The sequence below is a fragment of the Bos mutus genome, chromosome X (assembly GCF_027580195.1).
Source record: "Bos mutus isolate GX-2022 chromosome X, NWIPB_WYAK_1.1, whole genome shotgun sequence".
Taxonomy (NCBI): domain Eukaryota; kingdom Metazoa; phylum Chordata; class Mammalia; order Artiodactyla; family Bovidae; genus Bos; species Bos mutus.
In genome coordinates, this window is record NC_091646.1 from 55,651,249 (window position 1) to 55,723,337 (window position 72,089).

Here is a 72,089-nt window from a genome sequence, read left to right on the forward strand (position 1 = left end):
CTTGAACAACAGGAGTATTAACTTTGCAGGTCCACTTATACAAAGATTATTTTTCAATAGTAAATACTACAACACTACACCATCTGCAGCTGTTTGAATCTGCAGAGGTGAATTCTCTGGTGTGGAAGAACCACATAGAGGGCTGACTGTAAGTTATACACGAAAAACTGCAGAAAAGGGTGGTGCCCTCATCCCGTCATTGTTGAATAGTCAAATGTATTTTCTCCTTTCTCTTTTGATTCTTTCTTTGACCCTTTGATTATTTAGGAGTATGTTGGTTAACTTCCACATATCTGTCTGTTTCTCAAGATGTTTTGTTTTCTAATTTCATTATATTCAGAGGATGCACTTGATATGGTTTGAACGCTTTAATATTTATTTAAGTTTGTCTTATGTCCTAGCATATAGGGTACCCTGAAGAATGTTCCCTGCACTCTTAAGAAGTATGAATATCCTTCATGAGATAAATTACTCTATAAATGTGTTTTAGGTTCAGCTGGTTTATACTATCATTCAAGTTCTCTATTTCATAGTTGATTTTCTGCCTAGTCTTGCTACCCCTTATTGAAAGTCTAGCAATTATTGTTGAATTGTTTATTTCTCTCTTCATTTCTGTCAGTATTTTTTTTCCTCCATGCAATTTTCAGTTGTCTTATCAAGTCCATTGTTATGTCTTCCTAATAGAGTACCCTGTTTATCATTATAAATGTCCTTCTTTAACCCTAGCAACAGTTTTTAATAAAAATCATTTTTGGTTGATATTAGTACAGTATAGCCAATTCTCTTTTTGGTTGATGTTGCCATGATATATATTTTTCAGTCATTTCACTTAAAATCTCTATCTTGGACTCTAAATTGTGTCTGCCATAGATAGCAAATAGTTGGATCCTTGTTATTTATGTGGTCCCAAAATGTTTGCTTTTTAATTAGATTGTTAAGTTCATCTATTTTACCATTATTAATATTATCAAATATATGACTACTGTTTTATTTTTGCTTTTTCTAAAATTCATAGTTTTTTCCTATTTATCTTTATTGCCTTCACTTGTAAATGAATGATTTCAGGGTAGCATTTGGTTCACTCTAAAGATATATTTTAAATATTATTTTTTATTAACTACAGTAAGACATTCCATATCTGTATTAACTTATTAGCTCTACTTCATCTTTATACTCAATGACAGTAAGCATAATCATCAATATCCTGGGTAACAGTGAACTAAACTGGAAAGGAATGGGTGAATTTAGTTCAGATGACCATGATATCGACAACTGTGGGCAAGAATACCATAGAAGAAATGAAATAACCCTCATAATCACGAAAAGATTCCCAATATGTGCTATTTGGGTGCAATCTCCAAAATGACAGTATGTCTCAGGTCGTTTCAAAGGCATGCCATTCAGCATCACAGTCATTCAAATCCATGCTCCTACATACAGATGATGAAAATTCCTGAAGATGGTAAGTCCTATAAAGACCTAGAAAACCTCCTAGAACTAACACTAAACACAGATGTTTTCATCATCAGTGGGGATTGGTATGCCAAAGTAGGAAGTCAAGAGATATCTGGAGTAACAGGCAAGTTTTGCCTTGGAGAACATAATGAAGCAGGTCAAAGGCTAAAGGAATTCTGCCAAGATAATGCACATGTCATAGCAAATACCCTTTCTCAACAACACAAAGGGGGAGTTTACTCATGGGCATCACTATATGGTCCATACCAAAATCAAATTGATTGCATATTTGTAGCCAAATATGGAGAAGCAGTATGCATTCAGAAAAAAAACAAGACCTGGAATTGACTAAGGCTCTGCTCATCAGCTTCTCATAGCAAAATTCAGGCTTAAACTAAAGAAAGCTGGGAAAACCACCAGGACAGCCAGGTACCTCTGAAATCCAATCCCCTATGAATATGTAGTGGAGGTAACAAATAGTTTCAAGGGATTAGATCTAGTTAACAGTGTGCCTGAAGAACTATGGACAGAGTTCCATAATACTGTGTATGAGGCAGTGAACAAAGCCATCCCAAAGAAAAAGTAAAGCAAGAAGGCAAAGGTATCATCTCAGGCAGCTTTCAAATAGTTGAAGAAAGAAAAGAAGCAAAAACCAAGGGAGAAAGGGAAAGGTACATCCAACTAAATGCAGAGTTCCAAAGAAGGACACAGACACAAGAAGGCCTTCATCATGAACAGCACATTAAACAAGAGGAAATTAACAGAAAGAACAGAGATCTTTTCATGAAAACTGGAAATATCAAGGGAACATTTAGCCCATAGATGGGCCCATTAAAGGACAGCAATGGTATAGACCTAGTAGACGCTGAAGAGATCAAGAAGAGATAGAAAGAATACATGGAAGAACTGTATGTAAAAGATCCTAACGAACTGGATTTTTATGATGGTGTGGTCAGTCACTTTTGAGAGTCCCTTGGAGACCAAGGAGATCCAACCAGACCATCCTAAAGAAATAAGTCCTGAATATGCATTGGAAGGACTGGTGTTGAACCTGAAACTTCAACATTTTGGCCACCTGATGCGAAGAGCTGACTCACTGGAAAACATTCTGACCTCTGGAAAGATTGAAGGTGGGAAGAGAAGGGGAGGACAGGGAGGCCTGGCTGCAGTCCATGGGGTCGCAAAGAGTCAGACACGACTGAGTGACTGAACTGAACTGAACTCTGGGGCGTGGGTCATAGAGGATCTTGCTGTGATATATGTCAGAGAGTGTTTTGCCTATGTTTTCCTCTTAAGAGTTTTATAGTTTCTAGACTTACATTTAAATCTTTAATCCATGTTGAGTATATTTTTGTGTATGGTATTAGAAAATGTTTCCGTTTCATTCTTTTACACATATTTGACCAGTTTTCCCAGCAATACGTGTTGAAGAGACTGCCTTCTCCACTGTATATATGTACCTCCATGTCAAAGATAACGTGTACATAGGTGCATGGATTTATCTCTGCACTTTCTATTTTATTCCATTGATCTACATTTCTGTATTTATGCCAGTACCATACTGTCTTGATGACTAGCTTTGTAGTATGATTTGAAGTCAAGAAGGTTGATTCCTTCAGTTCCATCATTCTTTCTCAAGATACCTTTCAGTATTTGGGTCTTTTGTGTTTCCATACAAACCATGAAATTATTTGTTCTAGTTCTGTTAAAAATACCATTGGTAGTTTGATCAGGGTTGTATTGAATCCATAGATTGCTTTGGGTAGTAGAGTCATTTTCACTATATTGATTCTTCAAATTCAAGAACATGGTACATTTCTCCATCTGTATGTGTCATCTTTGATTTCTTTAATCAGTTTTTTTATAATTTTATTTCTGTATACAAGTCTTTTGTTTGTTTAGGTAAATTTATTCCTAAATGTTTCATTATTTTCATTGCAATAGTGAATGGGATTCTTTCCTTAATTTCTCTTTCTGATTTTTCATTGTTAGCACATAAGAAAGCAAAGGATTTCTGTGTATTAATTTTATATGACAGGTGGATTCTTAACTACAAGACCACCAGGGAAGTCCTGTCTTGGTTGTGTTTGGATGTGCAGCTCTCTGAGTTCTGACACACAGAGAGAATCCAATGACCACCAGCATGGACCCTGGCCACGTCCGTCACCCTGAAAACGCCCAGATACTCCCCCTTTCTGGTTTCCCCTTCCACACCCAAATCCCCTGCAAAAGGATTTGCCCTCCTTCACTACACTTTTTCCTTTGCAGCCTTAAAATTCTTTATGTATTCTGAATATAAGATCTTTCTCAGATCTGTGATTCATAAACTTCTTTCCCGTAATAGCCAATAGCTTCTCTTTTCATTACAGGAGACATGAGTGGTGAATTTTACTTTTACTGCCCACACTCAGAGCCCAGTGCTGTGTACCCCGAAAGTGCCCATGAGATTCTTCACAAGTGAAAATGAATTTTCCTCTCTGTCATTTTCTGCTCTCAGCTGGTTCCCAAAGCTCTATTTCTGCAGAAATCCAAGAGGCTTCTGCAGACAGAGGTGCTTGATAACAGGTGAATTTATTGGAGTCTGAACTTGTGATCTCATCAGAGAGCTTTAGAACTCAACCTTTCTTGTAAGACTTGTCTCCCAGCTCCGAGGGAGAAGATCAGTCAGGCCAGGCTTTTCTTCTTGAAACTCAGAGGCCTGAATTTAGTCACTGTGGGTATATTTAGCAGGGATAACATGGAATTTCAAGGCCGTTCATCCTTTACCAGATATCAGACCACATTCTATATATTTCTTTCTGTCACTTTATTTAATCCTCCTTCACAGATCCATCATTTTGGAAGACTTTGACCCTAACAGATGAGGTGAGAAAGCAGAGGACAGGGAAGTAAGGGGGATTGCTCACAGTCATATAAGTTGTCAGAGGAAAAGTGACCCAAAACTCTTAGCATTGTCCATTCAGAGCCCACACTCTATTTCTTCAGTAAGGTTGCCATGTGTGCATGCATGTGAACTCACTTCAGTAATGTCCAACTCTTTGTGACCACAAAAATGTAGCCTGCCATGCTCCTCTGTCTATGGGATAATCCAGGCAAGAATACTGCAGTGGGTGGCCATGCCCTGCTCCAAGGGACCTTCCTGACCCAGGAATTGAAACCACACCACCTGCAAATCCTGCACTGCAGGAGGATTCTTTACCACTAAGCCACTGGGGAAAGAGTCCTGTGGGTACTGCTGAGTTTTCCAAATTTGCTGACATGATGAGTGCAGCATTTTAACAGCATCATCTTTTAGGACCTGAAATAGCTCAGCTTGAATTCCATCACCTCCACTAACTTTGTAGTGATGCTTCTTAAGGCCCACTTGACTTCATACTCCAGGATGTCTGGCTCTAGGTAAGTGATCACACGATCGTGTTCATCTAGGTCATGATGGTCTTTTTTGTGTAACTCTTCTGTGTATTATTGACACTTCTTAATATCTTTTGCTTCTCTTGCTGCTGCTGCTGCTGCTGCTAAGTTGCTGCAGTCGTGTCCGACTCTGTGTGACACCATAGACGGCAGCCCACCAGGGTCCCCTGTCCCTGGGATTCTCCAGGCAAGAACACTGGAGTGGGTTGCCATTTCCTTCTCCAATGCAGGAAAGTGGAAAGTGAAAGTGAAGTCGCTCAGTCCTGTCTGACTCTTAGCGACTCCATGGACTGCAGCCTACCAGGCTCCTCCGTCCACGGGATTTTCCAGGCAAGAGTACTGGAGTGGGGTGCCATTAGGTCCATACAATTTCTGTCCTTTATTGTGCTGGTCTTTGCATTAAGCGTTCCCTTGGTATCTGTAGTTTTCTTGAAGAGATCTCTAGTCTTTCCCATTGTTTTGTTTCCTCTGTTTCTTTGCACTGATACCTGAGGAAGGCTCTCTTATCTCTCCTTGCTATTCTGTGGAACTCTGAATTCAAATGGGTATATCTTTCCTTTTCTCCTTTGCCTTTAGCTTCTCTTTTATGTTGAGATAGTTTCCCTCTATGCCCACTTTCTGGAGAGTTTTTATAAATAGGTGTTGAATTTTTTTCAAAAGCTTTTCTGTGTCTATTAAGATGATCATATGGTTTTTACTCTTTAATTAGTTAATACAGTATAACTTATTGATTGATTTTAGTATGTTGAAGTATCCTTGCATCCCTGGGATAAACCCCACATGATCATTATGTATAATCCTTTTAACATGTTGCTGGATTTTGTTTGCAAGCATATTGTTGAGGATTTTTGGGTCCATGTTCATCAGTGAGATCCATCTGTAATTTTCTTTTGTGTATGGTATCTTTGTCTGGTTTTGGTATCAGTGTGATGCCTCCTGGAGAGTTTCTCCCTGTGCAGTTTTTTGGAAAATTTTGCAAGTGATAGCTCTTCTCTAGATGATAAATTCATCTTTGAAGCCATTTGATCCTGAAATTTTGTTTGTTGGGAGCTTTTAATTTATGGTTCCGGCTCAGATGGTAAAGAATCTGCCTGAAATGGAGGAGACCTGTGTTCAGTCCCTGAATTGGGACAATCACATGGAGAAGGAAATGGTTACCCACTGCATTATTCTTGTCTGGAGAATTCCAAGGACAGTGGAGCCTGGCAGCTATGGTCCATGGGGTCACAAACAGTAGGACACGCCTGTGCGACTAACACTTTCACTTTCATTACTTGTGAAATTGGTCTGTTTATATGTTCAAATTCTTCTTGGTTCAATCTTAGGAAGTTGTACCTTTCTAGGAATATGTCCATTTCTTCCAGGTTGTCCATTTTATGGGCATACAGTTGCTTGTAGTATTCTTTTATGATCCCTTGTATTTCTGCAGTGTTGGTTGTAATTTCCCCTTTTTCGTTTCTAATTTTATTAATTTGCATCCTCTTCCTTTTTTTCCCTTGCACGGTCTTGATAAGATTTATCCAATTTTTTTATCTTCTTAAACAACCAACTTTTACTTTTATTGATCTTTGCTATTGTTTATTTCATTTCTGTTTCACTTATTTCTGATCTGATCCTTATTATTTCTTTCTTTCTACTGGCGTTGGGACACCCCAGTAATCTACCTACTAGTGTCTCTACTCAGACATGCCAATATCCCACCCATGATTGTCTCTTCTCACAGAAAACCCAATAACCAGCCCATCATTGCTTATAGATACCCTAATAATCCACACATCACTGTAGCTTCTCGGATACCCACAATAATTGACACATCTTTTCACAAGGCACCCCAATAACCCCATGCACACATCTCATGGGCACACGGATGATTCTCATCCAGGAGGTGCTGACTCTGCACCAGTTGTGGTCCCAGGTCCAGCAGGTCATCCTGTCATACAAGGACACGACTTCCATGAGTCAGCATGCAGAACTGTGGCCTGGTATCCCCTACTGGTGGGGGAACCAGGTGAAGCCCCAAGACCTCATCCACTGCCTGGAGCACATGAAGAGCTGCAGCTACCCAGGTGACTGCTGCCTTCACACTGGGACCCCTGGTCACAGGCATGTCCTACCGCATGGGGCTGGTTTGGGTTCAAGTGGAGAAATGGAACAGGATATATTAGAGGACGTTATTCTGTTCACTACATGGAAAGCAGGGTGTGGACATCCTTGGGGACTTTACTGTATCTACCACAAAGGGTCAGGATGTAGACAGGATGTGAACATCCGTGTGGACATTATTGTGTCCGCCACATAGGGCCAGGATGTGGACATCTTTGGGGTCAATGTCCAGCCCGCCTGGCCTCTGTAACAGGAGAAATTCATGAGTCAATGCCCCTGCGAGCCCCTGCTGTTTGAACTTTGGTCTCTGTCCGACATCTGAATCTCTGATCGCTGTGGAGGCCAGAGTCTAGGTGGGTGATGGCACAGCTTGGTGACTGCGTGGGCAGGTGCCCCATGGGTTAGGGGTCACACGGGTGGGTGACTGTGTGGGTGGGTGACCCCATGGCTTACTGGTCACATGGGTGGGAGACCATGTGGGTTGGTGACTGTTTGAGTTGCTGACTGCAGAGTGGGTTACCATGTGAGTTGCTGACCTGGTGAGTGGGTGACTGCGTGGGTGGGTGACGATGTGAGTGCGTAATCATGTGGACAGGTGACCATATGACCTCGCAGGTTAGTGACCCCATGGGTGGGTGACCACGTCGGTTGGTGGCCACGTGGAGGGAGCACCACATGGGGTAGTGACCCTGTGGGTGGATGACCATATGAGTCGGTGACCACATGGTTTGGTTGGCCACATGACTCCGTGGGTTAGTGACTGCACACATGGGCAGTTGACCCCACAGCTGGCACCATGAACAGCAGCCCCTCTCTTGTCCCAGGCAGTCTGTTCGTGGCTGGCATCAACCTCACAGAGAACCTGGAGTTTGTTCACATCCACCTGGCCTGGTCCGTAGAGAAGCTGGCCCAGTGGGGGCTCCCCTATTTATGTGCGTGGGTGCAGGGCCAGCGCCCGGAGTCAGCTGCCGGCTGTACCAACACCATCGCAGGCCACTTAATCTGGGCCCACGGGTTTGTTGGCAATTGTCACCAGATTGAACTGGAAGCTGCTTCGGGCTGATGGACGGTGTGTGTGTGGAGCTGGGCATAGCAGAGGCTGCATCTCAGTCACGTGCTGTGACGTTACCAGCCTGAACCAGAAGCCACCTAGGGGCTGACAGGCAGCACACCGAGGAGCTGGGCATTGTGAAGGCTGCTCCTCGTTCACATCCTGTGACATCACTGGGCTGAACTGGAAGCTGCTTTGGGGCTGAGGGACAGCACAAGGGCAGAGCTGGGTATTGCGGAGGCTGTGTCTCAGTCATGTCCTGTGACGTCACCAGCCTGAACCGGCAGCCGCCCTGGGGCTCCTGGATGGAGTGCTGAGGAGCTGGGCATTGCGGAGGCTATTCTCAGCCCTGTCCTGCAGGGCTGGTCGTCCGTCCGCCCATTCACTGAATGTGGGTGACTGCAGAGGTGGGGCCAAGTGGCAGGGTCCATGGTATCCTCAGTCCTCCGTGTGTCTCTCAGTGAATGCAGGTTATGAGGTGATGATTAAAGGTGAGTGCATGATTTGTACAATCACATCCTCAGGGAGACACACGTGGTTCTTGGGTCTGTGGCTTCCCCATGGGAGAGGCTGGGGTGCCCTTCCCTGGGTGCTGAGAGCAGCAGACTGTGACCCCTATCCAGGGAGGGGAGGAGGCACTATGACATAGTGTCCATAGGAGGGGACTAAGAGCATAGTGATCCCACTGAGAAATCCCTTTTATTAGATAAGTTGCTTCCCTGGTGGCTCACTTAAGAAGGCCTTCTTATCTCTCCTTGCTCTTCTTTGGAACTCTGCATTCAGGTGGCTATATCTTTCTGTGTCTCCTTTGCCTTTCGCTTCTCTTCTCATCTATTTGTAAGGCCTCCTCAGACAACCACTTTACCTTTTTGCATTTCTTTTTCTTGTGGATGGTTTTGATTACCACCTCCTGTACAATGTTAGGAACCTCCATCCATAGGTCGTCTGGTACTCTGTGTGCCAGATCTAACCCTTGCATCTATTTGTCACTTCCAATGTATACTCACAAGAGATTTGAATAAAGCAAAGAAACAGGGGAAAACAATAGAATGGGAAAGACTTAGAGATCTCTTCAAGAAAATGAGACATGCCAAGGGAACATTTCATGCAAAGACAGGCACAATAAAGGACAGAAACGTTATGGGCCTAACTAAAACAGACGAGATTAAGAAGAGGTAGCAAGAATACACAGAACTGTTTAAAAAAGTCTTAATTACCTGGATAACCACGATGGTGTGATCACTCATCTAGAGCCAGACATCCTGGAGTGCAGAGTCAAGTGGGCCTTAGGAAGCAGCAGTATGAACAAAGCTAGTGAAGGTGATTAAATTCCAGCTGAGCTCTTTCAAATCCTAATAGATGATACTGTTAAAGTGCTGCACTCAATACGCCAGCCAGTTTGGAAAACTTGGCAGTGGACGCAGGACTGGAAAAAGTCAGTTTTCATTTCAATCCAAAGAAGGGCAATGCCAAACAATGTTCAAACTATCACACAACAGCACTTATTTCACATGCTATCAAGGTAGTGCTCAAAATCCTTCAAGCTGAGCTTCAACAGTATGTGACCTGAGAACTTCACAGTCCACACATTCAAAGAGTTGATTCTAAATGCACAGTGATGCCACAAAGATGGTCAAGGCAAAGACACACTATGTAATTTTATTTATGTCTAAATCAGTGAGACAAAATATTCACTGAAAGGTACAGACTTTTTTAGCATGAAAAATCTTATATTTATTCTGATGAAATTGAAAAATATGTTTTAAAGTGAAATTCATTCTTAATTGTCAATTAATTTGAGACTATGGAAAAAAGAAAATAAAATTGCATTCATTGGGGCTGCTCCAGTTCAGTTCAGTTGCTCAGTCGTGTCCAACTCTTTTCTTTGGGGGCTGCTTAAACTTTCACAGATGTTTTTGCTTTAAAATTCCCTTACAGTTTTACAGTCTTAATTAGATATAAAATTATCAGTAGATTTTATACTATGTTTGTTTTCTGGACATTTTAATTTCCTTTAATTTATGAATGTAACTAGAATGTTTTTCTATTGACTGAGTATTAAAAATTACTCCTCTCTCTTGTGTGGAACACACTGTTTACACTACTGTTGGGAGACATTTTATTGCCTAAAACCTTTTATAATTCAGCTCTATAATATAGGTTTTTTGTTTGTTTGTTTTGCTTTGTTTAGGCTGAGAATTTTCTCATCTATTTTTAGTATCTTCAGAGTTTCTGTTAGGAATATGTGTCTGCTGTTGTGTTCTTGCACAGTCGTGTCCAACTCTTTGCCACCCCATGGACTGTAAGCCCAGTAGTCTCTTCTGTTCATGGGGATTCTCCAGGCAAGAATAGTGGAGTGGGTTTCCGTGCTCTCCTTCAGGGGATCTTCCTGACCTAGAGATAGAATTTGCATCTGCTCCTGCATTGCAGGCGGATTCTTTACCACTGAGTGAAAATAGATCTTGTATACATGAAACCCACTTTAATTATGAATATTCATAATTGGTGAAAAGCAAAGATGGAGTAGCCCAAACAAGCATTTATCTTTTGCCAATTAATAATACGAAAAAAACCCCTTAATTTCAATTTGCCTTCATTTATTTTTTCAATTAACTTTTCATTGAAGGATAATTGCTTTCCAGAATTTTGTTGTTTTCTGTCAAACTTCAACACAACACTCTTTCTTAACTCATAGTTTCTCTTCAATATCATCCTATTTTGTGTAAATAACTTCTTTTAACACTTCTTACAGACAAGGTATCTGCTGAGAATGAATTCCCCGATTTTTTGTTCATATGAGAATGTCTCCTTATCCTTTGTTTTGAAGGACAATATTCCTGGATGTAGAAGTTAATTTCAGTAGTTAAAAAAAAAAACAAAAACATTTTATTTATTAATAAGTTGTACCTGTAGCCTTGTAGAATGAGTTTGGAAATGTTCCTTCCTCTGCAGTTTTTTGAAAGAGTTTTAGAAGGATAGGTGCTGGAGTCCAGCTCCACCAGCCAGGGAATCAGCCTGAAGAAATGAGCGGTGTTGGCAGAGAATGATGCAGCCTCTGACTCAAGGTGCGGGACTGCATGTTTATTTCAAGCCTCAGGTCTTCTTTTATACTTTGACAAAAGCATTAGGTCAGAGGTTTGACATTTTCAGTTCCCCCTCACCCAGATTTATTGTCTCATTGTTGCCCTTCAAACAGAGTTCCTGCTTCAGCTCTTCTCTCAAAATCGTGTTTACTTGTGATTACATTGTAATTCATGCTTATGTCTGGGCTGCATACCATATTCCTCAGTTTATTTCTTATCTTTCTAAATCTTGCTTGCCCCTAGTATCCTAAGCTCACTATCTCCTAAAAAGGCTTCTAGCTATTAATATCTCTAAAATTCCTAATCCCTACAAGCTATAGTAAAATATGCTAACACTACAACATTCCTTAAACTTTTAGCTTCTAACTATTCTTAACTATTCCTAAACTCAGCAAACTTCCTTTGCCATAAACATTTCCCTCACAAACAGGTCTCAGAAAACAATCCTTCCTGTGGCCTCAAGCTGCGGCCTACATGCTCTTCCTGGAATGTTCTTTGTAAAGATCCTTGAACAAATATCAATGGTTACTTTATAGATTATTTTCTGGGCACAACTGCAGAAGGCTTTGTGCTTTCTCATGCTTCTCTCAAGAACAATAAGCACGTTAACATTCTTTCCAGCCAACTCAACCGAAGAAAGGAAAAAACAAGTCAGAATCACAAGACCTAACTCTTTCATCCAGGGACCGTGCTTGTGGAACGAGGAGAGGGGGTTGGGGCCGTGCCTCCATTTTGTCAGCAATGCCTAACGTGGCTCCTGACAGATAGGCATTTGTACATCTCTGAATTCACCTGTGAAGCCATCTGGTCCTAGGCTTTTGTGCTTTGGGAATTTTTGATCACAGCTTCAGTTTGGAGCGTGTAATTGGGTGGTTCATAATTTCTATTTCTTCCTGGTTCAGTCTTGGAAGATTGAGCTTTTCTAAGCATCTGTCCATTTCTTCTAGGTTATCCATTTTATTGCCATAAAGTTGTTCATAATAGTATCTTATAATCCTTTGTATTTCTGCATTGTCTGTTGTAACCTCTCCTTTTTCATTTCTAAGCTTGTTGATTTGATTCTTCTCTCTATTTTTCTTGATGAGTCTGGATAAGGTTAGCCAATTTTGTTTATCTTCTCAAAGAACCAGCTTTTAGTTTATTAATTTTTGTTATTGTTTCTTTCATTTATTTCTGTTCAGATCTTTATGATTTCTTTCCATGTACTAATTTTGGCTATTTTTTTTTGGTGTTGTTGTTGTTCTTCTTCTTTATCAGTTGTTTTAGGAGTCAATTGAGGTTCTCTATTCGATGCTTTTCTTGTTTCTTGAGTTAGGATTGTATTGTTACACACTTCCCTCTTAGAACTGCTTTTCCTGCATCCCATAGGTTTTGAGTTGTGGTGTTTTCATTGTCATTTTTTTCTAGAAAATTTTTGATTTCCATTTTGATTTCTTCAATAACCTGTTGGTTATTTAGAAACGTGTTGTTTAATCTCAATATGTTTGTGTTTCTTACAGTTTTTTTTTTTTTATTCTAATTGATATCTAGTCTCATAGTGTTGTGGTCAGAAAAGATGCTTGATACAATTTCAATTTTGTTAATTTTACTGAGGTTTGATTTGGAACCCAAGATGTGGTTTATCCTGGAGAATGTTCTATGTGCACTTGAGGTGTATTCTTCTCCATTTGGATGGCATGTCCTGAAGATATCAATGAGATTCACCTCGTCTCATGTGTCATTTAAGACAGGTGTTTCAGTATTAATTTTATGCTTTGATGATTTGTGCATTGGTGTGAGTGGAGTGTTAAACTTGACTATGATTATTCTACTGTCAGTTTCTCTTTTAATGTCTGTTAGTGTTTATCTTCTGTATTGAGGTGCTCCTATGTTGGGGGCATAGATGTTTACAATTGCTATGTCTTCATCTTATATTGATCCCTTCATCACTATCTAGTGTCCTTCCTTATCTATTGTAATCTTCTTTAAAGTATGATATGAGGATTGCTATTCCATCTTTTTTTGATTCCCATTTGCATGGCATATAATTTTCCATCTTGTCACTTTCAGTCTATATGTGTCTTTAGGTCTGAAGTGGATTTCTTGTAGACAGCATGTAAATGGGTCTTTTTCTTTTAAATTAATGCATTTATTTTAATTGGAGGCTACTTACTTTGCAGTATTGTGGTGGGTTTTGCCATATATTGAGTTGACTCAGCCATGAGTATACATGTCTTCCACATCCTGAAACCCCTACCACTTCTCTCCCCATCCCATCCCTCAGGGTTTTCCCAGTGCACCAGCTTTGAGTGCCCTATGTCATGCATCAAAGTTGAATGGGTGATCTATTTCACATATTGTAATATACATGTTTCAATGCTAGTCTCTCAAATCATCTCACCCTGGCCTTCTCCCACAGAGTCCAAAAGTCTCTTCTTTATATCTGTGTCTTTTGGCACCTCGCATATGTGGTCATAATTACCATCTTTCTAATTTCCATATATATTTGTTAATATACTGTATTGGTGTTTTTCCTTCTGACATAATTCATTCTGTATATAGGCTCCAGTTCGATCCACCTCATTAGAAGTGATTCAAATATGTTCTTTTTAGTAGCTGAGTCATATGTACTATGGTTTTCTTTTCTGTTTTATGCTGAAGGACATCTAGGTTGCTTCCATATCCTAGCTATTGTAAACAGTGCTGTGATTAGCATTGAGGTACACATGTCTTTTTCATTTCTGGTTTCCTCAGTGTGTATGCCCAGCAGTGGGATTTCTGGATTGTATGGCAATTATATTTCCAGTTTTTTAAGGAATCCCCACACTGTTCTCCATAGTGGCCATTCTAGTTTGCATTCCCACCAACAATGTAAGAGGGTTCCCTTACTCTGTAGCCTCTCCAGCATTTACTGTTTGTAGACTTTTTGATAGCAGCCATTCTGACCAGTGGGAGATGATCCCTCATTGTGGTTATGATTTGTATTTCTCTGATAATGAGTGATGTTGAACATTTTTTCATGTGTTTGTTAGCCATTTGTATGTCTTCTTTGGAGAAAAGTCTCTTCAGTTCTTTGTCCCAGTTTTTGATTGGGTCATTTATTATCCTGGTATGGAGCTGCTTGTATATTTTTGAGATTAATTCTTTGTTAGTTGCTTCATTTGCTATTATTTTCTCCCATTCTGAAGGCTGTCTTTTCACCTTGCTCATAGTTTCCTTCATTGTGCAAAAGCTTTTAAGTTTAATTAGGCCCTATTTGTTTAATTTTGCTTGTATTTCCATGACTCTGGGAGGTGTGCCATAGAGGATCCTACTGTGATTTATGTAAGGGAATATTTTGAATATGTTCTCCTCTAGGAATTTTATAGTTTATAGTCCTGCATTTGAATCTTTAATCCATTTTGAGTTTACTTTTGTGTATGGTGTTAGAAAGTGTTCTAGTTTCCTTCTTTTACATTTGGTAGACCAGTTTTCCCAGCACCACTTGTTAAAGAGATTGTCTTTTCTCCAGTGTATATTTTTGCATCCTTTGTCAAAGATATGGTGTCCATAGGTGTGTGTATTTATCTCTGGGCTTTCTATTTTGTTCCATTGGTCTATATTTCTGTCTTTGTGCTAGTACCATCTTGATCACTATAGCTTTGTAGAATAGTCTGAAGTCAGGCAGATTGATTCCTCCTCTTCCATTCTTCTTTCTCAAGATTGCTTTGGATATTCGAGGTTTTCTGTATTTCAATACACATTATGAAATTATTTGTTCTCGTTCTGTGAAAAATACCATTGATAGCTTGATAGAGATTGCATTGAATCTATAGATTGCTTAGGGTAGTATATTCATTTTCACTATATTGATTCTTCAAATCCATGAACATGGGATATTTCTCCATCTATTTGTTTCATCTTTGATTTCTTTCATCACTTTTTTAATGTTTTCTATATATAGGTCTTTTGTTTCTTTAGGTAGTTTTATTCCAAAGTATTTCATTCTTTTCATTGCAATGCTGAAAGAGATTATTTCTTAATTTCACTTCCTGTTTTCTCATTGTTAGTGTATAGAAATGCAAGTGATTTCTGTGTATTAATTTTATATCCTGCAACTTTTCTGTATTCATTGATTAGCTCTAGTAATTTTCTGGTGGTGTATTTAGGGCTTTCTGTGTTGAGGATCATGTCATCTACAAACTGTGAGAGTTTTACTTCTTTTTTTCCAGTTTGGATTCCCTTTAATTTTTTTCTTCTCTGATTTCTATGGCTAAAGTTTCCAAAACTATGTTGAATAGTAGTGATGAGAGTGGGAACTCTTGTTTTGTGCCTGACTTTAGGGGAAATGCTTTCAATTTTTCGCCTTTGAGGATAAAGTTTGCTATGGTTTTATCATGTATGACTTTTGTTATGTTGAGTTGTGTTCCTTCTATGCCTGCTTTCTGGAGCGTTTTTATCATAAATACACGTTGAATTTTGTCAAAGGCTTTCTCTGCATCTATGCTAGTGCTGCTAAGTCGCTTCAGTCATGTCTGACTCTGTGCGACCCCATAGATGGCAGCACATCAGGCTCCCCCATCCCCGGGATTCCCTAGACAAGAATACTGGAGTTGGTTGCCATTTCCTTCTCCAATGCATTAAAGTCAAAAGTCAAAGTGAAGTCGTTCAGTTGTGTCTGACTCTTAGCGACCCCATGGACTGCAGCCTACCAGGCTCCTCCATCCATGGGATTTTCCAGGCAAGAGTACTGGAGTAGGGTGCCATTAAATGGTTTTTATCATTCAGTTTGTTAATGCAATTTATCACAGTGATTTACTTGCAAATATTGAAGAATCCTTGCATCTCTGAGATAAACCCACTTGGTCATGATGTCTGCCCTTTTGAATATGTTGTTGGATTTTGTTTGCTAGAATTTGTTGAAGCGTTTTCATCTATGTTCATCAGTGTTATTGGCCTGTAGTTGTCTTTTTTTATGGCACCTTTGTCTGGTTTTGGGAATAGGGTGATGAGGGGCCTCATAAAATAAGTTTAGGAGTTTACCTTGTGCAATTTTTTGGAAGAGTTTGAGTAGGATAGATGTTAGGTCTTCAGTTGTTCAGTAGAATTCACCTGTGAAGCCAACTGGTTCTGGTATTTTGTTTGTTTGAAGATTTTTTTTTTTTTTTTACAGTTTCAATTTCTGTGCTTTTGATGGATCTGGTAAGATTTTCTATTTCTTTCTGGTTCAGTTTTGGAAGGTTGTACTTTTCTAAGAATTCATCTATTTCTTTCAAGTTTTCCATTTTATTTTCATATATCTGCTGATAGTAGTCTCTTGTGATCCTTTGTATTTCTGTGTTGTCTGTTGTGATTTCTGTATTTTAATTTCTAATTTTGTTGATATGATTCTTCTCCCTTTTTTTCCTGATGTGTCTGGCTAATGGTTTGTCTATTTTGTTTATCTTCTCAAAGAACCAGCTTTTAGTTTTGTTGATTTTTGATATAGTCTGCTTTGTTTCTTTTTCAATTTTTTCTACCCTAATTTTTATGATTTATTTCCTTCTACTAACCCTGGGGTTCTTCATTTCTTCTTTTTCTAGTTCCTGTTCGGGTGCCACTTACTGGGGTCCAGCCCCGATAGATTTAGGGAATTCAAAGGGGAGACGGCTTCGGCGATCAGGATACGATAGAATTAAAGATATAAAGAGTGGTTAAATAAGGATAGCTAAGCAAAGAAATTCAGTGAAGAAAAGAGGCTGAATAACTTGGTTTATGTGGAAAGCCAATAAAATTCCAAGACAAGGAATTTGCATCACCTATGTAGGCTGCAGGCGTCCTCCCATTCTCCCGAAGGAGAGCAGACACTAAGGCCTCCCCGGTCAGATATTAGAAGCCCAGGAATAATTAGTAGGCTTAACGAGCCTCCACACTCCAGATGGGAATTTAGCCAGAAGGTTAGAGAAAGAACGACATGGGGAGACCAATCTTCGGTGAACAAGGCTGAAGCAAGGCCTGCACTTTATTTTCCAAAGTAGTTTTTATTTTATTTTATTTTTTTCTTTAATAGAAAATTATTTAATTAGTATACATGTAGTTTTTATACCTTAAGTTGTGCATAGAGGATAATGGGGGAAGGGGTAGAATCATGCAAGGACAGCAGTCCCTGATCCCTATCGACGCGAGGCTTTCAAACTTATCATATGCAAAAGTTTAGGTGATTTACATCATCTTCTGGCCAGGAGGCCTGTTAACATTTTATGATCCTTTCTTCAGAAAACTTATTTTTCCTCTAAAGGTGATTATTCTAAAGTCAGGCGCCACCCTCTGAAAGCATTAGATAAAGTTGTATTCCTATAGGGCAAAGGTGTGGTGGGCTATAACAAGAAAAATAATTAACTCAAGGGTCCAAGGTTACAAACATTAAAGCTATTACTTACATTCCTATACATCAATTATATTAATCAATACACTCCCAGGGACACAGTAGGTAAGGGATATGGAAACTTAGCAGCAAACATTGCCCCAACAAGTGAAAAACCCTTCACCAGTACAATTTCTAATCAATCTTTTAACTGCTCAAAGGAATTTGTATTTAGACAGTTTAGAACATCTCATGCCTCTCACGGTTGGGAGGCTGTGAACAATCACATGTGGCCGGAAGAACCTGTTCAGGCAGGCTAGAGGACTTCTAAAGGAGTTTGTAGGTTGAAACACTTGTCACACCCGGGAACTTTATTAACTGGAGCTGTAAGTTAACTCCTTTTCAGAGAGAGGTGGTGGGGGACAGCCCTCCGTAAAGTCAGAGGTGTAGGTGAGAGCACAAAGCAGTAAAGTAGGCAGACTCTGGTTTTGTGGGTAGATGCTCGAGAATTTCCAGGGGGACTCCTGAGGCTCGATCCCGCCTTTGCGTATGCCAAACCTCCTTCCTCATGACCTTTGCCATGGGCGGAGTTCCTCACACTGGCTCCCAGCAGCTTTAGGTGTAAAGTTAGGTCATTTATTTGAAGTTTCTCTTGTTTTTTGAGGTAAGCTCTTATTGCTATCAACCTTCCCCTCAGCACTGCTTTACTGAATGGCATAAGATTTGGGTTCTCGTGTTTTAATTTTCATTTGTTTCTATGCATATTTTAATTTCTTTTTTATTTCTTCTGTAAGTTTTTAGTTATTCAGAAGCATGTTGTTTAGCTTCCATATGTTTTTATTTTTAATAGTTTTTTTTTTCCCTGAAGTTGACATCTAATCTTAACTCATTGTGATGAGAAAAGATGGTTGAAATGATTTTGATTATTTTGAATTTACCAAGGATAGATTCATGGCAAAGGATGTGATCTATCCTGGAAAATGTTCCATGTGCACTTGAGAAAAAGGTGAATTTCGTTGTTTTGTGGTGAAATGTCCTGTAGATATAAATTAGGACTAACTGGTCCATTGTATCATTTAAACTTTGTGTTTCCTTGCTAATTTTCTGTTTGGCTGATCTATCCATAGTTGTGAGTGGCGTATTAAAGTCTTCTACTCTTATTGTGTTACTGTTAATTTCCCCTTTCCTACTTGTTGGCATTTGCCTTACACATTGAGCTTCTCCTATGTTGAGTGCATAGATATTTATAATTGTTATATCTTCTTCTTGGTTTGATCCTTTGATCATTGTTTAGTGTTCTTCTTTGTCTCTTGTCACAGCCTTTCTTTCAAAATCTATTTTATCTGATATAAGTATTGATACTCCTGCTTTCTTTAGGTCTCCATTTGCATGACATATCTTTTTCCAAACCTTTATGTTCACTCTGTATGTGCCCCTTAGTATGAGGTGGGTCTCTTGTAGACAGCATGTGTAAGGGTCTGCTTTTGTAATGATTTTACAATACATCCTTTGTCATGTATCTACTCATTTTCCCATGCCTCTGTCCAATCATCAATCGACCTTTTTCCTTGGTGCATTTTCTGGTAAATTGCAGACATCAGTATGTCTCTCCGTAAATATTTCAGTAAGCCTGCCATTAAGTAGTGAGCTGTGCTTGTTTACAGCAATTTTCTTTGGATATAAACTTTACATAAAATGAAATATACTAATCTTTTTTTTCCCAGTCATGTTACATTTTAATTGAAGGATAATTGATTTACAATGTTGTGTTCAGTTCAGTTCAGTCACTCAGTCATGACTGACTCTTTGTGACCCCGTGAACCGTAGCATGCCAGGCCTACCTGTCCATCACCGACTGCCTGAGTTTACCAAAACCCAAGTCCATTGAGTTGGTGATGCCATCCAACCATCTCATCCTCTGTCATCCCCTTCTCCTCCTGCCCTCAATCTTTCCCAGCATCAGTGTCTTTACAAATGAGTCAGCTCTTTGCACCAGGTGAGCAAAGTGTTGGAGTTTCAGCTTGAACATCAGTCTTTCCAGTGAACAACCAGGACTGATATCCCTTATGATGAACTGGGTGGATCTCCCTGCAATCCAAGGGGCTCTCAAGAATCTTCTCCAACACCACAGTTCAAAAGCATCAATTTTTCAGCGCTCAGCTTTCTTTATAGTCCAACTCTCACATCTATTCATGACTACTGGAAAAATCATAGCCTTGACTAGATGGACCTTTGTTGACAAAGTGATATCTCTGCTTTTTAATATGCTGTCTATGTTGGTCATAACCTTTCTTCCAAGGAGTAAGCGTCTTTTAATTTCACGGCTGCAGTCTCCACCTGCAGTGATTTTGGAGACCCAAAAAATAAAGTCAGCCACTGTTTCTCCATCTATTTGCCATGAAGTGATGGGACTGGATGCCATGATCTTAGTTTTTGGAATGTTGCATTTTAAGCCAACTTTTCACTGTCCTCTTTCATTTTCATCAAGAGGCTCTTTAGCTCTTCTTCACTTTCTGCCATAAGGGTGGTATCATCTGCATATCTGAGGTTATTGATATTTCCCCAGCAGTCTTGATTCCAGATTGTGCTCATTCCAGCCCATTGTTTCTCATGATGTACTCTGCATATAAGTTAAATAAACAGGGTGATAACATACAGCCTTGACATACTCCTTTCCCTCTTTGGAACCAGTCTGTTGTTCCATGTCCAGTTCTAACTGTTGCTTTTTGAACCTGCATACAAGTTTCTCAAGAGGCAGGTCAGGTGGTCTGGTATTCCCATCTCTTTCAGAATTTTCCACAGTTTATTGTGATCCACATAGTTACAGGCTTCGTCAGAGTCAATAAAGCAGAAATAGATGTTTTCTGGAACTCTCTTGCATTTTCAGTGATCCAGCAGGTGTTGGCAATTTGATCTCTGGATCCTCTGCCTTTTCTAAAACCAGCTTGAACACCTGGAAGTTCACGGTTCACGTATTGATGAAGCCTGTCTTGGAGAGTTACTTTACTAGAGTGTGAGATGAGTGCAATTATGTGGTAGTTTAAGCATTTTTGGCATTGCCTTTCTTTGGGACTGGAATGAAAACTGACCTTTTTCAGTCCTCTGGCCACTGCTGAGTTTTCCAGATTTGCTGGCATATTGAGTGTAGTACTTTCACAGCATCCTCTTTTAGGATTTGAAATAGCTCAACTGGAATTCCATCACCTCCAGCAGCTTTGTTCATAGAAATGCTTCCTAAGGCTCACTTGATTTCAGATTCCAGGACGTCTGGCTCTAGGTGAGCGATCACACCATCATGATTATCTGGGTCATGAAGCTCTTTTTTTTTTTTTTTTGTACAGTTCTTCTGTGTATTCTTGCCTTCTCTTCTTAATATCTTCTGCTTCTGTTAGGTCTATCATTTCTGTCCTTTATTGACCCTATCATTGCATGAAATATTCCCTTTGTATCTCTATATTTTTTTTTGAAGAAATCCCTAGTCTTTCCCATTCTATTGTTTTCCTCAATTTCTTTGCATTGATCTCTGAGGAAGGCTTTCTTATCTCTCCTCGCTATTCTTTGGAACTCTGCATTCAAATGGGTATATCTTTCCTTTTCTCCTTTGCTTTTAGTTTCTCTTTCTTTCACAGATATTTGTAAGGTCTCCCCAGACAGCCATTTTGCTTTTTTTGCAATTCTTTTTCTTGTGGATGGTCTTGCTCCCTGTCTCCTGAACAAAGTCACAAATCTCCATCTATCATTCATCAGGCACTCTATCAGATCTAGTCCCTTAAATCTATTTCTCATTTACACCTTATAAACCTAAGGGATTTGATTTAGGTCATACCTGAATGGTCTATTGGTTTTCCCTACTTTCTTCAATTTCAGTCTGAATTTGGCAATAAGGAGTTCATGATCTGAGTCACAGTTTGCTCTGCGTCTTGTTTTTGCTGATTGTATAGAGCTTCTCCATCTTTGGCTGCAAAGAACACAATCAATCTGATTTTGGTGTTGATCATATGGTGATGTCCATGTGTAGAGTCTTCTCTTGTGTTGTTGAAAGAGGGTATTTTCATGACCAGTGCGTTCTCTTGGCAAAAGTCTATTAGCCATTTCCCTGCTTCATTGTGTACTCCAAGGCCAAATTTGCCTGTTACTCCAGGTGTTTCTTGACTTCCTACTGTTGCATTCCAGTCCCCATGAGAAGGACATCTATTTGGGGTGTTAGTTCTAAAAGGTCTTGTAGTACGATTCAACTTCAGCTTCTTTAGTGTTACTGGTTGGGGCATAGACTTGGATTACCATGATATTGAATGTTTTGCCCTGAAAACGAACAGAGATCATCCTGTCATTTTTGAGAATGCATCCAATTACTGCATTTCAAACTCTTTAGTTGACTATGATGGCTACTCCATTTTTTCTAAGGGATTCTTGCCCACAGTAGTAGATATTATGGTCATCTGAGTTAAATTCACCCATTCCGGTTTATCTTTGTTCGCTGATTCCTAGAGTGTCGATGTTCACTCTTGCCATCTCCTGTTTGACCACTTCCAATTTACCTTGATTCATGGACCTAACATTCCAGTTTCCAATGCAATATTTTTCTTCACAGCATCGAACATTGCTTCTATCTGCAGTCACATCCACACCTGTGTTTTTTTTGTTCGTTTGTTTGTTTGTTTGCTTGCTTTGGCTCCATCCCTTCATTCTTTCTGGAGTTATTTCTCCACTGATCTCCAGTAGTATATTGGGCACCTACCGACCTGGGGTGTTCATCTTTCAGTGTCTTATATTTTTGCCTTTTCATACTGTTCATTGGAAATAGATGGGGGAACAGTGGAAACAGTTTCAGACTTTATTTTTGGGGGCTCCAAAATCACTGCGGATGATGCTTGCAGCCATGAAATTAAAAGACGCTTACTCCTTGAAAGAAAAGTTATGACCAACCTAGATAACATATTAAACAGCAGTTGTTAGTACTTTGTCAAAAAACGTCTGTCTAGTCAAGGCTATGGTTTTTCAAGTGGTCATGTATGGATGTGAGAGTTGGACTGTGAAGAAAGCTGAATGCCGAAGAATTAATGCTTTTGAACTGTGGTGTTGGAGAAGACTCTTGAGAGTCCTTTGGACTGCAAGAAGATTCAACCAGTCCATTTTAAAGGATATCAGTCCGGGATTTCTTTGGAAGGAATGATGCTAAAGCTGAAACTCCAGTACTTTGGCCACCTCATTCAAAGAGTTGACTCATTGGCAAAGACTCTGATGCTGGGAGGGATTAGGGGCAGGAGGAGAAGGGAACGACAGAGGATGAGATGGCTGGATGGCATCACCGACTGGATGGACGTGAGTTTGCATGAACTCTGGGAGTTGGTGATGGACAGGGAGGCCTGGCGTGCTGCAATTCATGGGGTCGCAAAGAGTCGGACACAACTGAGTGACTAAACTGACTGACTGACTGACTGTTTATGGGGTTCTCAATGCAAGAATTCTGAAGTGGTTTGCCATTTCCTTTCTGCCTTATAGCAAAGTGATTCAATTATATACACATATGCATATATATATACACATTGTTTGTGTGTATGTATGTGTGTGTGTATATATATATACACACACACACACACACACATTCTTTTATTTCATCTTTACTTTTTTTTTTTCTTTTGGTTACACTTTTAACCATGTGGGATTAGTTCCCTGATCAGGGATTGAACATGCATGCCCTGCAGTGGAATGTGGAGTCATAACCACTAAACTGCCAAGGATGTCCCTTATATATTCTTTTCCATCATGATTTATCATAGGATACTGAATATAGTTCTCTGTCCTCTACAGTAAGAACTTGTCAATTCGTTCCATATACTCTAGTTTATATCTCTTAACCACAATCTCCTACTCTATTGCTCCCCCAATCCTCTCAGCCTTGGAAACCACAAGTCTGTTCTCTCTGTCCATGAGTGTGTTTCTGTTTCATACATGTGTTCATTTATCTTAGATTCCACATTTAAGTGATATTATTTGTTGTTTGTCTTTCTCTGTGTGCCTCACTTCACTTAGTATGGTTGTCTATCGGCCCATGCATGTTGACTCAAATGGCCTTATTGTTGTAGCTGTACAGATTCTTGTATCCTTTTAGCCATACATTGGAGAAGGCAATGGCACCCCACTCCAGCACTCTTGCCTGTAAAATCCCATGGACGGAGGAGCCTGGTGGGCCACAGTCCATGGGGTCGCTAAGAGTCGGACAAGACTCAGCAACTTCACTTTCACTTTTCACTTTCCTGCATTGGAGAAGGAAATGGCAACCCACTCCAGTGTTCTTGCCTGGAGAATCCCAGGGACGGGGGAGCCTCGTGGGCTGCCGTCTATGGGGTTGCACAGAGTCAGACACGACTGAAGTGACTTAGCAGCAGCAGTAGCAAAGGTATTCATCTGTGGTTATTTTCCCGGATATATTATGAAAACTTGTGTAATACACCACTCTTGGAATAGCATGTCCATTTGGAAGCTGTATTAGTATTTTCTATGTTTATGTCAGTCAGTTCAGTTCATTCGGTCAGTCGTGTCTGAGTCTTTGCGACCCCATGGACTGTAGAACACCAGGCTTTCCTATCCATCACCAACTCCTGGAGCCTGTTCAAACTCATGTCCATCGAGTGGGTGATGCCATCCAAACATCTCATCCTCTATCGTCCCCCTCACCTCCTGCCTTCAATCTTTCCCAGCATTAGGGGCTTTTCAAATGAGTCAGTTCTTCCCATCCGTTGGCCAAATTATTGGAGTTTCAGCTTCAGCATCAGTCCTTCCAATTAATATTCAGGGCTGAATTCCTTTAGGATTGACTTGTTTGATTTCCTTACAGTCCAAGGGGCTCTCCAGAGTATATGTGGATATGAATAAATATTTATTATGCTTATGCTGGCCTCTGGTGGAGAAAGAGAAGATTTCTTATGAATGTAATTTATAAAATCCAGATGTGTTCTCTCAAATGTATATGTCAGTTAAGTTTAGTCGCTCAGTGTGTCTGACTGTTTGCAACCCCATGGACAGCAGCACACCAGGCTTCCCTATCCATCACCTCTCTGGGAGCTTACTGAAACTCATGTCCATTAAGTCGGTGATGACATCCAACCATCTCGTTCTCTGTCATCCACTTCACCTCCTGCCTTTACAACATCAGGGATTTTTCCAGTGAGTCAGCTCTTCATAACAGGTGGCCAAAGTATGTGGGTATGAATAATATTTACTGTACCTTTGCTGCCCTGTCGTGGAGAAATAGAAGAATGCTTATGAATTTAATGTATAAAATCCAGATGTATTCTTTCATAAGTACATGTGGGTATGAATAAATACATACTGTGATTTCTCTGCCCTCTTGTGGAGAAATAGAAGAGTGCTTATGAATGCAATTTATAAAAACCAGATGTTTTCTTTACATGTTGAAAATGATACTTTACATTTTTTTAAAAAATTAATATATGCTCATAACAGAAAATGTGAAGTTACTAGGAAAAAAAAGACAGAAAAAATCACCCATGATTTCATATACCATTGGCTCAGAATTCTGAGTTCCTGGGAAAGGGAGATAAAAAGATGAGGGTGCACTAGTTCTTTCAGTATAAAATCATCTTTTCTGCTATTTGAATGCTGACATAGAACTTCGTTCTGATACGTTCTGATACTTGGTCCTGATTCTTGTTTTGTATCCTTATCTTTAAGCTTGTATTTTTACAAATGCCTAGTAATTTGACCCTCTGTTTAGAGACTCTTTGATTCAAGGTGTTTTTTTGTTTGTTTGTTTTTTGTTTTTCTTTTTTTGCTTTCTTTCTATGATTTTTTATTATTATTATTAATACCAAAATTTTATTTCAGAAACTTGCCAGGTAAAAGGTTAATATAAAGAGGTTGTCTTCTTGTATATTAGCAATACAAAATTAGAAAATATTTAAAAGATGTCATTAACAGTAACATCACAAAGCATAAAACTCCTCAGGGGAAATTCTAACAAAAATATAACATCTCTATGGACTGCAAGGAGATCCAACCAGTCCATTCTGAAGGAGATCATCCCTGGGATTTCTTTGGAAGGAATGATGCTAAAGCTGAAACTCCGGTACTTTGGCCACCTTATGCGAAGAGTTGACTCATTGGAAAAGACTCTGATGCTGGGAGGGATTGGGGGAAGGAGGATAAGGGGACGACAGAGGATGAGATGGCTGAATGGCATCACTGACTCAATGGACGTGAGTCTGAGTGAACTCCGGGAGTTGGTGGTGGACAGGGAGGCCTGGCGTGCTGCGATTCATGGGGTCGCAAAGAGTCGGACATGACTGAGCGACTGAACTGAACTGAACTGATGTTGAAACTGTTGCTATGATTAAAAAATGTTGCAAGTCGTGGCTATGGAAAATAGTGCTGCGATGAACATTGCAGTACATATACCTTTTGGAAATAAGGTTTTCTCCAGGAATATGCACGAGAGAGGTGTTGCTAAGGTGATATGGTAATTCCGTTTTACTTTTAAAGGAGCTGCCATACTGTTCACCATATTGGCTGTACCAATTTACATGCCCACTGACAGTGCAAGAGGGTTCCCTTTTTTCAACACTTTCCCCATGAATTATTGTTTGTAGAATTTGTGATGATAGCTGTTCAGACTGGTGTGAAATAAGACCTCATTGTAGTTTTGATTTGCATTTCTCTAATAATTAGTGATGTTGAGCCTCTTTTCATGTGTTTTATCTTCATCTGTATGTCTTCTTTGGAGAAATGTCTATTTATATCTGCCTGTTTTTTGATTGTTTTTTTTTTTTTTTTTTTTTGACACTTGGCTACATGAGCTATTTGTATGTTTTGGAGACTAGTACCTTGATAACTAATGGGAACTACCTGTGTAGCACAGGTAACTGTCCTCAATGCTTTGTGGTGACCTAAATGCAAAGGAAATTAAAAAAAAATAGGGTACATATACACACACAAACACACAGCTGATTTAATTTGCTGTACAGCAGAAAGTAACAGAACAGTGTACATACTGTGGGCTCCATTTATAGGAAGTTCTAGATGAAGCAAAAGTAATCTATACTAATGGAACTGAGAAGAGGGGTTGCATGCGGAAAGTGCAGTGTGGGCAAGGATACTAAAAATATTTCCTAGGATGCTGAGAAAAAATTCCATTGAGCATCATATATATAATCTTGGTGAAATTGCATAAATATTTCTGCAATGTAAATTCCAAGCAGGATCTTGCTAAGTGGCTCAATGTAGTTATAAATTTACTAGATAATGTCAAATTATCCTTCAGAAAGTTGCATCACACTATGCTTTCACAACACTGCATGAGCACTCATTTTCCAATCCCTCATCCTCAATTTGGAGGAAACATTTGGTATCTTTCAACTTTCTCATTGAACTTTGGCAAATTGCATGGTGAAAATTGTATTCCATTATTGTTTTCGCTTGAATTTCTTTTTATTACCAATTAGTTTAAACATTTCCTCCTGCTTTTTGGTGATTTTTCTCTTTTTTTCTTTTCAGTAATTTGTATTTGTTTTTACTGTATGTTTACTTCATGGTTGTCTTCTATTGGATTTTTCATCTTCTTTTTTTATTTTGACTTTTTAACTGTGCATAAATTAGGTAAATGAGCCCTCTGTCAGCTATCTTCCAAATATTTCTCAATTCTTGTTTTTATAATTCCTTGTTTATTTACAGGAGTTTTACGATGCAGTGTAAATTTTCCCTTTTTAGCTTCTGGACAAAGATAACTCAAATTAAGAAATTTAAATAACTGGGAAAATTCCAGGAAGCTAGAGGGTGTAGGTTGAAAGATTGCAGGGAGGGGGTGTAACTCTTGAGTTCACCTGTGTGCCTTTCCACATGTACTTTACGATAAACTATTTACTTTACACTGAAATACATATAGAGAGAGAGGGAAAAAGTAAGTGAAGGTGGGTAGTGCCATGATGGGCCAAGATGAAGCCAGGACGGGTGGGGCTGGACCTGGCACTCCAAAGAGATGAGTCAGCCATAGGATTGGTCAGCCCTGTGAAAGCCAAGAGGGACACATTGCTCGAGCTGTGATTGGAGGACTCAGGGAGCCCCAGCACGTGGTCAAAGCCAAGATCACGAGGAGGGAAGCACAAGCAGGGCGATGATGCTGCCCAGTAAGCCTGTCTCCCTTGGGCCAGAGGAAAGGGGATGCTACTTTTATTATGGAAAATGTAGTCTGTGGATATTGGGAAAAGAACTTGGTCAGTGCATGGAGTGTGAAAAAGTAAGCCAAAACCATGATTACTTTTACCACAGTGCATATTCTAACCAATTTCCTCCCCATCATGTTTCAGCACATATTTTTAAAGTTGGAATTATACTTCATGTGCATTTTGGTTTTAATTGTTCTTTGCTCTGTACTTTCCTGAATATTTTATTATAAAAATTTTCAAACATTCCACAAATTTGAAAATTTTTTCTAGCTAATACATAAAGACTTCCCACCTCGATTCTACTGTAACCATTTTATGGTACTTCATTTGTCATGTAATTATCCTTTTGTCCATCCCTCTAGCCATCCATGAATCCCTCTTATTCCCTGGTGCATTTTGTGATAAATTGCAGACATCAGTATGCATCTCCGTAAGTATTTTAGCAAGCCTGCCATTCAGTAGTGAGCTATGTTTGTTTACAGTAGTATTCTTTGAAATAAAAACTTTATGTACAATGAAATACACCGATCTATTTTTTCCCCAGTCTTGTTACTTTTTATTTGAAGTATAGTTGATTTACAATGTTGTGTTAATTATTGCTTTACAACAAAGTGATTCACCTATAAACATATATGTGTTATATACATTGTGTGTATATATACATACATATATATACATATTCATTTATTTAATTTTTTATGGCTACAATGTGCAGCAATAGGAATAAATGTAGAAAAAATATAATAGGTTAAAAATTTTTTTAATTAAAAGTATGAAAAAGAACAACAACAACAAAATAGAAGAAGACAGTTAAAAGGAAAAAGAAAAAGAAAACTCCACAGAACAGCAAAAGATCAACGTAGAGGCAGAGGTTTATAACAACAATAAAATGTGTGATTGAATATCCAAATATACATATATACCCATGCTGCTGCTGCTGCTGCTAAGTCATGTCGGTCGTGTCCGACTCTGTGTGACCCCATAGACGGTGGCCCACCAGGCTCCCCTCCCTGGGATTCTCCAGGCAAGCATACTGGAGTGGGTTGCCGTTTCCTTCTCCAGTGCATGAAAGTGAAAAGTGAAAGTGCGGTTGCTCAGTCGTGTCCGACTCTTCGTGACCCCATGGATTGCAGCCCACCAGGCTCCTCTGTCCATGGGATTTCCCAGGCAAGAGTACTGGAGTGGGTTGCCATTGCCTTCTCCACATATATACCCACAAGGAACATCAAAATAGTAAAACAAAAATAAGTACATTAAATTGACCTGACAAACAAAGGAAACTAAAATTATATCTACAAGAACAAAACTAACTAAAGCACAAACTGGAAAACAAAACTAGAGCAAGATTCTAGTTGGGGAATAAAGCAACTAAAACTAACATATTTTGAGAGGAAAGGAAAGAAAGAAAGAATAGATATGCACAGTTGAACAGAGGTAGATAAAGATGATTTATTTATGTTAATAATTAACTGCAAGGGGAAAAGAACAGTGAGAAAAGCAAACAAAGTAACAAATGTAGAATAATAATAATATGTTAAAAAAATGAAAAACTAAAATTAGAGAAAGATAAAAGAAAAATAAAAGGAAAACTCCACAGAACTTCAAAAGCCCAACGTAGAAGTAGAGAAACATTTATAAAAGCAATAAAAAATTTGAGGAAAAAAAGCGCTCAAAAGCTTCAATAGATTTCATAGTGCCAATAAAATCTACAACTACAACAGGGGGTGGGGATCCAAAAGATTCTACAGAGCAAATCAAAACAGAAGAATAATATATTTTTATCTTGAGTCACTGCTGTCAGAGTCCAAATCATAGCTGAAAGTCACAGTCCACCTCACCTCCCCAGGATTCCCTCCAGTATTGTGCTGATCTCTGGACCTCCTGTGACTGCAGTTCAGGTACTAATCTGGTCCTACTTCTATGTGTTCTTTCTACAGCTATCAGAACTAGGGTGTATTCTTTTGTGGGAGCTCTCAATGACGTTTTACATATTCCATAAACAGAGTCTGCCTAGTTGATAGTGTGGATTTAATCTGCAGCTTGTACAGCTGGTAGAAAGGTTTTTGGGTCTTCTTTCTTAGCCACATTGCCCCTGGGTTTCAATTGTGGTTTTATTTCTATCTCTTCATGTATTTTGTCCACTGGGGTTTGCTCCTGAGGCTGCCCTGGAGGACTTGGGCTTGCCCCTGTGAGGGCCAGGTGTGGAGGTGGGGCAGCTGCTTGGGTCACAGGGGTTCTGGCAGCACCAGGTACTCAGGGGGGTTGGCGACTACAGCAGCAGGAAATGTAGTGCTCTAGAAGGGCACACAGTATTGGCCAATATACTTCATTATTCTTGCCTGGAAAATCTCCTACTGACAGAGAATCCTAGCAGGCCACAGTCTACAGGGTAGAAAAGAGTCACACTATTGAAGCAACTCTGCCTGTATAGACACAAGACATTATTTGCCTGTGGCAGCCCTTTCCCGGTGAGAGTTGAGCATGAAGTTGGCACAGCTGCTTGGCTTGCAGGGACCCTGGCAGCGCCAAGTGTGCAGGGACTCAGACTGCCTCCGCCACAGGAGTTATGGCCCTATCAGAGTCTTTTTCCAGCCTCTTGTAGCTGGCTATCAAGAGGCCTCTTTGGCTAGTTTTTCTCCATAGCTCCACCCAATTAGAGTGGGGTCCTTATCTGTTGTCCAGTGTGTTAGGCACATAGAGGGGCCCCCTTTGCTGGGGTGCTACTCTGTAGTTCAGCTCATCAGGCACTTACAGGGGCTTCCTGGGTGGAGTACTACTCTGTAGTTCAGTGAGTCAGGTGCTTGATGGGCCAGCCTCTCTATTTTTCAGCTGCTGATGCTGGCATGTGGAAAGAGAGAGGCTATGGTGATGGCTCCATCCCCTACACATGACTCAGCAATATCACCTTGCTTCCATGGCTGCCTGGCTTACCTCCGCAGGCATTTCCCACCACAATCTCCTCCCACACATCCCCTCAATCAGTCTCTCCATAGTCAACAGCAGCCCTCACACTGGGATTGCTCCACAATCACCACCTCCAGCTCCCAGCTGTTGTGCCTTCTAGGGGACCTACATCCCTGTCTGGGGTTTGTATGGCTGCAGCGAGGCCAATGAAAATAATGTTTTATTTTCATTCCATTTAGGCTGCCACAGATCAGCTGTTTCACTCTCAGCCTTAAATGTTTCTCCTCTGATCCAGACAATTGCCCCAATGTGGTGACTGTATACCTACTTCAGTTCTCCCACCCATGGAGGGCAGGTCCAGTCCTACTAACACTACTGTTTTTCCCCTGGTTCCTTCATCCTATCAAATTTAGTGGTTCTATATATTCTTTTCTGCTGGTCAGGTACTCCTGTCAGCTCTCAGCTGGTGTTCTGCAAGCACTTCTGTGTCTGAAGATGTACTCCTGAGATGTCTCTAGTTAGAGGTATTACACATCTACCTACTCCTCCACCATCTTGTTCATCTCAAATTTTTGACTATTAGAAATGACTGCTATGGGCATTAATGTGCTCGTCTTTGAGAAAACTTTTTTTTTTTCATGCTTATTGGTATAAACCTAGGAATGGGATAGCTGGGTCATATGGTAACCCAAAGTTTATCCTTTTAAGAAGCATCCAAACTCTTTTCTATCTTGGCTATACCATCTTGTATTCCCATAAGCAGAGCATGAAATTTCAAATATTTTCTCCTCTTCATCACACTTGTTCTTCTCTGTTCTCTCATTAAAGCCATCCTTTTGTTGTACCCTGTGTGCTTAGCTGCCAGCTATATATCTTTTTTTAGTGAATTTCATGTTCAAATTTGTGTCCATTTTTTTTGCATTGGTGCCTTTAATATATTTTGCCAGATTCTTAAGTTTTTCATACTTCAATGTTACAGTTATTATTTTTTATTTTAATTTTCTGTTGTCTGCCCTACTATATAGCAAATCAATTGATTACATTTCATATATCAGCTGTATATCTTGCAACATTGCTTAAGTTACTTCTTAGTTTTAGTTATTCTATGGTTGCTCTAGATTTCATTGGATATTCTACATAGGTGTCACTGACAAATAAGAACAGTTTAATTCTTCTACTCCAAACTGGATAACTTCTCAATCATTTCTCAATCCATGACTTCATGGACAGAAATTCAGTATAATGAGAGTGGACAACTTTTTGTTGATTCAGATCTTAGAAGTAAAGTACTCAGTGTTCTACCATAAAGTGTGGTGTTAGTTATACAGTTTATTACCTTCATCAGGTAGAAGAAGTTTTCTATTTCTAGTTTGCTAAGAGTTTTTATACAGAATGTGTTCATGTGTGCAGCTCTTTGCGAACTCATGGACTGTAAGCACAACAGGCTCCTCTGGCCTTGGAGATTTTCCAGGCAAGAATACTGGAGTGGCTTGCCATGCCCTTCTCCAGGGGATCTTCCTAACCCAGGGATGGAACCCAGGTGTCCCACATGACAGGCAGATTCTTTACCAGCTGAGCCACAAGGGAGGCCAAGTGGAGCAAGGGCAAGTGCAGTCTCACAGCTTGAAGACAGGGGTTTCAGACAGGAAACTAAAAAACTGAGAAGAGCTCCATGAACACTGAGAAAAGCAGGTGTGATGGGAAAGTTTTCTGGTAGGTGGCCCACAACAAAATGGACTTCAGGGTGCTTTCAGACCACCTTGTAGGACGAAAGTGGAATGATTCTCATTTCCACAGACACTTCAATACAGCCTGGTTATGATGAAGGGATTGTAGGCAAGATATTAAAAACTAGTTAATGGTGAAAGGTGAGAGAACAGAATGAAAGTCTGAATACTGTGGCTGCGTGGCAAAGTTTGGAGGCGACATACTTGCTCTGCAATGTGACCCATCAGAGGTGACATAGAGAGGTGAGGATGGCAGGTGAGTTTGGAGAGCTCTTAAGGGCATTACAAATGCCTCGTTTCTCCCACAAAATTATCAGAGTTGCTCCCCATCTCCCGTACAGGTGTCAGGATGGGGCTTTGTGATATCAAGGCTCACCCAGGGCCACTATTGGCTGGGGAAGTGACTTGCTGACCTCATGAAGCATAACGGTGTGCCCCCCTGGGATGGGTATATATAGGGGTGCTCAGGGGCTCTAGAGCAGACCACTGGGAGTCTTCAAAATGACTAAGATGACTGAGAAGCCACAAGGCTCTAGAGTTGTTTTGGAACAGCCAGCTCTAGATACCCAGGAGGAAAAGATGAAGACCTCCTATCAACTGAGGTCCAAAACAAGTCAAGGTGAGCTGAACTCTCCCATGGTCCTCTTGCCCATTGATACCACCTCATATACCCCCTGCTCTGTCCTTGCCTGGCACATAGCCCTTTCCTCTGCCCACACCCCTTTTCCTTACGCCATCACTCCCATCCGTCTTCACCCTCTTCCCCAAACCAATGCCCTTCTGTGCTCCCTCTCTTGTTTTCCCCAGATGGCCAGGGTAACCGTGAGGGTGAATAAGCACATCTAAGCAAATTTGACCAAGGAAGCTTCTCAGAACAGTCCCACCTAAAGAAACTGAAGAAATTCTGAGGCACAAAGTTCTGTAGTTAGTGTTCCAAGGTGAATGAAGAGCTCAATCACCTTCACTGCCCTCTGAGGTCTCAGTCCCCACTCCCCCCTCTCCAGCACCTGCAGCCCCTGCTCTCTGACCCACTCAAGGCACTCTCAGGTATCCTACAGACTCGGTCTTATGGTGAGGTGACCACAGGTCGTCTGCAGCTGAAGGAGGCTAGACAGTAGGAGGAAACACCACACCGCCAACCCCTGCCCCCTCAAAGCACAAGTCTAGTGCTCTGAAGTCTCCCAGACCCCCAGAGCTGGCTGCCTCAGTTGCCAAACCTATCAGATCAGGGGTTAGGGTACCTGCTGCATCTTCCCAGGGCTTATGGGAGCCTAGTGTGCATCAGCTGAGACTGGGAGAGCTTGGGTGCGCGAGACACGGAGTGGACTAGCCCTGCCCTCACCTGTGGCATCCTGCACACACGCCCCACCCCCGGCCCTCACCAGTAGTTGCAGCTGTCGAGCCTAGCCAGCTGGGCGCCCGGACGGTGCCGCTCCCCGGTCAGCAGGTCCAGGCAGCTGCAGTGACCCGGCTGCACGCAGACGGAGCCATCGGCACTCAGCACCTGGCCTGGGAGGGCAGTAACAGCCGGGCTAGCAGCGCCAAACGCAGTGCTGGAGGACAAGGAAGGGAGGGCCCTGGGTCAGTGGAATGCGGGGTCCAAGGGGACTGCTGTGGGATGGAGGAGGGGCGCCTGGGAGCCACGATGAAGTAAAGAAGGAGACTGCGGGGGGCAGAGGAGGGGAAGTGCGATGCTCCAGTTCATAGCTGTCTTTTCTAAACACAGTTTATGCCGAGTTTTCACTGGAGTTTTTCCTCCAGGGGAGTGGGGAAGAGACAGCCTGCGAGGAGCTTCCCTGTTTGGCGTATCCGCCAGACGATGGGCCCCGTGGAGAGTTGAGTGAGGATCAACACAGATCTCCTAAGACGGAGGGGGCCAGGGACCGGAAAGCTGGCGGGAGTGGTGGGCGTTTGGGAAGGTGCCGGAGCTCAATGTGAGAGGCCGGGACCGGGCACCGGGTCCTGTTCCTCCCGCCTCCGTGTGGAGCCTCCCGCCCTCGGACAGGCCCAAGCAGGGCTTCTCAAAGCGCCATCCCTTCGCCCTAGCTGTTTGCTCCAGCATCTTTTCACTCGGGACCGCTTCCTCGCCACTGCGCAGGCGCCACTGGACCGCGCACCCCTGCAGGCGGCCGGCCTGCGTCCCCTCTCCATGGTCCTGGACTGGCCCCAAGCCCCGACACACGCATGCGCACTCGTGCGCGCACAGGGTCAAGGTCAGCTCACCAACGCGCCCCACGCGGGGGGGTTTCGGATGATCCACCAAGAGGACGGCCCTTTTCCTGTGTGTTCCTGCTGTTTCTATCATAAAACTTGTCAACCGAGAAACGGATATGAGGTAAGGACGACAAGGGCTGCTACATGAGGCTCACTCCCACTGCTTTCGAGAACCAGGAGCCAGGCCAGCTGGGTGCTGACCCCTATCCTTCCCCCCAACCGCGGACGGCCCCAGGTCACAGGGGCCACACCCTGCCGTCCAGCAACGTCACCGTGAGGAGCCCAGACTCACCACAAGGTCATTGCAGGAGCAAGGGCAGGGAGGACCACAGGCACTGTACTTGGCTCCTTCAATGGCGGTGCAGTTGGTCACTGCACGGGGGAGGGCGCTGGGTGGGTAACAGGTGTGCAGGTCACTCCCCCGCCCCACCACCTCCCCGCTCGCCTCCCCAGAATGCCCCCTGCAGCTTTCCCACCTCTCTTCCTTGACCTCCATCGCCGTCCCTGGCAGGTACCTGGGCATGGCAGAGCCTGGCAGGCCGCCCCCTGGGTCCGAGGCCCTTCGCAGTAATCCCCCAGGCCCTGGGGTGGGGGCTGGTCACAGGCTCAGGTCCGGCTCCGGAGACCCTCCCCCGCCCCCCGACAGCTCTGGCTACAGCTGGACCAGGGTCCCCTAGTATCCCAGCCTCCAGCTCCCAGGGAATACAAGAGAAAGCAGTGGCGATGGGCTGGGCTTGGCTGGGCCAAGGTGACGGGCACATCTGGGTTCCATGGGATGCACGGTCACACTCCAGCAGGAGGCAGGGCTCCTCCTCTGCCTCGGGGCCTGGGCAAAGAAGGGGCACCGAGGCCAACAGGGGCAGTGGGGCCATGCTGGATGGCACTCCGCCGGGGGGTCTGGTGCAGAAGTGTCTATGGTGTCGGGCTGGGCCACAAGAGGCAGAGCACTCGCCCCATGGTGTCCAGGGTGACCCCGTGGGCTGACCTGGGTTGCACAGCAGGGAGAGGCAGTGAGGACAATGGAGGCTGAAAGGGCCCAAAGGGCAGGGGGTGGGGTACAGTGCCATGCACAGGACAGGCCAACCCCTCCCTGCTCCCACCCCTCCAGAGGGCTTTCCTCCCCGGTGCTACCCCCTACCCCTGCACACACCCACTGTGGTGGGGCTGGGGAGGCCCCATTCTCACCCTCTTCACAAGCCAAGGAGGTGCAGTTAGTGATGAGCCCAGTGACACAACCCCTGATAGAGAAACAGCAGACGATGGGGGTCCTTTTACAGGCTGAACGTGTCCCCACAAATTCATATGTTGGAACCCTACCCTGTTAGCGAGAATGCAGAATTGTTACCTTGTTTGGGGGGGTTTCTTTTCAGAAGTGATCAAGCTAAAATGGGGCCATTAGGGTGACCCAAACCCAGTGTGACTGGTGTCCTTCTACAAAGGGGAAATTGGGACACAGGTGCAGACAGAGGGGATGTGAAGACCCCGGAAGGAGATGGTTATGTGAAGCAGCTGGGAGGGATGCAGCCACGTGCCAGGGGAGGCCAGAAATTGCCCACAAACTCCGCAAGATGAGGGGGGCTGGGAACAGCCCCAGCAGACCTAGACGGGTGGCAAGAGTAAGACTGGTGAGGAGGGGGCAGGCGAGTGGCACACGCAAGCTTGGCTCCAAAGAGCTGCACACTGTGCCTGTGAGAGGGGGCGTCTCTGTGGTCCATGGAGGCCAACACCCCCTGCCCCTCATGCAGAGGAGATACAGAGGGTCCTCGGGGTCACAGGGCCATTGCAGGGGGCGGCAGCCTCACCAATTCTCACATGGATGAAGCACAAAACTGCCTGGGTGGTGTAGGCGTCCCCCGTTGGTACAGGGGCAGTCCCTGGAGCAGACCACTGTCAGTCTTCAAAACTGCAAACAGCAGCTCCAAGTGGAGCAAAGGCAAGTGAATTCAGTGCATTCTCACAGCCTTAAGACAGGGGTTTCAGACTGGAAACTGGAAAACTGAGGAGATCTACGTGAACACTGAGAAAAGGAGGTAGGATGGAAGTTTTCTGGTTGGTGGCCCAGAATTAAATGGACTTCAAGGTGTTTTAAGACCACCTTGTACAAGGAAAGCAGACACTTAAACACAGCCTAATTATCAAGGAGGGATTTTAGGCAAAATATTACAAACTAGATAATGGTGAAAGGTGAGGGAGAACAGAATGAAAACATGAATATTGTGGCTGTGAGACCAGTTTCGGAGGAGACACACTTACCACTGCCATGTGACACATCAGTATTGAGTTAGAGAGATGAAGATGGCAGGTGAGGTTCGCGGGCTCATAAGGGGCACTCAAAATACTTCTTTTATCCCACCAAACCATCTTAATTTCTCCCCATCCTGCCCTAGAGGTGTCAGGAAGGGGCTTTGTGATGTCAAGGCTCACCCAGGGCCACCATTGGCTATGGAAGTGAATGGATGACCTTATAAAACTTAAGGGTGTGCCTCCTGGGCAGGGATGTATATAGGGGTGTTCAGGGGCCCTGGAGCAGACCACTGCAAAAACAAAATGGCAAAAGACAGCACGTGGAGGAAAGGCACATGTATTCAGTGCATTCTCACAGCCTGAAGACAGGGGTTTCAGACTGGAAACTGGAAACCTGAGGAGAGCTATGTGAACACTGAGAAGAGGTGGAATGGGAAAATTTTCTGGTAGGTGGTCCACAATTAGATGGCCTTCAAGGTGCTTTCAGATCGCCTTGTAGGAGGAAAGTGGAATGATTCTCGTTTCCACAGACACTTAAATACAGCCTAATTATCATGAAGGGATTTTAGACAAGATATTAAAATCTAGATAACGGTGAAAGGTGAGAAGGAACAGAATGAATGCCTGAATACTGTGGCTGTGAAGCCAGGTATGTAAGAGAAATACTAACCCTGCCATTTTTCAAATAGTGTGGAGTAAGAGAGATGAAGATGTAGGTGAGTTTCGTGGTCTCATAAGGAGCATAAATGAACCTTTTATCCCACCAAGCCATCTGAATTTATGGCCATCCTCCCCTAGAGGTGTCAGGATGAGGCTTTGTGATGTCAAGCCTAACCCAGGGCCACCATTGGCTGGATGATATGACTTGCTGACTTCATAATGAATAAGTGTGTTGCCCTGTGAGGAGGGTTATGTATAGGGGTGCTCAGGGGCTCTTGAGCAGACCACTGCGAGCCTTTAAAATGTCAAGAGACAGCTCCAAGTGCAGCAAGGTCAAGCTTATACAGTGCAATCTCACAGCCTGAAGACAGGGTTTTCAGTTTGGAAATGGGAAAACTGAGGAGAGAGAGCTAGGTGAACACAGAAAAGGAGATGGGATGGAAGTTTTCTGGTAGGTGGCCCAGAATTAAATGGACTTCAAGGTGCTTTAAGACCACTTTTTAAGAGGAAAGTGGAATGATCTTCATTTGCACAGGCACTTAAATAGGGCTGAATTATCAAGGAGGAATTTTAGGGAAGATATTAAAACTAGGTAATGTTGAAAGGTGAGAGAGAACAGAATGAAAGCCTGAACACTGTGGCTGTGAAGCCAGATTTGTAGGTGACACACTACCCCTGACATGTGACACATCAGTGTGAATTTAGAGAGATGACGATGGTGTCAGAATGAGGCTGTGTGATGTCAAGGCTCAGCCACGGCCACCACTGCCTGGGGAAGTGACTTGCTGACATCATAAAGCATAAGGGTTTTGCTGCCTGGGGAGGAGTCTATATAGGCATGTTCAGGGAATATGGAGCAGACCAACGTGTGTCTTCAAAATGGTAAAAGACAGCTCCAAGAGGAGCAAGGGCAAGTGTATTCAGTGCATTCTCACAGTCTGAAGACAGGGGTTTCAGACTGGAAACTAGGAAACTGAGGCAAGCTACATGAACACTGAGAAAATAAAGTGGGATGGAAGTTTTCTTGTAGGTGGCCCAGAATTAAATGTTCTTCAAGGTGCTTTAAGCCCACCTTGTCAGAGGAAAGTGGAATGGTTCTCATTTCCACAGACACTTAAGTACAGCCTAATTATCAAAACATAAATTTTGGGGGTGCCACATTCAGACAAAAGCTGTATGTGTGTATATGTGTGTGTGTAGTTGATTTCTGCTTTCACTTGTTACCTCATGAACTAAGGCTAGCCATGTACCAGTACTAGTTGTAAAACAGTACTTCTCTATGTAAGTATGTCAGCTATCCACATGCTTTAAAATCTGGTAAGTATAGCCTTCATGCTCATTATTCTTTTTCAGAAATGTCCTGCCTCTTGTTACATGTTTATTTTTCCACATACGTTTTAGAATAAGCTTATTTCCCACACCAAACATATTAGTATTCTTGCTAAAATCTTATTGTAATTATAGAATAATCTGGGGACAATTGATATCTGTATAAAATATTTTCATCTTCCCCGAAGTGATATCTTTCCATTTCATTGCATTTTTCAGTAGCATTTCAGAATTTTCTTCAAATAGCTATTGCATATTTGTTCTTAAATACAATCTTAATATTTATCTGTTTGTAGCTATTATAAATGGTGTCTTCCTTTATAAATGTAATTACTTGTTATTTAGGATCACTGTTTTATATATTATTATTTTTAACCAGCCATCTAGGTCAATTCCTTTAAGATACAGCTTTCCCTGGATATCTGTGGGAGATTGGTTCTAGGACACCCCTGCCAACAATCAGATATCGAAATCCACAGACATTCAAGTCCCTTAAATAAGTATCATATCATTTTAGTATTTGCATATAAACTACACACATCCTCCCATATACTTTAAAACATCTCTAAATTTCTTATGAACCTAATACAATGTAAAAGATATGTAAACAGTTGCCAGCATGTGCTAAATTTGCAGCTTGACTTTTGGAACTTTCTGGAGTTTTTTTTTTTTTTAATATACATTTTTAATCCAGAGTTGAATGAATCCTTGGATGTGAAACACATGGATAGGAAAGGCTAACTGTATAGAGTACTTTTCACTTGGAGTCACCAGATACACAATTGTATCATCAGGAAACAATGTTATTGTTGCCTCTATTGCTCTATGATTTGAAAATAAACTTTAAAAAACCTTGGAAAGATTTTAGATTTACAAGAAAGCAAAGATATTTTCCTTATATCAGAAAGTTCCCTAATATCAACCATATTGTTATAAACTAGAGTGGCTACATTATTTCTAAGATTTTTCCTCTAAGATTTTCTTAAATTTTACCTAATATCTTTTTTCTGTGCCAGGAACCCATCCTGGATCCCACATTGCATGTAGTAGCCATGACTTTCATGTTCTTGGATGTGACAATTTCACATACTTTTCTTATTTTTTATGACCTTGATATGTGGATCACAATAAACTGTGGACAATTCTGAAAGAGATGAGAATACCAGACCACCTGACCTGCCTCTTGAGAAATCTGTATGCAGGTCAGGAAGCAAAAGTTAGAACTGGACAGGGAACAACAGACTGGCTCCAAATAGGAAAAGGAGGATGTCAAGGCTGTATATTGTCACCCTGCTTATTTAACTTATATGCAGAGTACATCATGAGAAACGCTGGACTGGAAGAAACACAAAATGGAATCAAGATTGCCGGGAGAAATATCAATAACCTCAGATATGCAGATGACACCACCCTTATGGCAGAAAGTGAAGAGGAACTAAAAAGCCTCTTGATGAAAGTGAAAGTGGAGAGTGAAAAAGTTGGCTTAAAGCTCAACATTCAGAAAATGAAGATCATGGCATCTGGTCCCATCACTTCATGGGAAATAGATGGGGAAACAGTGGAAACAGTGTCAGACTATTTTTTGGGCTCCAAAATCACTGCAGATGGTGACTGCAGCCATGAAATTGAAAGATGCTTACTCCTTGGAAGGAAAGTTATGACCAACCTAGATGGCATATTCAAAAGCAGAGACATTACTTTTCCAACAAATGTCCATCTAGTCAAGGCTATGGTTTTTCCTGTGGTCATGTATGGATGTGAGAGTTGGACTGTGAAGAAGGCTGAGCACCAAAGATTTGATGCTTTTGAACTGTGGTGTTGGAGAAGACTCTTGAGAGTCCCTTGGACTGCAAGGAGATCCAACCAGTCCATTCTGAAGGAGATCAGCCCTGGGATTTCTTTGGAAGGAATGATGCTAAAGCTGAAACTCCAGTACTTTGGCCACCTCATGCGAAGAGTTGACTCATTGGAAAAGACTGATGCTGGGAGGGATTGGGGGCAGGAGGAGAAGGGGATGACAGAGGATGAGATGGCTGGATGGCATCACTGACTCGATGGAGGTGAGTTTGAGTGATCTCCGGGAGTTGGTGATGGACAGGGAGCCCTGGAGTGCTGCGATTCATGGGGTCACAAAGAGTGGGACAGGACTGAGCAACTGAACTGATCAGGTATTTTATAAAATGTTTCCCAATTTGGATTTGTCTGATGATTTTCCTATTAGCTTGGGACTATGGATTTTTTGGGGGGAGGTTCCCTTGTGTCTCAGCTGGTAAAGAACCCATATGCAATGAAGGAGACCTAGGTTTGATCCCTGGTTTGGAAGATCCCCTAGAGAAGGGAAAGGCTACCCACTCCAGTATTCTGGCCTAGAGAATCCCATGGACAGTATAGTCCATGGTGTTTTGAAGAGTTGGACACGACTGAGCAACTTTCACATTCACTGTCACTTCATGGTTTTGGGGGAAGAAGAATGCAGAGGTGGAATGTCCTTTTAATCGTGTGACATGATCAACAAGCCTTATCACTGGTAATGCTGATTTTTACCACCTGGCTGAAGTAGTGTTTGTCAGGTTATATCACTGTTAAGTTACTCCTTTTTATCCCTCTCCATATTGTTGTATTTTTTGGAAGGAAGTCACTACATGTAACTCACTCTTCAGGAACAGGGAGTTACACTCCACCTCCCTGAAAGTCGAATTATCTATGCCAACTATCTGAAATTCTTCTTCATGGGAAATTGGTCTATTGTCTCACATGTATTCAATCATTTAATTATATCAGTATGGCCCATAGATATTCATTTTATAGTTTGGGGTATAATCCCAAAAGATGACTTACTAATTTATTATATTGCTCACCTTGTTAACAGTTTTGGACATTTGAAGCTCATTCCTGTCTTCTTTGACATAACCTCATTATTCTGGGGCTTTATTATTATTATTATATTTTTAGCATTTCCTTTTCGATAGAATAAGTTCCCCCAGACTCCTCTTCTATATTTCCTCCCTGAGCCCTACAATCACTAATTCCTCCAAGAAGCCTGGTTCCTTTTATTGGAAATCAGTATTGGGAACCAAGATCTGTGCTTCTTTCTTTCATTATTTGAGAGTATCACTCCTCTTAGACCCTTTCAGCTAACCAAAGAAATATAATTATCTATGAATATTCATGTGCCATATATTAAACTGTTCAATTCATGTATGCATGTGTAACAGTATCAGGATTGTTAACCTATACTTCTATGAGAAAAAACACTACCAACTAGATTTCAGTGGTTTTATCTTTTGATTTCAGTCTTGTAAAATCTATTCATTTCCAAAGTTACTTAATTCAACGGATCTTAGTGAGGTGGTTTCATACAATTGTAATATAATTTGATTGTTTGGTCAAATTCTGCATTCCATTCTTGATGTCAAATGTTTTTTTAAATATGCATACATTGATTCACTTTTTTTTTGCTGTTAAGATTCTATGGGTTTTGACAAACATGTAATACCATGTATTTACCATAACATCATACAGAATAGTTTCACTGCCCTAAAACATCCCTTATGCATGAAGAAGGAAATGGTTACACACTACAGGATTCTTGCCTGGGAAACCCCAGGGACAGAGGAGCCTGTTGGGCTACAGTCCATGGGGTCTTAAGGACTCAGACACAACTTAGCAACTGACCACAGTCATTTATAGAAAGAGTGTAGTCCACACAAAACATATACGTGGCTCCTAGTTTCTGACCTCTGCTTTAATATCTTTCTTTCTCACTTGGCTCTCTGCTCCACAGGGACACATGCCCAGGGCTCTGTTCTGCTCAGCCCAGCATCTGGATTCAACAAATGGAATAATGAGAATAGAAGACGGATCCACCCTTCCAGTAGAACATCAGGTTCAGAAAGAATACACTGGTAAGGAGATGGCATTTTGTCACTCCCAAACTCTTTTTCACTTGCTCGCTGAAAATGTCCCCATTTACCTTTAAGCCCTACTTCCAGTTGGCCCTGCAAACCTCCTTTCACAATGGCCACATGGGCCCTTTATGACATCACCAAGGGCCCAGCCCTTCCTGGTCCTCAGTCTCCAGGTGCCAGGGCAGACCAGTACACCAGGAGCCATTTCCTCTTGGCTCAGGGGAGCTCCAGGGTAGGGTCCTCTGCAGAGGACACGTTCTAATTTGGCAGAATCTATCAGAGCATGCCCAAGACTGGTTTGAGTTGCTCTGGCTTTTTTTTCATTGTCCTGATATATGTGACAGTGTAGTTGGCAGGAGAAAGTGGCGAGAGTAATCTGCAGACTCCTCCTGCCCGTTAGGGTGGTTCATTTGGCTCTCTGGGAAAGAAAAAGAAAAAAAGCTTCCCCAGAAAAAGACTATATGTTTGATACATTAATCCTGCTTGAGATGGACCTTGTGAAATGTGTGTCCAGGGTGTGGAATCTGAAACTACTAACTGGTCCTAACCTCAACTCTGCCAATGTCGAGGTTCCTGCAGACGCACAGAATAACATTACAGTATATGAGCTCTGGGGCAATGACTCCAGTTTGGGTGGATTTGTGTGTCATTGTAGAAGAGGAATTGTTGAAGGTTGACATACTGTATCCAGACTAGTAGAACTTTTGTGATGCAAAAGAAAAAACCTCTGATATTTTTTTTTTTTATCTTCTCTGCAGTTTTCCCTTTCCCAGAATGTTGTACAATTGGCTGCATGCAGTATATAACCTATTCAAGGCTAGCTTACTTTACTTAATAACATTCATTCAGGTTTCATCCATTTCTTTTTGTTATTTGATAGCTTGTTTCTTTTTATTCTTGAATAATATTCTGTTATGTTAATGTACCATTATTTGTTTATCCATACATCTATTAAAGGACACTTTGAAAAGACTCTGATGCTGGGAGGGATTGGAGCAGGAGGAGAGAAGGGGACGACAGAGGATGAGATGGCTGGATGGCATCACCAACTCGATGGACATGAATTTGAGTGAACTCCGGAAGTTGGTGATGGACAGGGAGACCTGGCATGCTGCAATTCATGGGATCGCAAAGAGTCGGACACGACTGAGAGACTGAACTGAACTGAACTGAACTGGTTGCTTCCAATTTGTGTGTGTGAGAGAGAGAGAGCATGAATTAAGCTGTTATAAAATCGATGTGCATGTTTTTATGTGGGCATTAGCTATCAAATCATTGGGTGAACTAACTAGGAGGGTAATTGTTAGATCATGTGGTATGACAATATTTAGCTCTGTAAGAGATTGCTTCCAAAGTGACTCTACCATTTTGTAATCCCACTAACAACAAATGAGAGTTCCTGTTGTTCCTTATCTTTGCCAGTAAATGCTTTGTCAGATTTTTGTATTTGACCTTTCTGATAAGTGTGTAGTGGTATCTCATTGCTCTAATTTCACCAGTATACTCTAAAAGGTGATCTTATTTCCATATTTCCATTGAAACATTTCCATTGTGTTTTATTACCATCAGTTCTTTAGGTGTTTTATCTTTAATCTGAGGTTTAAATAGATCTGCTCAGCAAAACTTCTGCTGCTGTTTATACCATCAGTGCTTACTTTGCTTAATTAGTTCTCCCATAATATTTTCATGAAGGACTCATAACTTGAAATCATGTAGACTGGAAAAAAAATATTTTAATTGAGCAACACTGACATTTTCTTTTCCTGAGTATTGCTTTGTCCACTATTGTTTAGTGGCTCTACACAAGTTTCAGTTCAGCATGAACTTCTCCCCCTTATTTTTGGTTTGTTTTGATTATCTTATATACTTACTAGATGTGAACCAAGTAGATATTAATACCAGTTGCAGATGTAGTGGCACATTTATCATGAAGTTTTCTTACAAGCATTTACATATTTTATTAGAATCTTAACTTTATTATGTTTCTTCTTCATATTGTTTAAAAAAAAACTACATGTTCATTATTCAAGTTTTGAATAGTCTGTGCCTCTTCTCCATTGAGATTCAAATGAATCCATTTATATAATGTTAGAAAGAGAGAACAATGATAATATATGTTGGTATAGTCATTGAAGAAAATATATTTCAAAAAGAACAGGAACTATATTATTTGCTATTTGCTAACAAAATTAATTTTCTCTCAGGATATTTTGTAATTATGAAAGTCAAAATGCTCTTGCCTGTACTCTATAAGCAGGGAAGATAAATTAGCAAGCGCCTGAGTCAAACATCAATTTATAGAAAGTATAATGTTCGGTTTTAACTAGTTTAACTTAAAGTCTTCATTATAGTTCAGTTATTAACGTTCTTGTTTTTCCTGTCAGTAAAGAGAATGTGCCAGTTCTCTTTGGGGGAAGACTCTTTTACTCAATACTTTCCTATGCTTTTGATTTTCAAGTTAAAAGACACTTGTGTTCGAATGTCTGGTATTGTGCCTACGGAATATTTTACTAATTAATATTACCATTAGCAAAATGTACAATCTGATTACTTCCCATGCTGATTTAAAGTGACTTATAATAAAAGACATATATCAATTAAGTATGTTTTGGATTGATGTGTACACACTGCTCTATTTAAAATGGATAACCTAAAACTCTATATCACAGGGAACTCTGCTGAATAGTCTGTAAGAACCTAAATGGGAAAATAATTTGAAAAAGAATATGTATATATACATATATCTATATATGTGTGTGTGTGTTATATATATGTGTGTGTGTACACTTTGCTGTACACTGGAAGTTAATGCAACATTGCTAACCAATTATATTCCAATATAAAATAAAGCATTAAAAAAATAAACTTTTCCAGAAGACAAAAATCATGATATAAACTAAACAACGTTGTTCTGCTGCTACTACTGCTACGTCACTTCAGTCATGTCCGACTTTGTGTGACCCCATAGATGGCAGCCTACCAGGTTCCCCCGTCCCTGGGATTCTCCAGGCAAGAACACTGGAGTGGATTGCCATTTCCTTCTCCAATGCATGAAAGTGAAAAGTGAAAGTAAAGTCACTCAGTCGTGTCCGACCCTCAGTGACCCCATGGATTGCGGCCTACCAGGCTCCTCCATCCATGGGATTTTCCAGGCAGGAGTACTGGAGTGGGGTGCCATTGCCTTCTCTGAACAACATTGTTCAGTTCAGTTCAATTCAGTTGCTCAGTTGTGTCTGACTCTTTGCAACCTCATGGACTGCAGCACACCAGGCCTCCCTTTCCATGACCAATGCCCAGAGTTTACTCAAATCTATGTCTATTGAGTTGGTAATGCCAAGGAATCATCTCATCCTCTGTCATGCCCTTTTCATTCCACCTTCAATCTTTCCCAATATCAGGGTCTTTGCAAGTGAGTCAGCTCTTCAGATCACATGGCCAAAATATTGACGTTGCAGCTTCAGCATCAGTCCTTCCAATGAACATTCAACACTGATTTCCTTTAGGATGGATGACTTAGTTCTCTTTGCTGTCCAAGGGACTCTGAGGAGTCTTCTCCAACAGCACAGTTCAAAGCATCAATTCTGTGGTGCTCAGCTTTCTTTATAGTCCAACTCTCACATCCATTCATGACTACCAGAGAAACCATAGCTATGACTAGATGGACCTTTGTTAGAAAAGGAATGTCTCTGCATTTTAATATGTTGTCTAGGTTGGTCAAAACTTTTCTTCCAAGGAGCAAGCATCTTTTAATTTCATGGTTGCAGTCACCATCTGCATGATTTTGGCACCGAAAAATATAAAGTCTGTCACTGTTTCCACTGTTTCCCCATCTGTTTGCCAGGAAGTGATGGGACCAGATGACATGATCTAAGTTTTCTGAATGTTGAGTTTTAAGTCAACTTTTTCACTCTGCTCTTTGACTTTCATCAAGAGGCTCTTTAGTTCTTCTTTGCTCTCTGCCATAAGGGTGGTGTCATCTGCATATTTGAGGTTATTGTAATTTCTCCCAGCAATCTTGATTCTAGCTTGCGCTTCATCCAGTCCAGCATTTCTCATGATGTACTCTGTATGTAAGTTAAATAAGGAGAGTGACAATATATACCTTTGACATACTCTTTTCCTGATTTGGAACTAGTCTGTAGTTCCATGACAGTTCTAACTGTTGCTTCTTGACCTGCATACAGGTTTGTCAGGTGGTTTGGTATTCTGATCTCTTTAATAATTTTCCAGAGTTCATTGTAATCCACACACTCCAAGGCTTTGGCATAATCAATAAAGCAGAAGTAGATGCTTTTCAGGAACTTTCTTGCTTTTTCGATGGCAACATATGTTGTCAATTTGATCTCTGGTTCCTTTGCACTTTCAAAATGCAGCTTGAACATATGGAAGTTCAAAATTCATGCACTGTAGAAGCCTGGCTTGGAGAATTTGGAGCATTAATTTTCTAGCGTGTGAGATGAGTGAAACTGTGTGGTATTTAAGCATTCTTTGGCATTACCTCTCTTTGGGATTGGAATGAAAACTGACCTTTTCCAGTCCTGAGGCCACTGCTGAGTTTTCCAAATTTGCTGGCATATTGAGTGAAGCACTTTCACAACATCATCTTTTAGGATTTGAAATAGCGTAACTGGAATCCCATCACCTCCACTAGCTTTGTTTCAGAGATGCTTCCTTAGGCCTGCTTGACTTCACATTCCAGGATGTCTGGCTCTAGGTGAGTGATCTTACCATCGTGATTCTCTGGGTCATGAAGATCTTTTTTGTATAGTCCTTCTGTGTATTCTTGCCACCTCTTCTTAATATCTTCTGATTCTTTTAGGTCCAAAAATGCTATGGACCTAACAGAAACAACGTTGAGAATGGGGCAAAAGATTATTGTACTTTGCAGTACAATAATCAACTTTATCAATATAAATATTAGTCATTTTTTGAAATGGAAGCAAATTAACTCAGCATTGCTCTTTCAGATAAAGGCATATAAATACATATACAGATACAAATATATAAAGGCAATTCTGTCAGTCATTCAGCTCCTTTTATGTTGTTCATTTATAATAGAATGTGTATTTGTTATCTCTCTTACTATAGTGATGTCATTTGCTTTCATACATCCGATGTTTTTTAAGCACCTACTGTGGGTCAGTAGATATAATGGCCATCTGAGTTAAATTCACCCATTCCAGTCCATCTTAGTTCGCTGATTCCTAAAATGTTGATGGTCACTCTTGCCATCTCCTGTTTGACCACTTCCAATTTGCCTTGAGAGTCCCTTGGACTTCAAGGAGATCCAACCAGCCCATTCTGAAGGAGATCACACCTGGGATTTCTTTGGGAGGAATGATACTAAAGCTGAAACTCCAGTACTTTAGCCACCTCATGCAAAGAGTTGACTCATTGGAAAAGACTCTGATGCTGGGAGAGATTGAGGGCAGGAGGAGAAGGGGACAACAGAGGATGAGATGGCTGGATGGCATCACTGACTCGATGGATGTGAGTCTGTGTGAACTCCAGGAGTTGGTGATGGCCAGGGAGGCATGGCATGCTGTGATTCATGGGGTCACAAAGAGTCAGACACGATTGAGTGACTGAACTGAACTGAACTGAACTATGGGTCAGTGTTTTTAAGGTACTGGACATACAGTGGTTAAAAAAAAAAAAAAAGAAATCCGTTGCCTCATGGATTTTATGTTTAATCCCAAATTAGGGAGAGTTCTGGTCCCATCACTTCATTGGAAATAGATGGGGAAACAGTGGAAACGGTGTCAGACTTTACTTTTGGGGGCTCCAAAATCACTGCAGATGGTGATTGCAGCCATGAAATTAAAAGACGCTTACTCCTTGGAAGGAATGTTATGACCGACCTAGATATCATATTCAAAAGCAGAGATATTACTTTGCAAACAGAGGTCTGTCTAGTCAAGGCTATGGTTTTTCCAGTGGTCATGTATGGATGTGAGAGTTGGACTGTGAAGAAAGCTGAGTGCCGAAAAATTGATGCTTTTGAACTGTGGTGTTGGAGAAGACTCTTGAGAGTCCCTTGGACTGCAAGGAGATCCAACCAGTCCATTCTGAAGGAGATCAGCCCTGGGATTTCTTTGGAAGGAATGATGCTAAAGCTGAAACTCCAGTACTTTGGCCACCTCATGGAAAAGTTGACTCATTGGAAAAGACTCTGATGCTGAGAGGGATTGGGGGCAGGAGGAGAAGGGGACGACAGAGGATGAGATGGCTGGATGGCATCACTGACTCGATGGACATGAGTCTGAGTGAACTCCGGGAGTTGGTGGTGGACAGGGAGGCCTGGCGTGCTGTGATTCATGGGGTTGCAAAGAGTCAGACACGGCTGAGCGACCGAACTGAACTGAACTGATACAGTAAGCCAAGAAGGCAAATATATCATATAATCCCTAAGGGCTACAGAGAAAAAAACAGGGAGAGAGAGAGAGAGAGAACTCAATTAACCAAAGATACATGGAAACAGAAAGAACACTTACTTGTTCTATGTTTTTAATTTTTGTCTCTAATATAGGAAATCTGATACAGTGTGGAACTGACATTGAGAAAGTCATGCCCTGAATTACATCTTGTTATTAGTCAATGCAGTGTTTAAAGTAGACATGGTGAGTTTTTAGCCACATCCTCAAAAGATACATGTTTTTATGTATTTAACACAATTTTCTTTTTTAACTTTAAGTATAGTCCATGGGGTTGCAAAGAGGTGGACATGACTGAGTGACTAAGCACAGCACATAGTTGGTTTACAATGTGGTCGGTTTTTTTTGCCTTTTTTTTTTTTCTGTTTTTTAAAAACTTTTTATATGCAATGTTTACCATGTTATTGAAGACATATTTCTCTTGCCCTGATGGCTATCTCTTGGTAGAATCATAATAAGTTTGAAATTAGAAACAAGGACTTTCTTGGGATGCATGTGGTTTTCTTTGGCACATTTCTTATTGGATGTTTTAAGTGACAGAAAAATAGCACAGGTATCTTTTGAAAATGGCAATATATCTTATTCAGGATTCATTCTGGAACTTCATGAAAGAAGCCTCTTTTATCATTGTTAATTTTTCATGCCAAAAAGCTTATATCATTAGTAATTTCTCTGGATTATATCCTTCAATTCTTACCTGAACTGAGTCTATCAGTTTGGTAATTTTTCAGTAGAAAATAAGGTCCTGAGTGAATAAGACACCAAGAAAAAGGTGAGGTTGGAGATAGTTTTGACTATAGGTGTAGGCCTAGGATTCAAGATATTTCATAGTGTTTCAAAAATATGTGGGAGATACTAGTTTTGGAAGGACAAGCCTTGTGTACTTCTTAAGGTTGTCTGGTGTTGGTTTCTTTCTTGCTATGCAGTGAAAGTGAACATGTTAGTCACTCAGTTGTGTCTGACTGTTTATGACCCCATGGACTGTAGGCCCACAGGCTCCTCTGTCCATGGAATTCTCCAGGCAAGAATACTGGAATGTGTTGCCATTTCCTTCTCCAGGGGATCTTCCAAAGCCAGGGATCGAACACTGCTGTCCTGCACTGCAGGCAGGCTCTTTACCCACTGAGCCACCAGGGAAACTCTTGCTATCCAGAAGGACCGTTCTAATTTCATCCCTGAGAAAAAAAGAATGAAGGATAAGAAAAAGCTCATTTCTTCAGTTACCAAAATGTGAGACAACTTCAGCAAAGCTTGACCTTTAAAGGCTAGCTCCATTATTTGCACTGGGACTTATATTGAAGACCAAATTTCAGCTACCAAATTTGACTACAGCCTTGTATGATATAAACATCTTATTTAGAGTTAAGAGATACACAGGACACATTTATCTAATCACTTTGTTAATATTTTCCTACTTTGTTATTATGAAAAAAATCACAAGGACAATTGTGAAACAAAATCATAAAATAATATAAGAATGGGGGTGGACTTCACCATAGACAGGGAAATGGTTGGCAATCCCATCCTTGGAGGCTGAATGGGTTTTCAGGACCTAGTATTTCCATTGGCCTGTTCAGAACATGCACAACAAGCTCTTCTAATCAATGATTTATGGATTCCCTGCCATAGACCTAGAAGTCCCTACCACAATTGGCCCAATAGATGGCATATGCCAGCCATGTGACACCAAATCTTCACAGAGTTGGACCCTGCAAAAGGACCCCTGGAACTCCTGACCCTGTAGCTGTAAAGATTTATTTACCTTTAAGTAACGTGACCCCAAATTTTCTAAAATTGTAGTTTTTAATCTCACTTTTAAAAATTGCTTTTCATTATGATAGGGCTTTAAAGTATTGCACATTTCCCAAATGCTTGGTCTATACACAGTGGCTTAAGCCATGGTCCCTCTCTTGGCCATCTGTCTTCTGTCTTCTAGGGCTGCCTAGCCCCTTGCTTTGAAATCCCTCCCTTAGGCTCTCAGAGCAACTAAGGAATAACAGGAGGAATTCCCTAAGATCCTACCCTTGGGCCAAAGTGAATGAAGATGGGCTTCTTGGATATGTGTTCTGTGCAATTACACCAGGCCCTATTCTTGGGTGCTTGGAAGGGCCTCAACCATGATTTCATGATCTGCTGTGGCCATCTTGAAAGTTTGAAGCATTTGTGATGCAGGGGCCCCATATTTTATTCTTTACTGTATTCTGTTAATTATGTAGCCACTCCTGAGATCCAGCATCTGTTATAATTAGTCTGCTCAGTGAAGTGAAGTAAGGTGAAGTGAAAGTCGCTCAGTCCCGTCCAACTCTTTACAACCCCATGAACTGTCCATGGCATTCTCCAGGCCAGAATACTAGAGTGGGTAGCCATTTCCTTCTCCAGGGGATGCTTCCACGTCTGAGACTGGTGATCCTAGGCAAGTTTCCTGACTTTGTGTGCCCCCAAATACACAGATTGAACAAGTAAAAATCTTTAACCATTTACTTTTGTGTGTTTGCAGCTAGAAAACTGGAACTATGCCATTTAATTAGGGAAGTATCCTGTCAAATTCTCTCTGTTTGGCATTGGAGTGCAAGGTCTGAAAGATGGAAATCAAACCCTGACTTAAGCTTTGGTCTGGCAGCTAATAAGGAGGTATGGTACACAATATTAGCTGTTTAAGCTTCACTATCATACAGGTCTGTGAACTAGTCCTTACTGTTGTTAAAGAAATGTATCGATGACTCCACCTTTGAAATTTTTGTGCTTGGACTCTGAAGTGAGCTTAAGCAATGAATATATGTTCGATAGCTAATGGAAAATGCTTTCTTGAAAGTGAGGCGGAGAACTGTGAATATTTCTCTTTTTTCATAAGAAGTTTGACACAGGCTTGATCCTCATATAGTGTTGGTGGATAATAATAGCAAAAATTATGGACATGTATGTATTTGAGAAAGAAGGTCTGTTAACTGTACTGCTAAAAAGCAACTCATTATAACTGGGTACCAGCCAAAACACATCTTCCTTTAAGACATTACCATGGGTTGGTCTAGTACAAAGTGAAACTGCAGTAGGCTGCAGGAGTTACTCATTGGAGCACTGAAAATCTTCCCACCACCAGTGAAAAAGGCAGCTCAATGGGAAACCACTACTATTTGATTTTTTTTTCTTTTTTCATATAGTGTGAATCTCTTCCCATGTAATCTTTAATCTCTGAAATCTAAGGAAAAGAAATAAAAGATAAGGGCACAATAAAGGGCAGAAACGGTATGGACCTAAAAGAAGCAGAAGATAATAAGAAGAGGTGACAAGAATACACAGAAGAATTATACAAGAAAGGCTTTAATGCCCCAGATAACCACAGTACTGTGATCACTCACCTACAGCCAGACATCCTGGAAGGCAAAGTCATGTGGGACTGAGGCAGCATCACTATGGACAAAGCTAGTTGAAGTGATGGGATTGCAGTTGAGCTATTTCAAATCTGAGAAGATGATGCTGTGAAAGTGCTTCAGTCAATATTCTAGCAAATTTGGGAAATTCAGCAGTGGCCACAAGACTGGAAAAGGTCAGTTTTCATTGCAATCCTGAAGAAAGGGAATGCCAAAGAATGTTCAAACTAACACACAATGTCACTCATCTCGCTCACTAGGAAAGGAGTGCTCCAAATTCTCCAAGCTAGGCTTCAACAGTATGAGAACTGGGAAATTCCAGATGTTCAAGCTGGATTTAGAAAAGGCAGAGGAACCATAGAGCAAATTTCCAACATTTATTGGATCATAGAAAAAGCAAGAGAGTTCCAGACAAAACATCTACTTCTGCTTTCTTGGTTAGACCAAAGCTTTAGAGTGTGTGGATCACAGCAAACTGTGGAACATACTCAAAGCGATGGGAATACCAGACCACCTTACATGCCTCCTGAGAAATCTGCATGTGGGTCAAGAAGCAAAAGTTAGAACTAGACGTGGAACAGCAGGCCAGTTCTAAACTGGGAAAGGAGCACGACAAGGTTGTTTATGGTCAACCTTCTCATTTAAATTATATGCAGAGTACTTTGAGGGAAACACCAGGCTGGATGAAGCACACAGAGGAATCAAGATTTCGGGAAGACACACCAATAACCTCAGATATGCAGATGTCGCCACCCTAATGGCAGAAAGTGAAGAAGAACTATGGAGCCTCTTGGTGAAAGTGAAAGAGGAGAGTGAAAAAGCTGGCTTAAAACTCAAAATTCAAAAAACAAAGATCATGGCATCAGGTCCAATCACTTTTTGACAAATAGAGAAAGAAACAATGAAAATAGTATAAGGCTTTATTTTCTTGGGCTCCAAAATGACTGCAGATGGTGACTGCAGCCAGGAAATTAAAAGACAGTTCTTACTGAAAGAAAGCTCTGACCAATCTTGACAGCATATGAAAAAGCAGAGACATTAATTTGCTGACAAAGGTCCCTCTAGTCGAAGCTGTGGTTTTTCCAGTAGTCATGTATGTATGTGAGAATTGGATGATAAAGAAAGCTGAGCACTGAAGAAATGATGCTTTGAATTAGGGTATTGGAGAAGACCCTGACAGTCTCTTGAGTTCAAGGAGATGAAGCCAGTCCATACTAAAGGAAATCAGTGCTGAGTATTCATTGGGAGGACTGATGCTGGAGTTGAAGCTCCAGTACTCTGGCCACCTGATGTGAAAAACTGACTGACTGGAAAAGACCCAAATGCCAGAAATTTTGATTGCAGGAAGCTAAGTTGATGACAGAGGATGAGTAGGTTGGATGGCATCACAGACTCGATGTACAGGAGTTTGAACAAGCTCTGGGAGTTCATGATGGTCAGGGAACCCTGGCCTGCTGTAGTCCCTGGGGTCACACAGAGTCAGACAGGATTGAGAGACTAAAGTGAACTGAGCACAGCAAAGATATGGAAGCACAGAGAGGTAAGGTAACTTGCCCAAGATCAGAGAGTTAAGAATGGGAAGCAAGTAGATGTCAGGCAACTTGCCTAAGGTCATAGAGCACAGAAGTGGGAGCACAGTGAGTTTAGCAAACTTGTCTAAGATCACACAGCTCAGACGTGGAGGCACAGAAAGGTCAGACAACTTGCCTAAGATCAGAAAGGTCAGAAGTGGAAGCACAGAGAGGTCAGGCAACTGGCTTAAATCACACAGCTCTTAAGTGGAAGCACACCTGCATCAGGCAACTTGCCTAAGATTACACAGTTCAGAAGTGGAAGCACAGAGAGGTTGGCTACATGCCTAAGATCACACAGCTCATAAGTGGAAGTAAGGAGATATCAGGCAACATGCCTAATATTGTTCATTTTTATTTTGCCTAATATCATTTGATTGTCTTATATACTTTCTCAATGTTAACCAAATCTGTGTTACTACCAGTTGCAGTTGTACATTTACCCTGAAGTTTTACTTACAAGCATATATGTATGTTATCAGAATCTTGACTTTATCATGTATGTTCTTTGTATGATTTTGAGAAGCTATGTGCTCATTACTCAAGGCTTTTAATTGTCAGATGGCTAGCACATTCTTCAGTACTACCCTTCCTGGGAATTGGGATGAGGATTTACCTTTGGCAGTCCTATGGCCATGGCTGTGTCTTCCTTATTTGCTGACATATTGATTGCAGCACCATGAAAGCATCATCGTTTTTGGAATTGCATAGTTCAACTGGAATTCCATTGCATCCTCTAGCCTTACTAACAGTAGAGCTTCCTAAGGCCCTCTTGACTTCCCAATCCAGAATGCCTGTCTCTGGGTGACTGACCACACCAACATAATAATCTTGTTCATTAGGATATATTTGGTACAGTTCTTCCATGTATTGTTTCCATCTCTTTTTGATCTCTTCAGCATCTGCTAGGTCTCTACCATTGCTATTCTTCATTGTGCTCATGTACGGCCAAAATGCCCTCTTGATATTTCCAGTTTTCATGAAGAGATCTCTATTCTTTCTTCTTCTGTTTTTTTCTTCTAGTTTTATGCACTGTTCATTGATGAAGGCCTTCTTGTCTCTGGGTTCTCTTCTTTGAAATGCTGCCTTTAGTTCGAGGCACCTTTCCTTTCTCCTTTGGTTTTTGCTTCTCTTCTTTCTTCAGCTATTTGAAAGCCTCCTGAGATAACCCCTTTGCCTTCTTGCTTTTCATTTTCTTCAGGATGGCTTTGTTCGCTGCCTCATGTACAGTGTTATGGACCTCCATCCATAGTTCTTCAGGTGCCCTGTTAACTGCATCTAATCCCTTGAATCCCTTGAACCTCCACTGCATATTCATAGGGGATTGCACTTCAGTCACACCTGGCTCTCCTACTGGTTTTCCACACTTTCTTTAGTTTAAGCCTGAATTTTCCTATTAGAAGCTGATGAGCAGAGCCACAGTCAGCTCCAGGTCTTGTTTTTGCTGACTGCATACAGCTTCTCCATCTTTGGCTACAAAAAAAAAAAATGTAATTAATTTGATTTTGGTATTGACCATTTGGTGATGTCCATGTGTAAACTCATCTCTTGTGCTGTTCATAAAGGGTATATGCTATGATGAGTGTATCCTCTTGGCAGAATTTAGTGAGCTTTTGTCCTGATTCATTCTGTTCTCCAAGGCAAAACTTGCCTGTTACTCCAGACATCTTTTGACTTCCTATTTTGGCATACACATCCAAACTGATGAACAGAATATCTGCTTTTGGTGGTAGTGCTAGGAGGTCTTCTAGGTCTTCATATGATTGATCAGCTTGAGCTACTTTAGCATCTGTGGTAAGCACATTGATTTGAATTACTTTGAGGGGAATGAAAAAAAAAAAAACACATCACACCTAAGTTAGGGAATGTAGTGAACTGAACTCAAATAGGCAGATATAGTCAACAATAAATATTAGAGCAAAATAAAGGAAATAGAGAATAGAATAACTACAGATATACTCAACAAATAAAAGTTTGGTTATTTAGAAAGGTCAAAAAATAACACAACTTTAGCGATAATGATCAAGGAAGGAAGAAGACTCAAATTACTAAAATTAGGGATAAAATAGGAAAAGTAACTACCACTTAGAGAAATAAATAAAATTATAAAGGAATCAGTCAGACAGTTCATTATTCAGTCATCTGACTCCTTGTGACCCTCTGGACTGCAGCACGCCAGGCCTCCCTGTCCATCACCAACTCCTGGAGTTTACTCAAACTCATGTCCATTGAGCCGGTGATTCCATCCAACCATTTCATCCTCTGTTGTCCCCTTCTCCCAACTTCAATCTTCCCCATCGTCAGAGTCTTTTCAAATGAGTCAGTTCTTCACATCAGGTGGCCAAATATTGGAGTTTCAGCTTCAGCATCAGTCCTTCCAGTGAATATTCGGGACTGATTTCCTTTAAGATAGACTGATTGGATCTCCTTGCAATCCAAGGGACTCTCAAGAGTCTTCAACACCACAGTTAAAAAGCATCAATTCTTTGGTGCTCAGCTTTCTTTATAGTCCAACTCTCACATCCATACATGACTACTGGACAAATCACAGCTTTGACAAGGTGGACCTTTGTTGGCAAAGTAATGTCTCTGCTTTTTAATATGCTGTCTGGGTTGGTCATAGCTTTCCTTCCAAGGAGCAAGCATCTTCTAATTTCATGGCTGCAGTCATCATCTGCAGTGGTTTTGGAGCCCCCCAAAATAAAGTCTCTCAGTGTTGCCATTGTTTCCTCATCTATTTACCATGAAGTGATGGGACCAGATACCATGAACCTTAGTTTTTGGAATGTTGAGTTTTAAGCCAACTTTTTCACTCTCCTCTTTCACTTTCATCAAGAGGCTCTTTAGTTATTCTTCACTTTCTGCCATAAGGGTGGTGTCATCTGCATATCTGAGGTTATTGGTATATCTCCCAGCAATCTTGATTCCAGCTTGTGCTTCATCCAGTCCAGCATTTCTCATGATGTACTCTGCATATAAATTAAGTAAGCAAGGTGACAATATATAGCTTTGTCGACCCCTTTCCCAATTTGGAATATGCACTAATGAGAAAATTTAGATGAAATGGACAAATTTCTAGAAATACATAGCTGACTGAAATTGACTCAAGAAGAAAATGAAAATCTGAAGCAAACAGAAAGGATTATTCATTTTTTAACTCCTTGCCCAACCCACCTCACAAATGTCCCCCTACCATACCTAGCCCCAGATAGTTTCACTGCTGAATTCTACAAAATACATAAACCAAAAGTCATGCCAATTCTCCACACATGCATTATAAATGTGCCCATAGAAGTGGAAAGGAACATTTCCCAGTTCATTCTGTGAGGCAGTGATACTCGAATGCCAAAACTAGAGGTCAGTTATTTTGTAATTCTCCTCAACTTTACTCCATCCAGTATTTGCTCATGATGAATATCATGTTTTCCATCTTTGACAGGAAAATGATAGAAATGATACTGTCTTCATATCATCTCATTCTATCAAGTGGTCCATGATTGCAATGTGTCCCAATGTTGATGATGTTCACTTGGATCACTTGATTAAAGTGGTTGCTGTCAAGCTTCTCCACTGTCAAGTTTCTCTCTCCTATCTTGTAATTAAGACATTCTTTTGTATTTCAAAGTACATATATATTTTACTCGTCACCAAAATTTAGATTTATCAATTTAATTAAATCTATTTGATTAATAGTCTTTTATTTTACTAAAGGAATCATGACCTGTCACTATCATTATTTATTTTGATGTTCATATTGTTTATATCTTTCCAACCTCAGAGAGTGGAAACCTCCTTAAATAGGCTCTCTGTCCTTTTGATATTTTCCCATCATTCTTTGAACAATTTGATGCTTCTTGTAAAAGATATACCAGGCTAATCTTGTTCTTTCCCTGGACTTGCCATGGAATTAACACTTTCTCCCAGAAGTTCCAATAATTTTTAGGGGAAAATGGAATTCAGAATCCAATATATGAGACTTGTATGTACTCATTATTTCCCAGTTCCCGTCATTGAACAGAATCTGGGAATTGTACATGTGTGTGTGCATGCCTTTGTGTGTGAATCCTCCCTGCATAGCTCTGACTCTGATGTCACAAAATTCTGAATTGTCCCCAACCCATGTGAATGTCTTTTGCAACATATTCAGACTCCCACCCTCCAGGCAACTGTTTTATAAACATACTCCGCTTACTCTGCTTGGGATTTGATACTCTGCAATGGGATACCCCCATGTTCAGATACTTCCCTTATTCCACTCAGCCTCTAACTGCCCACACAGGACTGCCCACTTCCATGCATGGATGCCCTCCTCCCCTTGATTGGCCTCTGCCTTTCTACACAGATCTGTCTACCCCAAGTGGATTTCTACTTCTCTGGGCTTAGGTTTTTACTCTACATGCCTGGCCAGCCTCCTATTTAATATCCTCTGGACTAAACTGACTCTTGTGGCAGGATTCTTTGCTCTGTGAAGGCCTCTTATTCCCACTTTGGCACTGACTGCCCATGATACGTCCTGGGATGGATATCCTTTTTACCCTGCTCAAGTTCTTACATTTCATACTACACACCTCCCTTCCATGTTCTCGTGGATCTTATCTTTTCACCCTATTTGGGTTCTGACTCCCTGTACTAGGATACTCTCTCTGCATTGATATCCTCTTCACCCGTACCATCTCATCTGGCCCACTACAGCACCATGCTCCCCTGTCATGGATGGCTGTCTTGATAGATCTCACTGAATTGCTTTATAAATAGTTGCTTTGTACTTTGGGGTATAATCCCAAAGGATGATTTACTTAATTAATTATGTGGCTCTTTTTGTTCTAGTTTTGGCCATTGGAAGTTCATTCCTTTCTTCTTTGACATAACCCCATTACTGTGGGGATCTTTTTTTGTTCACTACATTTTTGACACAATAAGACCCCCCAGACTCCTCTTTTATATTTCTTCTCTGAGCCCTACAATCAGTAATTTCTCCTATAAGCCTGGTTATTTTTATTGGAAAAGAGTATTGGGAACCAAGTTTTGTGCTTTTTTCTACATCATTGTTTCTTTCAGATTTGGGGAGTATCACTTCTCTTAGACACTTTCAGCTCACAGAACAAAGAAATATATGTATGTATACTCATGTGCCATCCTTTTGACTGCTTAATTCATGTATGCATGTGTAACCGTATCAAGATTCTTAACCTGTATCCCTATGAGAAAGAACACTATCAACTAGATTACAGTGTTTTTATCTTTTGCTTTCAGTCTTGCAAACTCTGTTCATTTCCAAAGTTACTTAAGTCAGGGGATCTGAGTGAGGTAGTTTTAAATATTTGCAATATAATTAGATTGTTTAGTCAAATTCTGTATTCCATTCTTGATGTCAACTTTTTTTAATATGTATACATTTATTCACTTTATATGCTGTAAGATTCTAAGGGTTTTGACAAATATGCAGTGTCATCTATTTACCATAACCTCATACAGAATAGTTTCACTGGCCTAAAACATATTCTATGCCTGCAGAAGAAAATGGCAACCTACTCCAGTATCCTTGCCTGGGAAATCCCAGGGACAGAGGAGCCTGAAGGGCTACAGTCCATGAGGTCTCAAGGAGTCACACATGACTTAGCAACTGAGCATAGTCATTTTTAGGAACAGTGAAAGTCACACAGAACACATCAGTGGCTCCTAGTTTATGGCCTCTATCTTTCCTTCATCTAGGGCTAATTTGCCTCACTACTGAGGTAATATTTTGCTGAGTAATGTACAAGATACCTGCATATTATGAGTGTTTTCTTCCCTCTGGAAGGTAAGAAGAACTATCTCCATCCCTCTCTGAGCTCTGGGATTTCTCCACCCACTCCTTTTTGGTGGTTCTTTTCTTGGCCTTAGGTACATTCTGCACACATATGAGCTGATCATAATGGAGCAGGGGACTCCCAGGGAACCCTGTGCAAATATAAATAGCTCTCACTCCTGTTCTCTCTCTCTGCAGTCCTCCCTGCTTGGTGCAGCTCCCCTTTCTCTTGTCCTGTGTTCCAAGAATTCTAGCTGTTTTGACCTCCCTGAATGCTGTGCTCTGTTTCCTCAGATCTGGGAGAGTGCTGGTCTCTGACTGAATTCCTTCTTCCTGCACTAATACTTGGAAAGCTTCTTCAGGTAGTAAGCTAGGGAAAATTGGAGTTCTCACCTCATTTTTCCCTTCTCTCAGGCATCAGCATCCTGCATGTTGTAATATGTATGAAAACAGTCACAAAATTTTAGTTAATTAAAGTGGGAGGATAAATCCAAGCCTGTTAATTCCTCATGGGCAGAATCAATTCCTAAGTCAGTCTTGTTGTTGTTTTTTAATTTATTTATTTTATTTAACTGGAGGATAATTTTCTTGTTTTTTTTTTTTTTAAACAGTTTATCTTTCATTGATCTCTTTACAATTTCCATTTGTGCTGGGGTCCAGCCCCAGCAGGATCCAGGGGTAGCCTCAGGATGATGGCATCAGCAATAAGGAAAGTAAAAGGGGAGAGAAAGAGGCTTGATCTTCCTTGGTTTACACAGAAAGCTAATAAATCTCCTGTGTTCCAAGGAGTCATCCTGAAAGAAGAACAGAGAGAGAAAGAAAGAAAAGGAAAGAGAGAATGACATGGGGAGACCAAGCTTTGGTGATCAAGGCCCATAACTTTATTTTCAAAAGGAACTTTTATACCTTGACTTGTATATAGAGGGAAATGAAAGATGCAAAGTCATGCAGAATTAGCCCAAACATTACATCTGTTTTGTCTTTGTCGAAACCAGGATTTTTTCTGCATACATTTCCCATAAACAATGTTGTGTATATTATCTTCTGGCCTTGGAGGCCTGTGGACATTTTATGACCCTTTTTTGATAAAGGCTGCTCAACCAGAAAACTTATTTTCCCTTGAAGTGTTTTTTCTTTATATTTCTAATCTATATCAGCTTCAGAAAGTGCTAAACAGAGTTACATTCTCACAGAGCAAAGGTGCAGTGAGTTACAACAAAGAAAGAACCAATTAGCTCAAAGGTCTGATGTGGTTAATTCCAAGGCTACTACTTGTTTTTCTTACATTCCAACTACATTAACTAATGCACTCCTAGGTGCACAATGGATAAGGGATATGGGCACTTGGCAGCAAGCATTGGCTCAACAATGAAATCTTACACCAGCACTACTCTAATAGTTTTTAACTCTTCGAAAGGTTCTATATTTTTAGGATGTTTTAGGCTTCCCATGTCTCTCACGGTTGGGAGGCTGTGAACAATCACATGCATAGCTGCAAGAGTCTGGATAAACCTGTCAGGCAAGCTAAAAAGGCATCAGAGGGGCTTGAATTGAAATACTCCTTTCATGCCCAGGAGATTTCTTAATTAAAGCCCTAAGTTGACTTTTTCCAGAGAAAGGTGGTCGGGGATAGCCCCTTGTTAATGTCAGAAGAGTTGGTGAAAGGCACAAAATAGTAAGACAGACAGATTCTGGTTTTGGGGTAGATGCTCGAGCAGATCCAGGGGGTCCCTCAAGTTCTGATCTGCCTTTGCCTGTCAGGTCCTCTATGCATGACCTTTGTCATGGGTGGGATTTCCCGTGGTGGCTCCTGGCACATTTGTGTATATATTTTGTAATATATTTAATTTATTAGCACAATAGTAAACTGTAATAAATAAATAGAGAGTCAGTGCACCACAAGCAAAGATCTGAAACTCAACTTTGGTTGCATGGACTCTCTAGTTGTGCCACAGGCTCAGTGGCTGCAGCGAACACGCATGCCCTGCACTTCAAGGTGAATTCTTAGCCATAGAACGACCAGGAAGTCCCCTCAAGTCCATCATAGTTAGTTATTGAATTCTGGGTTAAAAGGATCAGTTATCTTTCCCTATGGTGTGTGTGTGTGTGTTTGCGTGTGTGTGTGTGTGTGTGTTCTGCAATGAAAAGGTTGAGGGAAACTCCCAAGGAGTTTACATCAGTGCAAAGATGGAACAACTTTGATGCATCCTGAAGATTACCACTATTTTTGATGTGGAGGAGGTTGTCACGAGGGTCTGAGTCTGCACCAATCCCATCTTCTCTACTGTACCTATACCAGAAGCAGATCAGCAGGGAACATTTAACATGTCTATGTGCTTCTCTTCCCTACTCTCACATGAGCTGGGTTCCCTTATGCACACTAACTGCCTGACCCTGGGCCATGTAAGTTTGAGAACCCTATTTCTGGACATCTTCCAGAGGCCCTCACATACAAGTGCTCTGTGGTACAGGTATTGTTGTCATCATCTGACCTTGCTTTATATATTAATAGTTACTCAAATATTATCTGAGTATGGGGTTGATGAAAGATTCCATTAGTATATCAGTACATGGACTACACAGGTCATCTCACTCCACGTTCTCTGCTTCCAGGGCCTACCACTGGGGTTAGTTATCAGAGCCTCTTTGTTCCTTTCAAACAAGTTTCTCTGTATTTAAACCACACACACACACACACACACACACACACACACACACACACACACTGCATCCCTCGTAGCTCAGCTGGTAAAGAATCTGCCTGCAATATAGGAGACCCCAATTTGATTCCTGGGTTGGGAAGAACCTGGAAAAGTGATAGTTTACCCACTCCAGTATTCTTCGGTTTCCCTGGTGGCTCAGATGTTAAAGAATTCACCTGCAATGCGGGAGACCTGAGTTTGATCCCAGGGTTGGGAAGATCCCCTGGAGGAGGGCATGGCAACCCACCCCAGCATTCTTGCCTGAAGAATCCCCATGGACAGAGGAGCCTGGAGGGTTACAGTCCATGGGGTCGCAAAGAGTCAGATGTGACTAAGCACAGCACGGACACACAGACACACACACAAACACAGCAGGCCCCACTATGAGCATCTCCCATTTGCTTCCCCTCTCCACGACTATTAACAGCATATCTTGAAGCAGTTCCATCTGATCAGTACACACTGGTCCCTTCATTGTGTTCCATGGCCAGTGTGTGCTGCATGCTATACCATGAACCCCTCAACGTTCATTTATCATCCAAAGATCGTTGACATTTAATGGACATAAAGAGGTTTTGCACAGTTATTTGCTACCACCTTCCTTCTACACACAGGTCTATGAATGTGGGTGTGTTGATTATACATTTTTAAAGTAGAGCTGCTGGATCAAGTCTCAGTTGGTCACACACAACCCAATTATCACCTGCTCTGTGCCGGGCACTGGGGTGATTTACAAAACTGGACAAAAAACATCCTTCACTCAGGGACAGGACAAGGGATTTGTCAGGAGTTTTCACTTTGATAGATGTTGCCACAGTGCTGTCCATCTGTGGTGCAGGAGAAGTAAAGTTTGCTTCCTACCTCCTCACATCATTCTCAGGGAAGACAGAGGGGAATTCCCTTTCTCTGATGTTCAGGAGGCCGCTCCAACCCCATTTTGCCCACACCCATCCCCTGCAGATTTGATTATACTGACAGCAGTGATTGGTTGTGGAGCTTGGGAGGCACAGAAACCCTTCATCCCCCTGCAGGATTCTGAGACCAGATGCTCCTCTCAGAGACCCTCTCCTTTTCCTTCCAGCCCCACATGAACTGCCCTGGACTGCTGGTCTGGGTCTGAATTTTATCTGGATCCTGAACAGAGTTTTCAGTTCAGTCCTCACAGGGACATTGTGACAGACCCTGCATGTGGGCAGGAGATAGGTGTCCTGCAGAATGCATGGAGCAGGCAGGGTCTTGAGGGGATCTTCTGAGGGAGCGTGGGTGCTTGGTGAGAGGACACAAATGGGGTGAGGCCCTGTGAGTAGGGCTGGGGAGGGGCTAAAGAGGCCCCTGAGTGGGGAGGGGAGGCCTGGTGGAAGGGGAGGGGTGGGAATTTGGGGAGAGAGAGGAATTGTGGCAGCTGTTACCAGGAGAAGGACTCTGGAAAATGACAGAGGTGATTAGAGGGATGTAAGGGAGTTGTCATAGGCACAGTGAGGGGAAAACCTCTCCTCTCTCCAGAATTCAGTAGTTCAGAGTGGGTGCTGCGATAGAGAGGACCAGGTCCCTGGAGCTTCTTCTGTGGATCTGGCATTCACTTTGAACCTCCCATGGGGCAGGATACAAAGTTACCATGACCAGAGTTGACCAGGGTGGGGTTAGGGCCATTCTCAGGACCCAGACATGGGAAATCAATTTCTGAACCCCTCAGCTCTAAGGCACACCACACCCCTGGAATGAACCTGCCTTCCTCAGGATGACATGCTGGTGACTGCGGGCTGCAGGAATTGCAAGACTGGAGGCCTCTCTCCCTTGGGGTTGACTGAACAGAGACTCAGTGCAAATGCCCACTCAGTAGCCCAGAGGCAAAGATGTGGGGCTCTGTGTCCCAGGGTGCAGACTGTAGGCTCTGGGGGAGGGGTGTGAAGCCACTGAGGTAAATGGGAGCTATTAGCTAGAGTAGTGTCCACTTAAAGAAACACATACAACAGAAGAGTTGTGAGTTTAGGTTGGATTTGGGGTCTCCTGGGGACTATAGCCCGGGACACAGCTCCTCCGTTAGCTCTGAGAACACTGCTCTGAGGAGGTAGCAGTGAAGGCAATATGAGTTTTGCCTAGGAAATACATGAAGTCTAGCATGAATACTGGCAAAAGATTACTGTGAAACACAGAGATCAGACATTGCAAGTTAATCATTTTCATGCTTTTGTGTGTGGGGCAAGGATCTGGGGTCACTGAACCTTTTCCTGAGGAAGCTGTGTGACTAAATAAGGGCCAGTTTGTCCAAAGCACAGTGTGCCTCTTCCTGTTTGTCACCCAGAATTCCTTCAGATTGCAGTGTCATTCAGGAACCACAGAGGTTACAAGTTAACCCTGTAGAACTGGCTGTGAGCAATGCTGTTTCTCTTAGGGATCCTAATTCATCTGAAGCCACAGTTGGTATTTCTGAGCTGGAGTGCATCTGTGTCCTCAGGCGTGACCTATTAGAGCTGTTTTGGGTTGGTGTCCAGGATGAGCAGTCTGAACTGTTTGCACATCTCTGTCCCAGAGCATGAAATCTCAGAACTATTTTGGGGGTCCTTTGTCCAGAGGGTTGGGCCTCTCAGCTGTTCATGTATCTGCACATGAGAATAGTCTTAAGAGGAAGGCTGGATGGACCCCAGTCTCACAGGCCATAGAAGCAGGCCTGTGATGTCACATTTGCTACGATTTCTACCATGCCTCTGCACAGAGATAAAAGCCTGGGGCCCCAGCCTCAGAGAGGGTAATAATGCTCAGTTCACAGAAGCCCAGGTAATAATCCTGTTAAGAACAATACTTGCTGATATGACTACCACCCTTGATAGGGGCCCTGTTTCAGAAACTGTGTACACACACTCCTTCAGTCCATCTGTCCAGCCCACAACAAGCAGGGCACCGATAGCAGATGGGCACCCAAGGCCAGTGCAGATGGAAGATCTCAGCTCATGAGGAGGAGAGAGACTGGATGTAAGCTTGGGCTCCTTGGAGGAGGCAGGGAAGAATCAGCACAACCCTGGCCAGGTAGTGGGGGAGGGGGGTGTTTGCACAGGGCCACAAGGACCCTATGACTGACTCACTGTCAGGATATGTCTCTGTGTCTCTCCATCACACACCCATCGATGTGGTGGGGGAAGGTACAGAGGTGAGCCTCCAAGCAGCTGGGGAGAAATCTCACATTCACCAATTTGCATGAGGCTCCACCACAAATGCAGAGATCCCTACCTCTCTTTCCCCCATTAAAGGAGACATTGGCAGTGAGATCAGCAGGAGGGCAGTCTGGGCAGGATAGGTTGTGAGGGACCCTGTGTACAGCATGTGCCTCCCCAGGAATGGAGCATGTCCTTGTCTTGATGGGCAGAGGCCCCTGATGTGGATGAAGGGAGCATGATTAAGGCCCAAGCCATGGGCAACTGAGTCATTCCCTAGAGGGGAGGGCTTCTTTTCTCCTATAGAGAAAATGTACTGTACATCATCCAGTAGCAGGGCTTGGGCTAACTAAGTGAGGACAGTTTAGTGCCAGAAGTAGTCTCTCCATCCCTGTCTAATGCTCTATCTTTGTCTTTCTCCCTGCCATCTCTGTGCCTCTTATATCATCTCTCTTTGCCTTTGCAAGACTCAGTGTGGCCTCAGTCACACCAAGAGGGTCTTTGCCCTGTCTCTCCTGAGGGTATCATCAGTTGACAAGAATGTTCACTGGGAGCAGGAGGAGGCATTCCCCTTGAGTGTAGGGGATTCCAGGAAAGGCATGCTCAGCTGCAGAAGGGGTGGGGAAGGGTTTTTCTTCAAATCAACCAAGAGCTCCTCAACAATCATGTGCGATCTGGGCCTCAGAAAGAAGCCTGGGGACTTCTCTGACAAGAACCCTCCTGTGGTTCAAGTCAAAATCCTCCCAATGGCCAGAAGGCCCAAGGGACCTGGCCCTCATCACTTCTGTCACCCAATCTCCTCGCTCTCCCTCCATCATGCTGTGCCTGTCACATTGCCCTCCTCACTGTTTTCATACACACTACACAGGGTTCTACTCCCCAGCTTTTCCACTGGCCTTACCTCTGTCTAGGATACTTTTCTCCCAGATAGGCATATCTCCTCTAGGCTTTTGCTCAAATGTCACAATCTTAGAACTTCCCTGACCACTCTTTCTAAATATCACCCCCTCTCTCTATTTCACTATCCCGATTTAATGTTAATCATGGCAGTTACAAACACCTGATACATTACTTGTATTTGGGGACCACATGATCCCAACAGAATGTAAGCTCCATGAGGAAAAGGTTGATTTTCTCTTTCCTTAACACACAGAGTTGTGCTTGACACATACTTTGGAGAGAATGAATGAATGATGGAATGAATACACAAATTTAAACTTGCTGAGAGAGGCATAGCTAGACAGGCTGAGGATCCTGCTAGGGAACATATTCAGGGATGACAAGGTGGTGACAAAGCCATGGTCTTTATCTCACCTACGTGGTGGTGTCCTTGGGTCCCCTCAGAGTTGACCCCTTTCCTAACAGAATGGAAGGTCCTGTTGTCTCTTCCACATATTACTCGCAGTCAGCGACAGAGGGCTTTCCCACGCCAGGCCTGCAGATCCCAGTCGGAAGCTTTATCTATCCTGCCCCTTGGGGACTGCGGCTGGCTTTCCCCCATGAGACCTATTCTGTATTGAACAGGAAAGCACAAACAATCACAATGCCCAGCATAGATAAAATGCTTTCAATGTTCTCTGTTAGACAATGATCCCCATAGAGATGTAATCTTCAGTTTATGAAGACTTTTTTCTGAGTCCCAAATTGCAGGAATCTGTGGGGTTTTCCCCCTAACCTTGCCCTTCTGCCCTTTGTGGATCCTCCTGGAATGGTCCACAGGCATCTATATCTGCTGTTCCCCAATCCCACCAGCAAGGGGCGCGCGAGATGAAACAGTTCTGTCCTGGGATGTACCACTGAGGGGTAGCGGAAAGACCACCCACTCTGAAAGGTACCATTGGGAGAGGGCGTGTGACAACAGAGAGGGTCCCCTTACACCGCGTCGGGCATGGACCACAGTTCCCTGCAGCGGCACTCATGGCGCCACTGGGTCCATCCCCATTCGCTCCTCTTCATCTTCCCACTGCTTTTGAATCCGAGTGGACACAGGTATTAAGCGGAAACTTTCTTCGTCTCTTTTTCAACTCCACCCCTTCGTTGGTGGGACGACTACGGAGCGAGAGACTGGCTGTCGGTTTGGTGTGGAGTCAGGGAAGCGTTCTGGGCAGTGATTGGCCACCGCGTGATTGCAGGCAGTGTGGTCGCAGAACAGGAACTGAGGGCGAGAGGCGCCTGTATACGCGTGCGCCTGCGTTGGCGTGCGCGACTTTTCAGAGCAAACAATTTTCCTCCGAGTCTTATTGCTTTTTCCAAACAAGCTGCCCTGGTTTTCCTCCGCAGTTTTGGTTTGCTTTTCCAGTGCACGGAAGGGGCTAAGTCGCGTCAGTCGTGTCCGATACCCTTAGTGGCGAGGTTTGGCGCAGTCGCTGGCTGTGCATGGTGACGGCGTTTCATTCTTGTTTAGCTCTCGCTCAGTCTGGAACTTGTGGCAGTGCACGGTCATTCACACAAATGCATGCAATTCATGTCCAGGGAGAGGTCCCTGAGTTTGGTGTCTCTCCCTGGAGAATAACCTGTATCTGGCAGCTTGGGATCGTGTATAGCTACGTGTGACAACACAGGTGCTGCTTGGGTACATTTGATCTCCATGAGCCTTTGGGCGGGGTTGTGAGTGATGGGATATTTGATCTGAGTGGATTTTGTGAGCCATAGTACAAAGCCTCTAGGATGTGTGCCTGTATACCGGGATGTGCATCTTTGGAGCTTGCTGGCTTTTCAGTCCCTGGGTGTGAGATCTCTGTGTAGGCGTCTGCACCCCAGAATGTGAGATCACTGAGCTTTTGATTCTGGGTCCGAAGTTGTGATGCCTCTGTGCTGCTTTAAGGATGGGTCAGTGTAAAGGTGTAAACTATCAGCTGCTTGGGGATCTATGCACAGGTTGCAAGTTTTTCATTTGTCTGGGAACTTTATCTTAAGATTATATGATGTTCTTGAGTTATTAAAACTTCTGTCTTTCTGTTTAGGGGGTTTTGTGTTAGGTCGGTAAGTGTCCCAGTGGTTTGGGAGTCAGTCTCCATGATGTGAAGTATCTGTGCAGTTCTCATTTGTTTCTGTCTGGAAGACTTTGGTCTGTTTGGAGGGTCTTTGTCACAGTGTGTATGGTTATGGTCTCAGTTGTGTTTGAGGGTCTGAGACGAGAGTTGCACTCTCTGTGCAGAGATTCAGTGAGCTCTTTTTGGTGTCTCTGGGTATCTATCTGAGCTGTTTGGAGTCTTTGTGTTAGAAATAAAACCTCTTATGTTCTTGGCTGTGAAGTCTCTGTCTGGGAACTGAGGATTTGGAAGCTGGCAGATATGATTCTGAAGCCTGGAACCTGACATGCTGACTGTGTTGTTGAGTGTATCACTTGTCTCCTGAAATCTCAGTTTGTATCATAATTAATACAATGGGGCCAGTGCCCATCTTGGAGGGTACCTGTGCATGTTAGCAATGTGTGTAAAGGGCCTGGCTCCAGACTGTCCTTCAGCAAATGTTTTCTGAGCACCTGCCATAGACCTGAGCACTATTGGAGGAGTTTGGGACAGGACAAAACCAACCAAGTCTCTCATTTCATAGACTTGGTGGTCAGTAAATAATCAAGGGTGGCAGGCACTATGAAGAAAGATATTGCTAGATCAGGGGAAAAGGTGTATGTAGGTATGATGTTATTATTTTATTCAAGATAATGAGGGAAAGACTCCCTGAAAGATGGCAAGTAAGCAGAGATCTGGAGGAAGTAAGGGAGCAGGCTGTGGGGTTACCTAAGGGAAGAGCATTCCAGGCAGAAGGAACAATAAATGCAACAGTCCTGGCATGGAAATCTACTTGGCATGCTCCTGAATGTCAAGGAATCCTGTGATGTGCTGTGTTTGGCACATAGCTCTCATTGAAAGGGGCCTGGTGCTGCTATTTCTGTTTCTCCCACAGTTTGTGGTCTTCTGCATTTCTTAGATGAAGGACTCAAGGCTCCAACATGTGCCCTGCACCTTCTCTCCTACCTATACTTGAAATTAGAGTGAAACCTTCTGGTCCATCATGAGAGACAGAGAGCTTCAGTGTACCAGCTACAGGGATGATAGCATCCACGCTGAATGTCAGCCAAGCAGCGGACATCAGTTATAATCATGGGATAACATTGCTCCTCTTGATGGAGGGCAGGACTTAAGAAGGAGAAAGGAAATGGGGCAAAGGAGAGAGGCAGGAAGGGGAAGCTGGAGGACAATGAGAAAGAAAACAAGTGGTTTCATCACATTGCTTGGATTTGGCCCAATTCACCTTGATGAAATGATTGGATTAGGAAATGTGGAATCTGTAACCTATTTCTTTCCTGATATTGGTAAGTTTTGTCTTTAGTTATTTTTTTTTTTTTATTCTTATGGGTGGAAACTTATGAATTCATATTGACCTTTTGAAAGAGCCAGCTTTGGGTTTTGTTGATTATCTATATATTTTTTCTAATATCTGTTCTGATCTCTATTTTCCTTATTTTGCTGACAGTCTCACTACCAAAGGGGTTTAATAAAGTCCCTGAGAGTTTCCCAAGTGTAGTGAAATCTCACAGATTCTAGGGCACTGTTGTAGCCGCACTGAGTGAGATTCACTGAGTGTAGATCATGGAATCTGCACTTTTTAAAAGAATTCCTCAGTTCTGATTGACATGGACAACTTGTCTAGGCACTACCAGAGCAGAGGCATGGTCTTATTTTGCCTGCTGCCTGGCTCTGTCTCCATTGAGAGCATGTGACAGGGGTTTCCTGCTTTCTCTGATGCACAAACCCAAGACCACCAGTCTAGGAGACTCACTGACATGCTGTCTGCTGTTCTGAGGAGGCTCTGAGACCATCGTGTCTACAAAACATCCTGATGCCAGTCTTGTCAAGCCTCCATTTGAAAGATTTCTGAAGAAATCAGATTTCCATTTAGTGTGCATTTCTATGATGTAAGATCAATTTTTGTTATGTGGTAGCTGTTATTGTATATATTTTGCTGTAGCTGTTGGATCTTACCCTTGACTGAATAAATAAAGAACACCCAGAGTTTTCCACAGTGCATCCAGACCTGTGGCTCCCTTACTGCTGGGCGACACTGAACAAGTTACGTAGTGCCTCTGTGCCTCATTCCTCTTTTAACCACATGGAAACACTAGCTTTGATTAAATTTAACTACTTCATGGGGCAGTGTAGACCACTGACCATGTTAAGACATGAGAAATTGTCAGGACAGTACGTGCCATGTGGTATGTTCCAAGTCAATTCTAACTGTTGTCATTACTGTTGTTAATATTATTGCTGTTCCACATTTCCTGGAAATTGTTCCAGAGACACAATGTCAAGACCACCTTTGACACACTGCATGGACCTTGCACTATCATTTCAGGCCTTTCAGGGCCTCAAGATTGGAGTGTATGAGGTATGAGGGGGGTTTTTGTTTTTTTTTTTTTTTTTTTAGCACAGTGAGTATCCCCCTCTTCTTATGGGGATATTGTGAAGCTTAAAGGAAATATTTGGGTTTCATCATGTGATCTTATGAAAAAGTTTAGTGAATATTCTATGTGAAGTTAGACATCTAATGACCTCTTCATAGGATTTGCATCATGACGGGAAAGCAAGTGGTCACTGGACAGTTATAGAACATGAGTATATAAATTTTTAAAAACATTGCCCAGGGAAATTAAAAGGCCAAGAAACCTAATCACATGGCCTTTTTTTGCCATTATTTTTATCAAGTCTAATTCTCAATCAAATTCTGAAGATCTGAATCTGATGAAGATATGAAAATGTTAATAGTCAAATGATCATCAGTAATGCTTTATTTCTTGTGTAGTTTTCACATTTCCAGTTTTGTTGTGTTTCTTATTTCTTCCACTAATACTCATGATTGTTTATTCCAAGGGTGATGATATGGATATTTTCTGAGGTAAATCATGAGGAGATGTTCAGCTGTGTTTTGGGATGCAGAGTCTGAAGACAGGGGCACAGATCAGAGACGACACAGATCAGTTGGGATTGGGGAGGTAAAAGCATGGGGGCAGGGACATGGGGATATGAGTACAAGCAGAAACGGAAGTGAAGAGAGAGCTCACCCTTCTGGATCGTGCTTAGCTCTCCATATGTACACAATGTGCATATGTACTCCATATGTACTCAAATGTCTTTGAGTACTCATAGCAACACTGTAAGGTGAGCATTTTTAATGCTATCATCCCTTTCTGCAGTTGAGGAGCAGAGACACACAGACGTTAATGGGTGAATGAATTTGCACAAAGTCACCTAGCTGGCAAGAGCTGAGTCAGATTGGTGCCCAGGCCAGAGAGAAACAGACAGGTGTGGTATCTGACTCCCAGTCTGGAATACAGTGCAGTGTCTAGTCTACTGTGGGTCAGAAGGCAGATCAACATGTCCATCTGCATGAAACACTACGATGGATCTGCATATGGATTGAACACAGTTTCTCCTAAGTGCATGAAAGTCCATGGGGTGTCATGTCAACATGCAAAGATCACAGAGAACAGTTCCTAGTCCATATCA

General features: G+C 42.0%; 1 long non-coding RNA gene across 1 annotated transcript; it reads left to right on the plus strand.

The window, feature by feature from the left end:
• The first annotated feature begins 34,458 nt into the window (after positions 1-34,458).
• Positions 34,459-45,151, plus strand: LOC106701554 (uncharacterized). The gene is made up of 3 exons (XR_001351945.2): positions 34,459-34,551; positions 42,448-42,568; positions 43,529-45,151. It is a non-coding gene; the product is annotated as an uncharacterized lncRNA (long non-coding RNA).
• Positions 45,152-72,089: the final 26,938 nt, after the last annotated feature.